The sequence below is a fragment of the Chlorocebus sabaeus genome, chromosome 10 (assembly GCF_047675955.1).
Source record: "Chlorocebus sabaeus isolate Y175 chromosome 10, mChlSab1.0.hap1, whole genome shotgun sequence".
Classification (NCBI taxonomy): domain Eukaryota; kingdom Metazoa; phylum Chordata; class Mammalia; order Primates; family Cercopithecidae; genus Chlorocebus; species Chlorocebus sabaeus.
Window position 1 is genome coordinate 110161330 of NC_132913.1, and position 72089 is coordinate 110233418.

At 42.2% G+C, this 72089-nt stretch overlaps 1 protein-coding gene and 1 non-coding gene across 2 annotated transcripts; one reads left to right on the forward strand and one right to left on the reverse strand.

Annotated features, from left to right (window-relative positions):
• Positions 1–18165: 18165 nt before the first annotated feature.
• Positions 18166–59577, forward strand: MOGAT1 (monoacylglycerol O-acyltransferase 1). Its single transcript, XM_007966442.3, has 6 exons — positions 18166–18365; positions 35679–35857; positions 36596–36800; positions 41651–41825; positions 42388–42587; positions 59344–59577. The coding sequence occupies exons 1-6, from the start codon at positions 18272–18274 to the stop codon at positions 59496–59498; spliced, it is 1008 nt and encodes a 335-aa protein (XP_007964633.3). The 5' UTR covers positions 18166–18271; the 3' UTR covers positions 59499–59577.
• LOC140712701 (small nucleolar RNA U13) lies at positions 45315–45421 on the reverse strand. The gene has a single exon (XR_012094410.1). It is a non-coding gene; the product is annotated as a small nucleolar RNA U13 (small nucleolar RNA).
• Positions 59578–72089: the final 12512 nt, after the last annotated feature.

The window sequence follows — 72089 nt, forward strand, 5'->3', positions numbered from 1 at the left end:
AAGTTCACAAGTGAACTTTGTGATATGAAAGCACAGTTACTAAACAATATACTTTATTTTTATTTATTTTATTTTATTTTATTTTAGAAACAGAGTCTTACTCTTTCACCCAAGCTGAAGTGCAGTGCCATGATCATAGCTCACTGCAACCTTGATCTCCTGGGTTCCAGTGATTCTGCCACCTCAGCCTCCCAAATAGCTGGGACCACAGGCACACACCACCACACCTGGCAAATTTTTTAACTTTTTTATAGAGACAGGGTCTCATTATGTTGCCCGCGCTGAACAGTATACTTTAAATGACCAATTTTTTGTTTTAAAGATGCATGTATGGCTGGGCACAGTGGTTCATGCCTATAATCCTAGCACTTTGGGAGGCTGAGGTGGGCAGATCACTTGAGGTCAGGAGTTCAAAACCAACCTGACCAACATGGTGAAAACCCATCTCTACTAAAAATATTTTTAGGCCGGGCGCGGTGGCTCAAGCCTGTAATCCCAGCACTTTGGGAGGCCGAGACGGGCGGATCACGAGGTCAGGAGATCAAGACCATCCTGGCGAACACGGTGAAACCCCGTCTCTACTAAAAATACAAAAAACTAGCCGGGCGAGGTGGCGGGCGCCTGTAGTCCCAGCTACTCCGGAGGCTGAGGCAGGAGAATGGCGTAAACCCGGGAGGCGGAGCTTGCAGTGAGCTGAGATCCGGCCACTGCACTCCAGCTTGGGCGACAGAGCCAGACTCCGTCTCAAAAAAAAAAAAAAAAATTTTAAAAAATTAGCCAAGCGTGGTGGTGGGCACCTGTAATCCTAGCTACTCGGGAGGCTGAGGCACAAGAATCACGTGAACCTAGGAGGTGGAGGTTGCAGTGAGCTGAGATCATGCCATTACACTCCTGCCTGGGCAATAAGAGTGAGGCTCCGTCTCAAAAAAAAAAAAAAAAATGCATGTATGTATGTGAATGTGAACAAAAATAAAACAGCTACCATGATATACAACAAAATGTTAACAGTCACTATCCTTGGATTGGTGAGATTTTTTAAAATTGTATCTTATATTTTACAGAATTGTAACTAACAAGTATTATTTTATTATGAGAGAAAAAAAAAAACAAGGCTATCATAAAACACAATCATGCTCACTCCTTTTCCCTGGCTAATCACACATTGGCAGATTGTCCAGCTCTCTCATTACCACTGGAATCAGAGCCTGTACCCGTGGATTGCTTTTGCCCATAAAATGTGTAATAAGCTCAGAGAAAATTTCTGAAATGATTGTGTCACTTTCCTGTAATGCTCGTGGGTTGGCCAGTAACTGTGAAAGCTTGGCTACGCTGTCAGGTTTGAAGTTCTTCTCACACAGGTCCTGAATTGCAGTACAGGGTTGGATAACATTTTAAACTAGAGCCACTGATAGCGTAAGGGGGCGTGCTGATAGTGTGTAGTGCTTTCCTCTCCAAAAGCAAACAGTCTCCGCTTGCAACCTCGGTTTCTTCGTTCACAAAATGGAGATTACTGTCTCTATCTGATGGTTGTGAGGATAAAGTATGTGGAGACAATTTGAAACCTGCGAAGTGCTATTTGATTAGTAGATATTATAGTGAAAGTAAATACCTAGTATATTACCTTCAGTATAAATTACCCAAGTGATCTGGGACTATGACCTCTTTCTGGCCTGAACTTTAGTAAAACTTGAGCTGCTGTCTCCCAGAGGGTGAGGCAGGGCTTTCAATACAGGTAATGGATGATACAGTTTACTATAACGCCTTGCTTTTACTTGCTGTGTATCCAAAACTGGTTCTGTTCTATCCATAATCTTATATGCCTTTCCTATAAATTTCCCGGGGGCACTCCAATCTCTCTGTAGATTACCCTGAAACTTTTAGGACATAACCAAAGTCCATCTATCTTTTTGGGTTTCTATTGCCAGATCCATCTAGAATCAAGAAGGTCTGCAAGACCTCACAAGAATCAGTTTGATCAGCACTAAGGAATTTGTCAAAACAATGGTCATTTTAAATTGGATTTTTAAAATAAACTCATTAGACATTTTATAGTATTGACCATTCCCTCATTCCTGATATTCTCCTTCCTGAGTTTTCCTGACTCCAGGCTCCTTGGATTTTTCTACTGTCACTATGTGAGAGGCAAAAGCAATACAACACAGTGTTGAGTTCCATCAGTCACAGATTTGAATCCTGGATCTATTGTTCACTGAAGCCTTGGACCAGTGATAGAATACTGATAAGCCTTGGACCAGTGATAGAATACTGATAAGCCAAGTAATGTGAAGATAATAACAATACCTACCTTTTAGGTATACCATAGGATGGTTGTGAGAATTTTAAGAGAAATAGTTCATGTTAGGGTTTGGCCTATCATGAACACTGAATAAATAATTAACTCTCTCGCAGCTTCCTCTACTTCCTACACTACACTTTCCCTTCCTTCTGTGTGGGGTGCTATCCAGAGTTATGTGCTTAGATATCTTCTCCCGGAATGAGGTGTGCAGCCTCCACTACCACCTGAACACAGATGGCTCCATTCCTATCTTCAGCCTTTATCTCTCTTCCTTACATATTTCTTTTTTTTTTTTTTTTGAGATGGAGTCTCGCTCTGCTGCCCAGGCTGGAGTGCAGTGGCGCAATCTTGGCTCACTGCAACCTCCGCCTCCTGGATTCACGCCATTCTCCTGCCTCAGCCTCCCAAGTTGCTGGGACTACAGGTGACCGCCACCATGCCTGGCTAATTTTTTTTTTTTGTATTTTTAGTAAAGACAGAGTTTCACTGTGTTAGCCAGGATGGTCTTGATCTCCTGACCTTGTGATCCACCTGCCTCGGCCTCCCAAAGTGCTGGGATTACAGGCGTGAGCCACCACACCCAGCCTCTTCTGTACATATTTTTTACCAGCTTCTGAACATCTGCACCTTGCTGTCCACGATGCTGGCATCTCATACTTGACATGTCGAATACTGAAGTTTCCCCTAAGACTCATTTTTTTCCCATGTCTGCCTTTCCTTTTCAATGTCATCACCATCCACTGAGTTATCCAAATCAGAAATACTGAAGTCAGCGTAACTCCTCCTCATTCATTTCTCCCTCCTGATTGGTTTTCATTGCAGAAGCTTGGCATCATCTGCCCAGAATCTTCTTTTTCTGCCACAAGGGCAAATTTGACAGCCACCATGTTACAGCAATGGGACCCTGTATCTCATTTGAATGAATTGATCCAGAAGTTGACACCTGCTGGCTTTTGGACTTGGGACCATAGGGAACTTAAGTCCATTTGATTTAATAGTGGAAGCTGTAAGGTACAAGCGTGGGGCCATTAGTGGCCGTGTTTCCCACCCCCTGAAGAAAATTAATCTCCAGCAAAGTAAAATGACTCTCACAGCAAGAGAGAAGACAGAGGAGAGAGAGGACCTAGACACATCAAAGTGCCTGGTTGTTCTTGAGACCCATGTGTCTCCTTCTTCTTCCTGAAACTTGACTGTTCAACAACAAGTTAAGTTCAGAATTATTAAAGCTTAGAGGGTGAGTGTTGGAAAGTTATAGCTGAGATTCAAGAGGTGAGATGTAGATGACCTATAATGCAGAGTCCAAAACTGTATTGAAGAGTTTGGACTTTATCGTCACAGCAATTGTGAAGAAATTCAAAGATTTTAATTGAAAAGATCACTTTGGGCACGTTGTGGAAAGGGGATAAGGAGTAGCGGTTTGAAGGGTAAAACTCACAGCAAGAAGATCAGTTAGGAGGTTGCAATAATGCAGAGGAAAAATAGCGGTAAGGACTGAGGAGATGGCATGTGCTGAAGCAAAACAAAACATTCACTGGATTGGACTATCTTTGTCCATTCAGGCCACTATAGCAACATATGATATACTGAGTGGCTTATAAACAACCACAATTTATTTCTCACAGTTCTAGAGGCTGGGCAGTTCAAGATCAGGGTGCTGGCATAGTTGGGTTCTGGTGAGGGCCCTCTTTTGAGTTGCAACAGCTAACTTTTTGCTAGGTCCTCATATGGCAGAAGGAGCAAAAGAGCTCCCTTCAACATCCTTTATAAGGGTACTAAGTCCAATCATGAGGGAGGAGCTGTCATGATATAATCACTCCCCAAAGGCCACACCTCTTAATACCATTACCTTGGTGGTTAGGACTTTACCTAATGTAAATATAGGAAAAAATAGGGAAAACAAACAAACATTCAGACCATATCCTGGATCTTCTTGGAAACTGCAACTAAGTAATGGAAAGTGCTTCATCATGTCCCCAAGGGCGCTGCTGTTGGAGTTGCTGACTGCCTCTTTTATAAGATTGCTTTGGGCTCAGTACAGTTGCAGTAAACTTTCCTAATCTATCTATTCTTGTTCCTACCTTGTATGGGTTGCTGGATCTCCAAGTACTGTCCCAGTGCAAATAAGATGAAGATGTGGGTGAGGGTCATGGGAAGAGAAAGGATATTTAATAAATACTAGTCATTATCCTCATAATTTCTAAGAGTGATCAGTCATAGCGTTATAACAGTTTAAAAGAGCAATTAGGGGCTGCACACGGTAGCTCATGCCTGTAATCTTAGCACTTTGGGAGGCCGAGGCAGGTGGATTGCCTGAGCTCAGGAGTTTGAGACCAGCCTGGGCAACAACATGGCGAAGCCCCATCCCTACTAAAAATACAAAAAATTAGCCGGGCAAGGTGGTGCACACCTGTAGTCCCAGCTTCTCCGGGAGGCTGAGGCACGAGAATCGCTTGAACCTGGGAGGCAAAGGTTGCAGTGAGCCAAGATCACCCCACTGCACTCCAGCCTGGGCAGCAGAGCAAGACTCTGTCTCAAAAAACAAACACACAAAAGGAGCAATTAGGGGAGCACATATTTTGTAGAGAAAACATCACATATTAACATAAATTAATGAATGGAGAGACAACACTTGAACTTCTGTGTGCCAAGACCAGCTGGGTCAGGGAGACCCTAATCCAGCAGCGCTAGAGGAATTAAAGACACACACATAGAAATATAGAGGTGTGGAGTGGGAAATCAGGGGTCTCACAGCCTTCAGAGCTGACAGCCTCGAGCAGAGATTTACCCACATATTTATTAACAGCAAGCCAGTGATAAGCATTGTTTCTATAGATTATAGATTAACTAAAAGATTCCTTATGGGAAACAAAGGGATGGGCCAAAATAAAGGGATGGGTCTGGCTAGTTATCTGCAGGAGGAGCATATCCTTAAGGCACAGATGGCCCATGCTATTGTTTGTGGTTTAAGACTGCCTTTAAGCCGTTTTCCACCCTGGGTGGGCCAGGTGTTCCTTGCCCTCATTCTAGTAAACCCACAACCTGCCAGCGTGGGTGTCATGGCCATCATGAACATGTCACAGTGCTGCAGAAATTTTATTTATGGCCAGTTTTGGGGCCAGTTTATGGCCAGATTGGGGGGGGGGTCACTATTCCCAACATGTCCCCCCTTCTTTGATTTGCAAAGCAATAAAAGTAAAGGCAGCTTTGTCACGGTGAGCTACTTCTTGCAGGAGTCAGAATCTGTATCTGCAGACTATACAAAGACAAACAACATAGATTAAAAGCACAATTACCATTGAAATCACAGAGCTTCCAAGTATTTTTATCCATTTTAATGGGTTATTAGCTGCTAATCTGTCTGCAGCTCCTTCAAGCATTCCAGTTCCTGGCATTAAGGTCAGGTGTGCCTGGGATGCTTTAAATATTTGTTCTTTTAATTTTGCAATATCCAAAGATAAGTTTGTAGAGTGTCTTTCCAGATGCTTTTTTATTCTTTCCTAAATTTTGATCTTATTAAGAGCTATTAATAGTTTCCACAAATCCTGATGTTTAGCTCCCACAACAGGCCATATCATTTGAGGTTGAAGTGCCGCTGTACTGCCATGGTTCCAGATAATAGGAACTCTTGCCTTACTTCTTATCATTTCTATCATCTGACCATTTTGTTCAGACCAGCTGAACATAGTGTGGCCGGGGCACACAGACTGAGAGGTGCAATTCAAGCTAAACATCCCCTTAGGGGACCAATCAATAGTGATTCCGTAGGAAACATTGCGCAGCACCTCTGCCTGTTCTGCAGTGCAGCCTTCCTAAATAAGTATGTTCATTTTTTCTGACCAGGTTTAATTTTGTTTACAAATAGGTTTTTGAGGGCGGTATGCCTCAATTATAGGAGCAGATTTATTATGGTAAATACTGAGATTAGAAAGCATGTATAACTGTGTCATAGAATGATTACATCCAGGCATTGTTGCCAGCCAAGATTGAGAAATATGCCCAATAAGTATAATTGTTCTCTGTGTCAGCGCTTGTTGAAGGAATACTCATGGCAGTGGTGATCACTGCTATCAGAGCTGCCATTAAATTACTCATTGTGACTGTTGTCCTGCTTTCCTCAGGTTTTCTTCTGCCATGTGTGACAGCTTCTTGATCTGTCCCCAGGTGGGTGACTGTGTTCAATGGGTGTTGCTTGTGACAACTGGGGTCCTTCTCAGTGTCAGTCTCAGCATGGCTGCAACTGAGGCGTCCCCAGAATCCTTCCGGAATCCTTTCCTCAGCATCTGGATCATGATAAGGTTTCAGGTGTCTTGATGATAGCCAAATCGGCTGTTGATTTTGACCTGGAGAAACACAAGCATAACCTCTTCCCCAAGTTATTATTTTATCTATTTCCCAACTTTTTGTTATCAGATCTCTCCACCAAACCAGTTCTTATGCTTCTGTCTTTGCAGCTGGTTTCTGTAGATTCTGTTCAGCTGCTGATAACATCTGGCCTTTGGGAAGGCTCAAAAAATTTAAAGTTAATAATGCTGGATTCAATTGTGTATCGGCTATCCCATAATCCCTATTTCCCTCCCTTTTTGTTTTTGTCATCAGTTGTTTATCTGTATGAAATAGCAACTGAGCATTTTTAATTAACTGTGTGGAATGAACCACATATGAAGAATCAGAAATCACATTAATAGGCATATTAAAAGCAGTCGATACCTCAATTACAGCTACAAGCTCCACTTTTTGAGCTGAAGTATAGGGTGTCTGGAAAACTTTACTCTTCGAACCAGAATAAGAAGCTTTACCATTACTAGACCCATCTGTAAAACAATGAAAATGCTTAGCAGGCTGCAGGTTGTTTACTGCAGGAATTGTAAATGCAAACTGTTCACAGTCTTGCTCAGCTAAAGGGATAGTAAAGAAACAGTCTTTTAAATCTATGACTATTAAAGGCCAATTTTAAGTCCTCTAAAGCCTCCAGTTTCTCTTTACTCAACGGCCATTGTTCTATCCAAATTGGCTTATCTGTTAACCATTTTAAAGGTATAGGTTCTGGAGGCTTAACAATGGCTGCCATCAAAAATGATATCCTAAACCTTGGCGGGAACGTTGTCTTTCCATTTGAAGCAGTTCCTTTAAACCGTGCAAATTTTTTTCTAGTCCCATACCCGGGACATATCCCATTTCATGCGTCATAGGTTGACTTTGAGGGCTGTATAATTGTTCTGGAATTAGAACTTGTGCTCCTCATTATTGTAATAAATCTCTCCCCCATAAATGTATAGGTACAGAAGTTATAATTGGTTGAATAGTCCCAGGTTGTCCATCGGGCCCTTCACAATGCAAAATGTAACTACTTTGATATACTTCAGGGGCTTTACCAACTCCAAATATGTTAAATTGAGCAAGTTGAATTGGCCACACGGACAGCCAGTGCTGTAGAGAAATGATTGTATCTACCAAACCTTTAAATTTCTTTCCCTGAATAGTTATTTCACAGGTAGGACATTTATCAGTAATTTGATTCACCCAATAAGCTGCTTTGCCTTGTTTATTTGTGCTTCCAAATCCTCCTGTTCATTTAATTTTACTTTTCCCCATTTCCACATACGGCACAATCAGGAGCTGTGCTATGTGCTCTCCTGGCTCTGCTTTCCAGGGAACAGAAGTAGATATAACAATTTGAATTTCCCCATTGTAATCTGAATCAATGACTCCTCTATGTATTTGTACCCCTTTTAAATTTAAAGTAGACCTTCCTAGAAGTAATCTTGTCGTCCCTGCTGGCAAGGGTCCACAGACTCCTCTTGGGACCTTTTGCGGGGGTTCCCCAGGCAGAAGGCTGACAGCTTTTGTGCAGCATAAATCTACGGCAGCACTACTGGCTGTGGCAGGGGACAGACATTGTACAGGGGTGAGGGAATGGCCTTAGCTGGAAATGCCCCGATTTGGAACAGGGCCCAAGATGGGCCCCACATGGCGTTTCCTGAATTTAAAAGGAAAAGGCTCAAATGTAGCTATAGTATTTCCCTGTTGATCAGGCGGGTGTATTCTAATAGGGAACTGCTGAGCCTCTAAATCACCTTCTCATCTAGCTTGCTGATTTCTTGCCTGAATAGAACTGAGAGCGGTCGCTCCAGGCTCTGCTTGAATACTCACTGGGGCAACTACTTTTTGCCCAGTGTCCTCCAGAAAAGAAAGATCTGGAGGATCAGGCTACTCTTTTTCTTTGAAATAATAATGAGGGGGTGCAGAAGGGTAGGGATGAAACATCCCCTTAGGGGACCAAGGGCAAGACTCTGTCTCAAAAAACAAACACGCACACAAAAGGAGCAATTAGGGAAGCACATAAGGAAAACATCACATATTAACATAAATTAACGAATGGAGAGACAACACTTGAACTTCTATGTGCCAAGACCAGCTAGGTCAGGGAGACCCTAACCCAGCAGTGCTAGAGGAATTAAAGACACACACACAGAAATATAGAGGTGTGGAGTGGGAAATCAGGGGTCTCACAGCCTTCAGAGCTGACAGCCTCGAACAGAGATTTATCCATGTATTTAAAGATGTACCCATCATTAAATAAATAATTAAAGATTTACCCATGTTTGCCAGCTAAAGCAAGGTGAAATAAAAAGCCTTGTTGCTCACACAGAACCTGTTTGGTGGTCTCTTCACACGGGTGCATGAGACATTTGGTGCCAAAGACCCGGGTCAGAGGGACTCCTTCTGGGGACCAGTTCCCTGTCTTCGCTCCATGAAGAGATCCACCTATGACGCCAGGTCCTCAAACCAACCAACCCAAGGAACATCTCACTAATTTCAAATCGGGTAAGTGGTCTTTTCACTCTGTTCTCCAGCCTCTCTCGCTACCCTTCAATCTTCCTCTCTCACTACACTTCAATCTGCCTGTCCTTCCAATTCCAGTTCTTTTTCCTCTCTAGTAGAGACAAAGGAGACACATTTTATCCTTGGACCCAAAACTCCGGCGCTGGTCATGGACTCGGGGAAGACAGCCTTCCCTTGGTGTTTAATCATTGCAGGGACGCCTTCCTGATTGTTCACCCATACTGCATTGGTGTCTGACCACCGCGGGCACGCCTGCCTTGGTCATTCACCCACATTCCCTTGGTGGCAAGTCAGTTGCGGGGACGCCTGCTTTGGCTGCTCACCCACATTGCAGCCCAGGGCTGCTCCCCACCTCCCTTCTCCCTGTCTCTACCCTTCTCTTTAAACTTGCCTCCTTCACCATGGGCAACCTTCCACCCTCCATTCCTCTTTCTTCTCCCTTAGCCTGCGTTCTCAAGAACTTAAAACCTCTTCAACTCTCGCCTGACCTAAAACCTAAGCGTCTTATTTTCTTCTACAACACCGCTTGGCCCTAATACAAACTTGTCAATGGCTCTAAATGGCCAGAAAACAGCACTTTTGATTTCTCCATCCTATGAGACCTAGATAATTTTTGTCGAAAAATGGGCAAATGGTCTGAGATGCCTAGTGTCCAGGCCTTCTTTCACATATTGGTCCTTGCCTAGTCTCTGCTCCCAGTGTGATTTGTCCCAAATCTTTCTGCTTTCTCTCCTGTCTGTTCCTTCAGTCTCCACCCCAAGCTCTGAGTCCTTTGAATCCTTCTTTTCTCCAGACTCATCTGACCTCTCCCCTTCTCCCAGGCTGCTTCTCACCAGGCCAAGCCAGATCCCAATTCTTCCTCAACCTCTGCTGCCCCACCCTATAATCCTTCTATCACCTCCCCTCCTCACACCCGGTCTGGCTTACAGTTTCATTCCACGACTAGTCCTCCTCCACCTGCCCAACAATTTCCTCTTAAAGAGGTGGCTGGAGCTGATGGCACATTCAGGGTCCATGTGCCTTTTTCTCTATCAGACCTTTCCCAAATCAGCCGGCCTTTAGGCTCTTTCTCATCAGACCCCACTAAATATATACAGGAATTCTGATATCAAATTGTCCTACAATTTAACCTGGAGTGACTTAAATGTCATCCTGACTTCTACCCTTTCCCCAGATGAACAGGAATGAGTTTTTTCTCTAGCCCAATCTCACACTGATAACCACTGGCTTCATGAGCCAGACCTCCAGGAGGGCATTAGAGCAGTTCTCCGAGAAGATCCCCAAAGGAACTATCAGGCAGATTCCCCAGGTATAGCTAGGCCAGATTACATGGTTTCCTGCCTAGTTGAAGGGGTTAAAAAGGCAGCTTACAAAGCTGTTAATTACGACAAACTTAAAGAAACTACACAAGGTAAAGACGAAAACTCAGCCCAGTTCATGACCCGCTTAGCAGCAACCCTTAGACGTTTTACCGCCCTAGACCCAGCGGGGCCAGGAGGCCGCCTTATTCTTAATATGCATTTTATCACCCAGTCAGCTCCTGACATTAGAAAAAAGCTTCAAAAATTGGAATCCAGCCCTCATACCCCACAACAGAAATTAATCAATTTCGCCTTCAAGGTGTACAATAATAGAGAGGAGGTAGCCAGACAGCAACGCATTTCTGAGTTATAGCTACTTGCTTCCGCTGTAAGACAATCCACAACCACGTCTCTAGCATACAAGAGCTTCAGGACATCTAAGCCACAGCTCCCAGGGGCTCGTTCAAAACATCCCCGTGGACCTTGCTTCAAATGCCAAAAGCCTGGCCACTGGGCCTCAGAATGCCCGCAGCCCGGGATTCCTCCTAAGCCGTGCCCTGTCTGTGCAGGCCCCCACTGGAGGTCGGACTGTCCAACTCACATCGCCGCCGCTCCTAAAGTCCCCGGAGCCCAAACCGAACGTTCCTTGGCTGACTCCTTCCCAGATCTCCTCTGCTTAGCAGCTGAAGACTGCCTGATCGCCTCGGAAGCTCCCTGGACCATCACGGATGCCGAGCTTCGGGTAACTCTTACAGTGGAGGGTAAGTCTGTCCCGTGTTTAATCCATACAGAGGCTACCCACTCCACATTACCTTCTTTTCAAGGGCCTGTTTCCTTTGCCTCCATAACTGTTGTGGGTATTGATGGCCAGGCTGCTAAACCTCTTAAAACTCCCCAACTCTGATGCCAACTTGGACAACATTCTTTTCTGCACTTCTTTTTAGTTATCCCCACCTGCCCAGCTCCCTTATTAGGTCAAGACATTTTAACTAAATTATCTGCTTCCCTGACTATTCCTGGGCTACAGCCACACCTCAGTGCCTCCTTTTCCCCCAGTTCAAAGCCTCCTTCGCATCCTCCCCTTGTATTTCCCTGCCTTAATCCACAAGCATAGGACACCTCTACTCCCTCCTTGGCGATGGGTGGTGCACCCCTTACCATCCCAGTAAAACCTAATCACCCAGGCCCGGCGCGGTGGCTCAAACCTGTAATCCCAGCACTTTGGGAGGCCGAGACGGGTGGACCACGAGGTCAGGAGATCGAGACCATCCTGGCTAACATGGTGAAACCCCGTCTCTACTAAAAAATACAAAAAAAACTAGCCGGGCGAGGTGGTGGGCGACTGTAGTCCCAGCTACTCAGGAGGCTGAGGCAGGAGAATGGCGTAAACCCAGGAAGCAGAGCTTACAGTGAGCCGAGATCCGGCCACTGCACTCCAGCCTGGGCGACAGAGCGAGACTCCGTCTCAAAAAAAAAAACCTAATCACTCTTACCCTGCTCAATGCCAATATCCCATCCCACAGCATGCTTTAAAAGGATTAAAGCCTGTTGTCACTCACATGTTACTGCATGGCCTTTTAAAGCCTATAAACTCTCCCTACAATTCTGCCATTTTACCTGTCCAAAAGCTGGACAAAGCCTTACAGTATCTGTGCCTTATCAACCAAACTGTCTTGCCTATCCACTCTGTGGTGCCAAAGCCATGTACTCTCCTGAAGGGGTGGCCTGCCCCTCCACACCTGTGGGCGTTTCTCATTAGGTGGAATAAGAGACTTGAGAAAAGAAGTGAGACACAGAGACAAAGTATAGAGAAAGAAAAAGTGGGCCCAGGGGACCAGTGCTCAGCATACAGAGGACCCGGGCCAGCACCAGTCTCTGAGTTCCCTCAGTATTTATTGATCATTATCTTTATCATCTTTGAAAAGGGAAGTGGCAGGATAATAGGATCATCGTAGGGAGAAGGTCAGCAGTAAGACATATGAATAAAGATCTCTGTGACATAAGTTCAAGGAAAAGTGCTGTGCCTTGATATGCATTTGCAAACATCTCCATAAACCTTTTTAGAGCATAAAGAGCAGCATTGCTGCTAGCACGTCCCACCTTCAGCCCTAAGTCGGTTTTCTCCCATCTCAGTAAATAGAACGTACAATTGGGTTTTACATCGAGATGTTCCATTGCCCAGGGACAGGCAGGAGACAGATGCTTTTCTCTATCTCAACTGCCAAGAGGCCTTCTTTCCTCTTTTACTAATCCTCCTCAGCACAGACCCTTCACGGGTGTCAGGCTGGGGGACGATCAGATCTTTCCCTTCCCACGAGGCCATATTTCAGAGTATCACATGGGGAGAAACCTTGGACAATACCTAGCTTTCCTAGGCAGAGGTCCCTGTGACCTTCCGCAGTGTATGTGTCCCTGGGTACTTGAGATTAACAGAATGGTGATGACTTTTCACAAGCATACTGCCTTCAGGCACTTGTTTAACAAAGCACACCCTGCACAGCCCCAAATCCTTTAAACCTTGAGTCACCACAGCACATGTCTCTTGCAAGGACAGGGTTGGGGGTAGGGTCACAGATTAACAGCATCTCAAATACAGAACAAAATGGAGTCTCTTATGTCTACTTCTTTCTATATAGACACAGTAACAGTCTGATCTCTCTTTCCTTTCCCCACACTCTTCTATCCTCAATACCTCCCTCCATAACCCATTATTCTGTTCTGGATCTCATGCTTTGTTTGCTCTTCCTTTGCACCCTTCATCCCAGCCTCTCTTTGCTTTCACTTGGACTGACCGTGACACCCATCAGGCTCAGCAAATTACCTGGGCTGTACTGCCGCAAGGCTTCACAGACAGCCCCCATTACTTCAGTCAAGCCCAAATTTCTTCCTCATCTGTTTCCTATCTTGACATAATTCTTAATGAAAACACATGTGCTCTCCCTGCTGGATCATGTCTGACTGATCTCTAAAACCCCAACCCCTTCTACAAAACAACAACTCCTTTCCTTCCTAGGCATGGTTGGGTACTTTCACCTTTGGATACCTGGTTTTGCCATCCTAACGAAACCATTATATAACTCACAAAAGGAAACCTAGCTGACCTCATAGATCCTAAATCCTTTCCCCACTTCTCTTAATTCGGACCTTATGTCTTTCATTTAGTTTCTCAATTCATGTAAAACTGCATCCAGGCCACCAACAATCATTCTATACGACAAATGCCCCTTCTAACAACCCCACAGTATCACCCCTCACCCCAAAACCTTTCTTCAGTGGAACCTCTCCCACTGTAGGTCCCCACACCGCCCCTAATCCCGCTTGAAGCAGCCCTGAGAAACATCGCCCATTGTCTCTCCATACCACCCCCCAAAATTTTTGCTGCCCCAACACTTCAACACTATGTTATGTTATTTTTCTTACTAATATGAGAAGACAGGAATGTCAGGCCTCTGAGCCCAAGCTAAGCCATCATATCCCCTGTGACCTGCACGTATACATCCAGATGGCCTGAAGCAACTGAAGATCCACAAAAGAAGTGAAAATAGTCTTAACTGATGACATTCCACCATTGTAATTTGTTTCTGCCCCACCCCAACCGATCAATGTACTTTGTAATCTCCCCCATCCTTAAGAAGGTTCCTTGTATTTCTCCCCATCCTTGAGAATGTACTTTGTGAGATCCACCCCCTGCCCAGAAAACACTGCTCCTAACTCCACCGCCTATCCCAAAACCTATAAGAACTAATGATAATCCACCACCCTTTGCTGACTCTCTTTTCAGACTCAGCCTGCCTGCACCCTGGTGAAATAAACAGCCTTGTTGCTCACACAAAGCCTGTTTGGTGGTCTCTTCACATGAACACGTGAGATATTAACCAGATCTGGTTGCTCTCAGTGGTGTGTGTTTATGTGTGTGTGTGTGTGTGTGTGTGTGTGTGTGTGACAGAGAGAGACAGAGAGACAGAATACTTACTTTTATGATTAATGCATCTTATGAAAATCAGAACCATGACCTTTGCCCTAAACCATCCCCTCTAAGGACTGTATCTAGACAGAATACTAACAGAATACTATTTCCTTTTTAACCTTACAAAGAGAACATTTTTACTTAAGTTACAGTAAAACATCATGTTATAGAAAGACATTGTCACCTTTCTACAAGTAGAAGTTAGTTATAGTAAAGTGCACAGGAAGAAATAAATAAAACAAAGAAAAGATTTCTTATTTCTCAGTTCCAAGAGTAGCCTTTCATTATTGTTGAGGCAATCTGGCCTGTGACCTTCTTATTTCTTCATCAGAGTTGAGAAGTAGAAAGAGGAACCATACCCATCAGTGGAATCCCACATCTTCAAAGGGACTGTGCTGGTTCTTGCCACAGCTGTGGTGCTTGATACATTTTCGTTGGATTATGGTAAACATATATATGTATTATTCACTCATATTTAGCCAATTCCAAGCCCATAGGAACAAAGCTGATGCTTCTGCCAAATGTATTTTTCTTTAATCATTTGCTAAAATATTTATTGACTGAATGGATAACTATACCTCAACCCAAATGACAGGTTCCGTCATCAGCATTCGTCTACTTACCCTTCAGTGACTTTTTCCTCTGTTGTGACAACACTCCCTTTCTTCCTTATATTATTTGAGAAGCAGCCTATTATAGCAGTTAGGCTCTGGGATCTTAGGCTCATATGGAAGAATTGTTTTGAATAGCTTGATGAATTAAAACGTTCCCACTATGTCAATCCAGTGATCACTTAACTCTCATAACTTGGCACACAATATGTAAACAAATAAATACATGTTGAATGTCAAAAGGATGAGAGTATAATAATGAGTGAAAAAATCAAAAATTGTTGATTAAAATGGTGATGGACTGTTGCATTGACTGAGTGCTGGTGAGTCCATGCTTTGTTTCAGTTGGCTGTGATGGCTGTGACAGGATATGACAGTTCTTATCTATTAGCTTAGTGTTCTGGGAAAGTAACAAACACATTACCAAGCAAACAAACTCCAAGTGATCAGGATCAGGAGTTCTGGGTGTTTTACTCTTCTTTACCGATAGATTCGGAATCCAATTAATCAAACAGTCCTACTATTTATATGTCCCATGCATATCTCAAGTCTATCTCTATTTTCCCAAGCTTCCACATCCTCTGCAATCATCCTACAATAGCCTCCTTAGGGGATATGCCTACTTCCACTCTTGCTATCTCCAATCTGTTCTAAATAGGTGCCCATTATTCTGTGTCAGCCTATGTGTTTCCTTCAGGACACTGTCACGAATTTGGTTGTCTATGTAGGTAGGTATTTTCTGTTTCTCCCACTAGACTGTGAGTTGCAGCAGCACAGGGACCTTTCTTATTCACCATTGTAGCTCATCTCCTTTCCCTACCCAGTGCCTAATACAAAGAAAGCTTTCCACAAATAGTCAATGAGTAAATGTGCATAATGTGTGTTCACAGTGTGTGTTCATAGTGTCCCTACCTAGCACTGGGGGAAAGTTTAAGGAAGAAATCTAAAAGGAAAGAAGAAAGTGACTCCTTAAGTAGGAGGGAAAAAAAAAAACCCAAACAAGTTTTGCATACAAAAAGTCACAAACAACTCCGCCAAGTGGCCCTGGTATTTGTTTTATTTATTTATTTATTTATTTATTTTTTGAGACAGAGTCTTGCTCTGTCACCCAGTCTGGAGTGCTGTGGCCGGATCTCAGCTCACTGCAAGCTCCGCCTCCTGGGTTCACACCATTCTCCTGCCTCAGCCTCCCGAGTAGCTGGGACTACAGGCGCCCGCCACCTCGCCCAGCTAGTTTTTTGTATTTTTTTAGTAGAGATGGGGTTTCACCGTGTTAGCCAGGATGGTCTCGATCTCCTGACCTCGTGATCCGCCCTTCTCGGCCTCCCAAAGTGCTGGGATTACAGGCTTGAGCCACCGCTCCCGGCCCTGGTATTTGTTTTAATCCAACTCCCTTTGTATTAAAATGTTAAAGAAGAAAATGGCATAGGATGTGGGAGAAGGGAGGGCCAACTCTGTTGTTTTGCCCTGTTCCAAGTCCTCTCCAGCAAGACTTGACAGCTACTCATCATTTTCAGTTTTTCAACTATGTGGTAATTAATATTTATAAATAAAGTGCAGTGGTCACTTCCAAGGACTAGGCACTATTTAGAATCTAGCCATCCATTTATCCATTTAGCATATCATAATTGAAACCCTTCAGTGTCTTGTATTGCTCTTGGGGTACAAACTTGAACCCTAAACACAGTCTGCAAGGCTCTGGACCTTACCCACCATTTTTGCCTGATGTCACCCCAATCTCACCCTTGTTCCCCAAGCTCCCACTCTTTGAGCTCTTCCTGGAGTTCGGCCACAGGACCTTTGCACGTGTGCTTCCCTTTGCCTGGATGACTGCTGGGTTAACTAAATTTGGCTACAGCTCAAGTAAGGGCACTTCTTCAGACACTTCCCTGACCATGCAGCAGTCTTGGTTTTGGAATCTTCTGGTTATTCACAGTAGGGTCTTACTTGTAATTATACACCAAATTGTGTAGTTGTTTTGCTGATGGCTGTTTCTCCCTGTACTCTGAAAACAAGACAATGAATAGCTTGTGTCAGGCCTCTGAGCCCAAGTTCAGCCATTATAACCTTGATGTGACCTGCACATACACATCCAGGTGGCCTGCAGGAGCCAAGAAGCCTGGAGCAGCCAAAAAAACACAAAGAAGTAAAACAACCAGTTCCTGCCTTAACTGATTAACCAACATTACAACGTTTTATCATTGTGACTGCTCCCTGCCATACCTTAGCTGATCAGTTGGCTTTGTGACATTCTTCTTCTGGACAATGAGTCTTATGATCTCCTCACGTGTACCTGGTGACCCCTTCCTCTGCTAACAATAGAAAACCACCTTTTACTGTAATTTTCCATTACCTGCTCAACTCCTATAAAGCAACCCCTTCCCCATCTCCCTTCGCTGACTCTTTTCGGACTCAGCCCACTTGCACCCAGGCGAATAAACAGCCTTGTTCACACAAAGCCTGTTGGTGGTCTCTTCACAGAGACGCGCTTGATAGCTTGGTTATCGGAGCGCCCGGATGGTGCCCAGCACGTGGCCAGTGCTTAATAAATACGGGTTGGATGAATGAATGGGTGAAAGGTTCCCAGAGCTCCTATAGGGATCTGAGGACCCAAGAGTGAGGAAGCTAGGTCCTCTTCCCCTCCCAGGGGAAACTGGAGGTGGCGGGGGGGACACAGACCAATAAGCTAAGAAACAAGTCTGGCTCCTCTCTCCAGCTGGCCTGCGATTCCTCAAACTAACCCTTCCCCAGTCGCAGAGGGTTCGAAGGAAGGCGTGAGTTTAAGGGCGGACGCTGAAGGCAAGCGCTGGGTGATCAATCAGCCAAACAAGAGTCAGATCCTCGTGGAGATCCCAGGTCCTCAGCCAGGCGGCAGGAGCCCGCGTTACCCGGCATGGGCTGGCTGCCAGCTGACCCCTCTCCCCGTCCCTCGTGTCCCATGCGGCGCGCTCTCGCCAGCGCCCTGGCGAGCCAGCCAATGCGCCCCGGGCCGCGGCAGCTGCTGCGGGGCCAGGGCGCTGGGCCCGCTCTGGCACGGGGCGCTTGTGATTGGCTGCCCCCAGCCTCAGCCGAGGCCGCCCTCCTACCCAGGGCCAAGTTGGGTCCCCGCCCGTTGCCTAGCCTCTGCCTCCTCCTCTCCGCCCAGCCAGTGCCCAGCGCCGGGCCCGGATCCGGCCGGGCACTGCCCACAGGCGCCACAGAGGAGCGAGGGTGCAGGCGGCAGTGGCTGGCGCAGTCCTCGCCCGGCTGGGCCATGAAGGTCGAGTTTGCACCGCTCAACATCCCCCTGGCGCGGCGGCTGCAAACGGTGGCCGTGCTGCAGTGGGTCCTGTACTTCGTGCTGCTGGGTAAGGACCCCGCCCCCGGGCAGCGGCGCGTGGGCTCCGTGTCCTCCCTCGGGATGGTCCGGATTCCAGAACCTGCATAGAACCTTCCAACCCTCGTTCCCCTGTCGGCCACAGCAGGCGGGTGAAAGAGGGCGTTTGGCGCTAACGTGGACGCCGGTTTGTTTTCTCAGGAGACCCTCATCGCTAATGGCTGTTTAACTTTATTTTCCCCTGCGTTATCTTTTTTTTTTTTTTAAATTGAGGTGCACCTTGCCTACAATAAAACGCGCAGTTATACGGATACAGCTCGATGACTTTTGGCAACTGTATCCACCAAAATGTAACCATGACTCCATCCAACGCTTGAGCACTTTAATCCCTCAAAAGTTGGCAAACTCGTTTCTCGAACTGTTGATTCATAGATGGAAAAGTAATGTCTAAGTAGTTAGAACCTGATTCCTTCGTCTCCCCACCCTCCTGACAAAGAGCTGTGTTCCCTTTACCGTTTTGGAGATTTCCTGGATGCATAGCAGTACCTTTCTGTAAAGAGGCCTGCTCATTGCGTTTGGTTGAACGGTTTCTCTCTGGAAATAATGTGACCCGGGAGCGTGTGTGTTCCAGTTGGTTCCCAGGTTGAGCCCATGAAACATACACTAGCCGAATCATTAGATGGGGCAAAGGTGTTTACTTGGTTTCTTCTTCTCCTTCTTCTTCTTCTTCTTCTTCTTCTTCTTCTTCTTCTTCTTCTTCTTCTTCTTCTTCTTCTTCCTCTTCCTCTTCCTCTTCCTCTTCCTCTTCTTCTTCTTCTTCATATTTGTTCTGCTCTTGAAGTACATAGGGGTGATGTGGGAGGAGAGAGGAATTTGGGGGAAACCCTTCTATTGAAACATAAACTCTTCTAAAGATGAAGATCATGTGTATGCTGTAAGATCATGGATTGTACAGCGTTGGGGTGCCAATAGTAAAAAAAAACCCATTGCATTGGAGAGTTTTACACTTTTAAAACTGCTTTTACATTTCGAAAGCCTAGATCAGTGGTTCTCAACCCTGGCTCTAGATGAGAATCACTGGAGAAGCTTCTATAAATACAGCTGCCCAGGCTCTGTCCCTGGGATTTATTTATTTGTTTGTTTGTTTATTTATTTATTTATTATTTTGAGACTGAGTTTCACTCTTGTTGCCCAGGCTGGAGTGCAATGGCGCGATCTTCGGCTCACCGCAACCTCCGCCTCCCGGGTTCAAGTGATTCTTCTGCCTCAGACTGCCGAGTAACTGGGGTTACAGGCATGTGCCACCACACCTGGCTAATTTTGTCTTTTTAATAGAGACGGGGTTTCTCCATGTTGGTCAGAGTGGTCTCAAACTCCCAATCACAGGTGATCTGCCCGCCTCAGCCTCCCAAAGTGCTGGGATTACAGGCATGAGCCACCGCGCCCTGCTCATCCCTGGAATTTCTAAGTCGTTTGTTTCAGAATGAAACCTGTACACCTTTTTTTTTTTTTTTTTTTTTTTTTTTTTTTTTCCTTTTTCCTCTTTTAAGAACTCTCCAAGTGACTCTCCTGTGCTGCTAGGTAGAATTTACGGGGGAAAAAAAAAAAGGTAATTCAAAATGTTAACTCATTAAGTCCTCACAGGCCACACACCGTGAGGCAGGGTTGATAACATTACACCCCGTTTTGCTTTGGATCAAAGCACCACGGAGGTAACAACACACAACCTTATCCAGCGCTTGGTATGTGCCAGGTGCTGTTCTAAGCAACATCCGTGATTAACTAGCAATCTTCACAACACCCGTGTGAGGTAAGGACTATTCCTGCACTCATGGTACGGATGAGGGAACTAAGAGGTGAAGTAAATTGCTCAAGGTGATGCAGCTAGCAGGACGTGGTAGAGCTGGTTTCAAACCCAAGTATTCTGCCCAAAGTCTCTGCTTTAACCATTGAACTGCTCTCTTTAATGGCCTGAACTTGGAGTCTGACTTCCTAACTGATCATTCATCACATCTCTGATAGCCACTGTTGTTTTCTTTCATGGCACTTATCATTGCTTGTATCTGTGTATGGCTGTGGTGACTTGAGAAAGTTCTCTATGGCTGTCCTAGTCTACAAGCTCAGTGAGGGAACACACAGTATGTGTCTGACCTTTGGAAGATATATGCAAATACTCGAGATATACACAAATACTTGAGATATACACAAATACTTGTTGAATGGCTGTTTCTGGTCTATCACCCAGAATAGAACTATCCACACACCAGATCCCTAGAGTATGAACTCATGTAATCCTCACAGCAACCCGGTGAGAGTGACTACCCCTTACCCTCACTTTACCAATGAAGGAACTAGGAGGCAAAGTAAATTACTCAAGATCACATGGCTCAGTAGTGGAAAGTTGAGACACATGTGACCACATGTGAGGGGATTAGTGATGAAGACATGACAGGTGCTCAATGACCTGTGCCTAATTTGAATCAAACTACAGTGGTTCTAGATCCAATTCACCTCCATGTTTTCAACGTTTCACACATTTGACATTTGTGTTAGCAGGAGCATATTTTGTGTTATCACATATCTTGGAAATTATATTGTGGGAAATTTCAAACATACAGAAAGTAGACAGAAGAGTATGAATTCCCATATACCCATGACCTAGGTTTATAGTTATTTAATAATTTGCCGTATACATTTTATCCATTATTTTGCAAAAAATATTTTAAAACAAATCTTTTTTTTTGTATAATTTTTTTACCTTTTAGGTTCAGGAGTACATGTGCAGGTTTGATATATGGGTAAATTTTGCGTCGTGGGGATTGTACAGATTATTTCATCACCCAAATAATTGGCATAGTACTCAGTCGGTAGCTTTTCCTCCTCATCCTCCACCCTCCACCCTTATGTAGGCCGCAGTGTCTGTTGTTTCCTTTGTGTCTAGTGAACTCACACATTAAGATATTTTAATACTAAATACTTTAGTTTGCATATTTTAAAAATTAGTATTTTGTATGTAACCATAGTACTCTTGTCACACCTAGCGTAGTTAACAAAAATTGCTTAAAATCATGTAAACCAAGTTCGGGTGTCCTAAATTGTACCAAAACTACACTTTTTTTCTTGTTGTTTTTTCTTTTTGGTAGAGGTGGGGTCTCCTTATGTTGCCCTGGCTGGTCTCAAACTCCCAGGTGCAAGTGATCCTCCTGCCTCAGCCTCCCAAAGTAATGGGATTACAAGTGTGAACCACTGTGCCCAAACAAAAATACACTTTTACTGGCAATTTGTTTAAACCCAAATCCAAATAAGACCCACGTGTTATATTTGGTTTTTATGTCTTTCATGTAGAACAGTGTCTCCCCTTTGTTTTCTTGTCAATGAAGCCTTGAAGAAACCATTTGACATGGGTCCTGCAGGATGTCTCACTTTGTGAGTTTGTCTGCTTCTTTGTAGGGTTAATTTGTCCTCTATCCCTTGTATTTCTTTTAAAAGATGGAAGTTAGAGCTAAATGCTTGATTAGATTTAGATGAAACCTTTTGGGCAAGACTTCTTCCCAAGTGCTGCTGTGCACTTCATGTTACATCACATCAGGACGCACACACAGTGCGTGCTTGTCCCATTATTTGTGTCTACAATTGGTCAGTGGGTCTAGGAAGGAAGTAATCCGAGGTGATGACTGGCATGCTGCAAACTTTCATCTAGTGATTTAAGTCATGATCCTTGCCTGGATTACTTTTTTTATTTGAAGCTGCAAAATGGTGATTTTCTTATTCTATCATTTATTCTTCATTTATTAGCTGGAATTTCTGCAGTTAAAAATATTGTCTCATCATGTAGCACCATTTGACTACCCTACAATTCAATTCTTACAGGAAAGAAAGGATAAATGCTATCTTCTTTCCATTTAATTATCAAGTTTTAAGTAAGGAGTTGATACAATAGTTACTTCCGGTGGTGAAGAAATTTAGAGATTTAAGATCTCTAAATCAAAATTCCAGAATGCATTTTTCTTGCCACCACCAGGAAAGTGAGTTTAAGCTATTAGTACTTGGAATATATTTTAAAGTAGCAAAATGTTTCATTTAGTAATAAAATCAAACAGTAAGCCCTCCTTCTCTGCCCACCCCCTACACCCCTTCCCAAGCAACCACTGATGTCTTTTCTTTTCTTCCTTCCTTCCTTCCATCCTTCCTTCCTTCCTTCCTTCCTTCCTTCCTTCCTTCCTTCCTTCCTTCCTTCCTTCCTTCCTTCCTTCCTTTCTCTTTCTTTCTTTCTCTCTCTCTTTCTTTCTTTCTCTTTCTTTCTTTCTTTTTATACAAATGGGGTCTCTCTATGTTGTCTAGGCTGGTCTGGAACTCCTGGGCTCAAGAGATCCTCCCACCTTGACTTCTCAAAGTGCTAGGATTACAGGTGTGAGCCATAACTGCACCTGATATTTTCTGATCTGTCACCACAGATTAGTTTGCATTTTCTAGAGTTTTGTATAAATGGAATCACATCACATATACTCTCCTTTTGTCTGGCTTCTTTCACTCAGCATAATTATTTTGAGGCTCTTTCTCATATATATCAGTAGTTCATTGCTTTTTGTTTCTAAGCAGCATTCTCTTGCATGGACGTATTGCAATTTGTTCAACCACCTATTGATGAATATTTGGCTCATAGCTATTATGAATAATACTACCATGAACTTTCACCTACAGATCTTTGTATGAACAGATACTTTCTTTATTCATAGGTAAACCTAAGAATGTAACGGCTTGATTATATGATAGTTGCAGGTTTAAATTTTCCAGAAATCACCGAAGTTTCTTCCAGACTATTACATCATTTAACATTCTCACTGGCAGGGCATGAGAGTTCTAATTGCTCCATGTCCTTACCATCACTCGTTGCAGTCTATTTAGTTTTTGCAATTTCTTTTCTTGTGATACAGATCAATTTTAATTCTGGCACCTGAAGCTATATAAAGGTATGCTCTATAAACTTCATGGGACTGGCCGGGCACGGTGGCTCATGCCTGTAATCCCAGCACTTTGGGAGGCCGAGGTGGGCGGATCACGAGGTCAGGAGATCGAGACCATCCTGGCTAATAGGGTGAAACCCCGTCTCTACTAAAAATACGAAAAAAACAAAAAACAACAACAAAAAAACTAGCCGGGCGTAGTGGCAGGCGCCTGTAATCCCAGCTACTTGGGAGGCTGAGGCAGGAAAATGGCGTGAACCCAGGAGGTGGAGCTTGCAGTGAGCTGAGATCACACCACTGCACTCCAGCCTGGGCGACACAGTGAGACTCTGTCTCAAAAAAAGAAAAAAAAAAAAACTTTGTGGGACTTTTGTACATGTTCAATAAAGTGACAACTGTGTATTTTAGTATCTAAAAATCAGGAACATACTTTTGAATTGTTTAAACACAATCCACAGAATTAAAAAACAAAGTCAGAAGCCATCCACAATTATACTAATTGTCAACTAAAATTTTACGCTTCATACCTGAGATATAACAGTCAATTTCTAGTAGGGGGATACTGAAAATGATCTCAGAGTCTCATCCTGTTGTACTTTATTGGGAAGGTTTCTTGAGTAGATATGTGACTGGCCAAAGGTGGATACAACGAAAACCAGACCAGCAAGTACACGTTCTACCACAGCTTCTGTAGTTTCCACTTTTTATGCTTTGTCAGTTAAAAGTGAACAATGAGAATTAAATACTTACCTTTACATATTTACAAGGTATGTTGTAAAGTATAATGCTTATAAACATATAAAAGTACTTATTGGCCGGGCGCAATGGCTCACGCCTGTAATCCCAGCACTTTGGGAGGCCGAGGCAGGCAGATCACAAGGTCAGGAGATCAAGACCATCCTGGCTAATGTGGTGAAACCCTGTCTCTACTAAAAAGCCACCATGCCTGGCATATATATTTTAATGAAATCAGAAAATTTTGAAGCAGCCTTGGCATTTCCTTTAAATTTGTCTGGAAATGATCATTGTGTTAGCTTCATGGAAAGGACTCACCAGCTTCTTGGTCTAAAGCTAATGTTTGTCTAAGGCTGGAAAGATAATAATGAGATGTAAACTATAAGGAGAGAAAAAGAAGATGAGGGCTTTTCCTGGAGGCTGATAGCTAAAACTCAAAGGATTCTAGAAAATGACACAGTAGCAGCCTTTCTTGTCTTTTTCTTTCCGTGTGGGTTCTGGTGAAGAAGGAAGTTACTGCTCTTGAAATTTCCTTATAACTTGGACAAGTTAATGGAAAGTTTAAGCTACATTCATTCTATCCTTTGCTAATGTCTTCTGGGTATGCTGCCTTAAGTTGCCGTACTAACTCTGTCCTACCTGTGTTACTTGTCTTTAAAGATCCAGATCTGCTTTATGGCCAAATAAAATCATTGGAAACTCATCATAATCATTTACTCTGAGAATCTGTCTTTGAAATGTATAGATTTTTTTCCAAAACTGCCTCGCCCATGACTCAAAAGACCAACAGGAAGCCCTCGCCAGTCCTCATATTCTGTTATCTCATGGCTCCAAACTCTTCTTGTTCTGCTTTATCTAAAATATCGGCCGGGCGCGGTGGCTCAAGCCTGTAATCCCAGCACTTTGGGAGGCCGAGACGGGCGGATCACGAGGTCAGGAGATCGAAACCATCCTGGCTAACACGGTGAAACCCCGTCTCTACTAAAAAATACAAAAAACTGGCCGGGCGAGGTGGCGGGCGCCTGTAGTCCCAGCTACTCGGGAGGCTGAGGCAGGAGAATGGCGAGAACCCGGGAGGCGGAGCTTGCAGTGAGCTGAGATCCGGCCACTGCACTCCAGCCTGGGCGACAGAGCAAGACTCCGTCTCAAAAAAAAAAAAAAAAAAAAAAAAAAATATCTAGCCAGTCTGCTGTGTTATCTATCACACAATGCTTTGCATAGGAATCTTAAGTGATTGGATCATAATCCATTAGCAAATAGGACTGGATTAACTGGATGGTGAGTGCTGACTTGCCCACACGCTTCCCCCACTGACCACCAGGAGCCAAGAGAATGTTGCTGAGCCCCAATTTTTGCAATTTTAATAAGTGTAGTGGTGTCTCATTGTGGCTTTAATTTGCATGTCCTCAATGACTAATGACCGTGAGCATCTTTTCATTTGCATAGTTGCCATCTGTATTCCTTGTTGAAGTATCTGTTTAAATCTTTTGTCTGGTTTTTATAGGATTGCTTGTTTTCCTATTGCTGAGTTTTGAGAGTTCTTGTATATTCTAGATATAAAGTCATTTATCAGCCTTGAGCTTTGTATAGATTTTTCTTTCAGTCTATGGATTATCCTTTCAATCTCTTAACAGTGTCTTTTGAAGAGCGGAAGTTTTAATTTTGATGAAGTCCTATGTATCCATGTTTTTAATAGATTGTGTTGGATGTCATATCTTTAAAATCTTTGCTTAATCCGGCCAGGTGCGGTGGCTCACGTCCGTAATCCCAGCACTTTGAGAGGCCGAGGCGGGTGAATAACCTGAGGTCAGGAGTTCGACACCAGCCTGGCCAACGTGGGGAAACCCTGCCTCTACTAAAAATATAAAACTTCGTTGGGCGCGATGGCAGGTACCTGTAGTCCCAGCTACTCGGGAGGCTGAGGCAGGATAATTGCTTGAACCCAGGAGGTGGAGGTTGCAGTGAGCTGAGATCACGCCATTGCACTCCAGCCTGGGTGAAAAGAGCAAAAAACTCTGTCTCAATAATAATACAAAAAAATTCTTCGCTTAATCCGAGGTCACAAAAATTTTCTTCTATATTTTCTCCTACCAGTGTTAATAGTTTTAGGTTTTCCATATAGATCTATGATCTATTTAGGGTTAATTTTTGTGTATGGTACAGTGTCTAAGTCCATTTTTTTGTGTATGTATAATCCAATTGTTCCAGCTCTTTTTTGAAAGATCACTGTCAGCTCTCTACTGCATTGCCCTTGTGCCTTTATCAAATACCAATTGTCCATATATGCATGGGTTTATTTCTAGACTCTTTATTCTGTGCCATTGATGTGTTTATCTCTCTTGATGCCAGTACCATGTTGTTTTGATTATTGTAGCTTTATAATAATTCTTGAAATCAGATATTCAAACTGATTCCAACTTCAAACTTTGTTGGTATTGTTGTTTTTCAGAGGTGTTTTGATTATTCCAAGTCCTTATAATTTCCATATGCATTTTAGGATCAGGTTGACAATTTCCACACCAAAAAAAAAGCCTCCTGGGATTTTGACTGGGATTGCTGTTTGAATGGAATTAGCTTATAATTTAATTTGTAGAAAACTAACTGAACTGATTACAGTATATATGTCCTAAAACCAAGAACATTTCTCTTCCATAGCCACAGTACAATTACCCAAATCAGAAAAATATTTCAGCAGTTCTCTTACTAAAGTCCTGTATAGCAAAGGAATCCACATGTTGTATTTAGTTGTGTTAAACAGAAATTATGGGCAGTCATTGTTTTGGACTGAGCTCCTGCGCTAGGCTCCAGCAGACGCGAGCAAACCAAAGTGGAGTCACTCATCCTATGTGCCACATAATCAAATTTGAAACTTCAAGGAAGCAGGAAGATCTCCAAATAGACCAGTTTTCCTGAGATCCAGTCTGCCCGAGTCAGTGTAATAAGGAAGTCGCCTTTGCGTTAACTTTTATAAAAAAGAAACCTGAAGTGACATGACAATAGCCAATTCACTTTTTCTTCCCTCTTGGTCTGTTTTCCTTGTTTCTACGTTACCCACTGTTCTACCATTACTCGGTAAAAGCTCTCCTATTTTGCAGAATGGAGGCTGCCCTGATTCATGAATAGTGAATAAAAGTCAATTAGCTCCATAACTAAATTTGCTGTAATTTTGTCTTTTCACATTATGTTGTCCTTTTAGTTCCTTTAATCTGGAAAATTTTGAGAAAGTGCATTTTAACATTACACAAGGGATTCTTGGGCTTTTGTAAACACTAGTGTGTCTCTTTTGTTATGGATTATCTCCACGGATTTCAGTTTGAGCTATACAAAGTATTTGTGTTTATGGAAACCTTCCTGAAATATTCAGAACATGGGGCTGGTTTCAACCAGATGTTTGTTATAATTTATTTGCCTTCTTCAGGCAAGGAAGTAGGTTCAAGATTGCCTGTGCTATAAAACAAGAAAAATGTATTTCCCTGTATGCAACACTTTTTAAAAGCAGTGTAGCATAAACCCACATATGAAGAAAACTAGGCTGCAAAATTCTGCAAAGGGGTCTGATGAGATTTGTCTTTTAGCACAACCCTTAAAAACTCTGGGAGGCAAGTTCTCTTAAAATAGCAATTTTTAAAATCAGAAAAATTTACACTTATATTCTTATGTTCCACAGATGGCACAGATAGGTATTTTAAAAATATAGTGTCTCTGGGAATAAGAAGGGAAAGAAGTGCTAATGGATTTTTGCTTGCCTCTGAATTTTACTTACTTTCTCCATACTACGTTAAATGGTTAAAATAAGTATGGAAACAGCTTTCATGCTGAAAAATATGAAAAATTTTTGGATGAGAATAGGAAGAAAGAATACATATACAAGTTAAAGTCTTAAATTATTTCTTAATTACGGTCATTATTTAATGCAAGTAGATAAACGTTCAATGGTTTTCGCAATGTTTTGGCTGATGCAGGTTGTTCATGGAGATTTTCTAGAACAATTTCACTTACTGTAAATAGCTAGGTGAGTGGAATGGAGTCAGAAAGGGTAGAGACAACAGAGGGAAAATCATTAATGTATGGGAATTGTCTGTGTAAGCGTTTAAGCGCTTTCCAGAAGCCACAGACCTGGCCACCACTCCTTGCCAAAAGTCTTCAATTCTTGGAAACTGAAAATTTACGTCCCTGATTTTGCTGGACCAACCCTTCTCCAACTCTCCAGACACCAAGTAGGTATTCTATAGTTCAGTTCTGATGCTGTCTACCTGGAGCTAGGTCTCACAGGTGAAGAGCTCAATCTATAAGACTGCCCCAACTTTAGATGCCAACCACAAGTCCAGGTTGGCACTTGTGCTTCTCTCTGACTAGTTACAAATTGAGGATTTACACGACCTCCTCCTTGGACTCTGTCATTTGCTATGATGGCTCACAGTGCTCAGGAAAACACTTATGTTTGGCAGTTTATTATGATGGATATGATAAAGGATATAGATGATGAGGTACCTAGGTAGAGGTCTGGAAGGTTCCAAAGCACAGGAGCTTCTGTCCTCTTGGCATTGGGGTACACCAATCTCTCAGCTTGTGATTGTGTTCACCAACCCAGAAGCTGTCTGAACTCTGGACTTTATGGAACCTTCCTCATTTAGGCATGATCAGTTACTAACATGATCAGTCACTAACTCCATTTCCAGCCCTCTCCTCTCCCTGAGGATGGGAATGGGGCTGCAAGTTCCAAGCATCTAGTGACTGCTTAGTCTTTTGGTGACCAGCCACCATCCTGGAGCCCACCAAGAGTTGCCTCATTAGAAGAAAAGACATTGCTGTCACTCAGGAAGTTCCAAGGGATTGGAAGCTCAGCATCAGGACTGGGGTTCAAATATTAGAGCAAAAGATGGAAAGATGTACCTAGCACCCCTGTTGATCAGGAAATTACAATAGTTTTAGGAGCCCTAAGCCAGGAACTGGGGGCAGAAACCAAATATTATTATGTCACAGACACGGTACTTGGTACTTACAACTAACAATACTGCGTTATACACTTGTTTACACAAATGTTTGTTACGAGGGTAGACTGCATGTTAAGTGCTCTTACCATAATAAAATCAAAATTTTTGAAAACATATTCTTTTTTATCTAGATTTAGCAACTTTTTAGCATTTTGCCACATTTGCTCTCTCTCTCTCTCACCACACGCACACACACATACACACACACACACACACACACACTTTGTTGTTGCTGCTGAACAATTTAGAAGAAACTAAGTTGTAAACATCATAACACTTGAATACTATAGCATGTATCACCTGAAAACAAGAATTCTCTGTATAATCAAAATCCTACTATCATACCCAAGAAATGTATCAGGGATACATAATAATCTTATTTATCCCTGATAAATAAGATTATCAGGGATACGATAATCTTATTTAATACATGATTTATATTCAAATTTCCTTAATTATCTTCAACTTTTCCTTTAGAGGTAGACCAGTTCCTATAGCTTTTATTTGTTTTTAAAGCTTTTATAAGGTTGATTATTTTTAAACAGCCCAAGCCAGTTATCTCGTAGAGTGCCCCCGCCAACCTGGGCTTGACTAAGGTGACAGAGTGCATTTCCCAGTAGATCCTATGAGGAGGCATCATGTCATTTTGTCCCTTTATTGGTGGTGCTAAATTCGATGATCACACATACACTTTGCTGGAGCCCTACTTGTTTCAAACATGTAGTAAGTTTCCAGTGATGGAGGCATTATGGCACTCTTCACAGTAGCCAAAGGTGGGAGCAACCCAAATGTCCATCAACAGATGCATGAATAAGCAGATTACGGTGTATGTGTATGTGGGAATATTGCTCAGCTGTAAAAAGGAATGAAGTACTGATACACGCTACAACATGGATGAACCTCAAAACCTTGATGTTAAACAAAGGTCTACAAAAAACTTGATGTTAAACAAAAGTCTACAAAAGGTCACATATTATACTATTCCATTCATATGAATATTGAGAGTGGGTACATCCATAGAAACAGACTACAGCCAAGTACAGTGGCTCATACCTGTCATCCCAGCAGTTTGGAAGGCTGAGGCAGGAGGATCGGTTGAGCTCAGGAGTTCAAGAGTAGCCTGGGTAACATGGCAAGATCCTATCTTTACGAAAAATACAAAAAGTAGCCAGGTATCATGGTGCGCACCTCTAGTCCCAGCTATTTGGGAGGCTAAGGTGGTAGGATGACCTGAGCCCGAGAGGTCGAGGCTGCAGTGACCCATGTTCACGCCACTGCATTGCAGCCTGAGTGACAAAGTGAGACCCTGTCTCAAAAAAAAAAAAAAAAAAAAAGAAAGAAAAAGAGACAGACTACAGATTGGTAATTGCCAGCGGTGGAGGGGAGGGAGGAATGGGGAGTATAAAGGGTTTTATTTTGAAATAAGGGGGATGTTTGGGAACTAGATGGTGGTAGTAGTTGTACAACATTGTGAATTAAATGCCACCGGAGGGTTCTCTTTAAAATCACTAGTTTTTTATGTTATGTGAATTTCACTTAAATTAAAAAAAGAAAAAGAAAAAAAAAAAGGGCCGGGAACAGTGGCTCACGCTTGTAATCCCAGTGCTTTGGGAGGCTGAGGTGGGTGCATCACCTGAGGTCAGGAGTTCTAGCCCCCAGCCTGGCAAACATGGTGAAACCCCACCTTTATTAAAAATACAAAAATTAGCCAGGCATAGTGGCGCATGCCTGTAATCTCAGCTACTTGGGAAGCCAAGGCAGGAGAATCACTTGAACCGGGGAGGTGGAGGTTCAGTGAGCTGAGATCACACCATTGCACTCTAGCCTGGGCAACAGAGTGAGACTCTGTTTCAAAAAAAAAAAAAAAAGTGAGTGAGGGACAGCTTCCTCAACAATATGGAGAAAGTAGAATTTATGTGAGCTGAGTAAAAATAGAGTGTCGTTGATAGGAAGCCGAGTTGTGGTTTTTAATCCAGAATATAGATAAATCAACTCAGCTAAAATTCAGGCCTTAAACTCAACTTGGTTTGTGAATCTAGACAACTTTTGAAGTTATCAACATGAGTTTTGAGAGCTTCACAATGTAATGGCGTAGACGTTTGTATCTTCCTCTTCTCTTTGAACTCCAATTTAGAAGAATCAAGTTACCCTGAATTGCTTAATGAGATAAAAATAGAAAATAGAGATTACCTAGTCACCTAGTTTTTATAGTGTTTTCTTCTTTCAATCCCATTTAGAATCAAAGGATTACAGGATCAGGTGCAGTGGCTCACGCCTGTAATCCCAACACTTTGGGAGGCCGAGGTGGGCAGATCACCCGAGGTCAGGAGTTTGAGACCAACTTGGCCATCATGGTGAAACCCCGTCTCTACTAAAACTACAAAAATTAGCCGGGCAGGGTAGCACGTGCCTGCAATCCCAACTACTTGGGAGGCTGAGGCAGGAGAATCCCTTGAACCCAAGAGGCGGAGGTTGCAGTGAGCTGAGATCATGTCATTGCATTCCAGCCTGGGCAATGGAGTGAGACTCTGTCTCAAAAAAAAAAACCACCAAGAATCAAAGGATTACAAAACTATTGTGATGCTGTTTATGATTTGAAACAAAAAAATGTATGCAGTGTCTAGAGTGGGAATTTAAATTAGAACAACTTCTTTGGGTAGCAAAATATCGAAGTGTATCAGATGACAAAGATGTTTCTGCTTAGCCATCCAGTATTTTACTTTTTTTTTTTTTTTGAGACAGAGTCTTGCTCTGTCGCCCAGGCCAGAGTGCAATGGTGCAGTCTCGGCTCACTGCAACCTCTGACTCCTAGATTCAAATGATTCTCCTGCCTCAGCCTCCCAAACAGCTGGGATTATAGGCGCCTGCCACCATGCCCAGCTAATTTTTGTATTTTTAGTAGAGACGGGGTTTCACCATGTTGGCCAGGCTTGTCTCAAACGCCTGACCTCATGATCCACCTCCTTCGGCCTCCCAAAGTGCTGGGATTGCAAGCGTGAGCCACCATGCCTAGCCGTATTTTACTTCTTATTATCTTACGGAAGTAAATCAAAATGTGGGGAAACTTTATGCAAGATTACATTTATAGAGAAAAATTGTTAGAATCACAGATGTTTAAAATGAAGAGAAGGGTTGAATTAGCACTGACAATCAATGGAATATTGATCAGTCATTAAAAATAACACTGTAATACCAAACAGCTAATGTGAAATAACTGTAAGTGATAAAATACAAAATTTAAAAAAAAAGTGTGATCAGCCATATTAAAGAAACATAACCTGTTCATAGGGGAAAAAAAGTCCAAAAGGAAAATTTTAAAAGTAGTTTTTGTTGAGTGACAGGAAATTGCCTGATGTCCTGTCTGCATCTACATTTTGCAGTCTCCAAATTCGTAATAGTAAAGAAAGTTATTATAACAGTGGCTCGCATTTGATGACCGGTAGTTCTGTGCCAGGCACTGTACACCCTTATGTTATTTATTCCTTTTGTGGCATTTGGAAACGTGAGCTGTCACAAGCCCATTTTACTGGCAGCGCAATTGAGGATCAAGAGCTCATAGAATTTGTCCCAGGTCAGGAAGCTTGTCAGTGGCAAATTCCGATTAGCAGTTCAATTCCGGACCTACATCTTAACTATTATACATGCAAAACATGTAAAGAGCATTAAAGAGATATATAGCATGTATAGAAAATAGAGGTTATCTAGTCACCTAGTTTTTATAGTGTTTTCTTCTTCTTCTTCTTCTTCTTCTTTTTTTTTTTTTTTTTGAGACGGAGTCTCTCTCTTGTTGCCCAGCCTGGAATGCAATGGCATGATCTTGGCTCACTACAAACTCCATCTCTTGGGTTCAAGAGATTCTCTTGCCTTAACCTCCCAAATAGCTGGGACTACAGGCACCCACCACCACACCCCACCAATTTTTGTATTTTTAGTAGAGACTGGATTTCTCTATGTTGGCCAGGCTGGTCTCGAACTCCTGACCTCAGGTATCCACCCACCTCAGCCTCCCAAAGTGCTGGGATTACAGGTGTGAGCCATTGCTCCTGACTGTGTTTTCTTCTTTTGATGCAAAACATGTAATGAGCATTAAAGAGATATGCAGCATGTATTCAGGTATTCAGGGTTCGGTTAGTGGAATATTGAATTAGTAGCTTGGGGACATTATTTTTGGATCTGTTCCTGGCTCACTCTGTGATTAAAATTAGGTCAGTTTGCTTTTGGTGTCAGTTTTTCCATCTTTGTAGAAAGGAAAACAGAACCTCCCACTTGCCTGCTTCTTTATGCTTATGAACCTACTTATGCACCTGTAATAAGTTACTCTACAGTGTTATTACCATTAGCTGGAGGACAGTGTGCCTTTGTGAAAAAGTGCGTAGGTTTAAGGATTAGGCAGATCCAGCTGCAAATCATTTGGACACTCAAATTCCCTGAGCCTCATCCCACGCTGGAGTGCAGTGGCACCATCTTGGCTCACTGCAAGCTCTGCCTCCTCCTGGGTTCACGTCATTCTCCTGCCTCAGCCTTCTGAGTAACTGGGATTACAGGTGCCTGCCACCATGCCCAGCTAATTTTTGTATTTTTAGTAGAGATGGGGTTTCATCATGTTGTCCTGAGCCTCAGTTTCTACAACTGTAAAATGGGGCAGTAACGTATATCTTGGGGGTTGCAAGGAGGAATAAATGAGATGCTCCATATGCAGGGAAGGAGAATGGCTCTCCACTCAGTAACTGCTCTTTCCCTGCCCTGTTTCACTGTAGCTTACCTGATCAAACTTTGAGTACAAAAAAATGAGGCCCACGTAAGTTTCCTGTCATTTTTTTGCACATCTTACCAAAATAAACAGATAACTAACCAATAGTGGCAAATCATCAGTACTCAGATCTGGAAAGAAGAAAGCAAAGGAAGCAAAATGGAATGATCCTGGTAGGAACGAGGGCAGAGGGCACTCTTTACAGCGTGCTTTGGACTCATGGAAACTTTTCTGGCGGGTCCAGAAGGAAACAGGTACCCCACAGAGGTGTGGAGGACACATGCTCCCTTAACCTTTCATCCAGTCTTTCAACCTTTAACCAATTCTGGAGACAGCAGCAAGTCCGTTTCCTGACTGGGTTCAGTGATACATCTGAGAAATGTATTGATTTATATGTATCAAGAAATATAAATAGGCTAGGCACGGTGGCTCACGCCTGTAATCCCAACACTTTGGGAGGCTGAGGTGGGTAGGTCACTTGAAGTCAGGAGTTTGAGACCAGACTAGCCAACATGGTGAAACCCCGTCTCTACTAAAAAATACAAAAATTAGCTGGGCGTGGTGGTGCACGCCTGTAATCCCAGCTACCTGGAAGGCTTGAACCCAGGAGGTGGAGGCTGCAGTGAGCCGAGATTGCACCCATGCACTCTAGTGTGGGCAACAGAGTGAGATTCCGTCTCAAAAAAAAAAAAAAGAAAAAAAAGAAAAAATATAAATAAATGTTCTGTTTTTGGTAAAACATATATGTCAGTAGATATGTGTATATTTCAATAATAGATTAAGGCACTATTTATCTGCTATCCACTTTGGTGGATAACTTGGGGACAGGGTTGTCTTTAACAAAGTTGATTGGCAGTAGGTAAGAGTTTGGGAGTGGAAACGAACCCCAGATTGGAGACTGCGTTGTGTTATAGAAGAGAAAGCAGCAACAGCACTCCTTAAAGTCATAGTAGCTGGCATTAGTGAAGATTTACTATGTGCCAGGCTTTATGTCTTCATGTACATCCTCTTTCTCTTGTTAGCATGTTTCTCTTTTCATAATTTTTAAATTGTAGTATATAACATAGACATTTAAAAAACATATAGCTGAGCTTCATGTGTTACTTGAAGGTAACCATTCTTGTCAATACCACCCAAGTCAAGTTTTGACAGTTTTTGCCCCGTGTATTTTGAAGCTATGTTATTAGGCACATAAATAATTAGGATTGCTTTCTCATTATCAAATATTGCAAGAAGTGATGCATGCTAAGATCTGAAGAGTCCCACCTTTGCTATTTCAGTCTCTGACAGTAGAGTTCCTGAAAATGAAGTTTGTTGCTAGAATGGGCCCTCTTTGTGGACACATGAATAATGGTTGCTCGGTCAAGACAGGAAGATAGGATTTCCTGTGGTAGGAAATTCTCCACATCCCTCCTGTCAGTGATGATCCTTCCATATATTCACAGACGGGAGGTGATGTAAAGCTATGACTAAGTAGTTAGACTTTAAATTCAGACAGATCAACCACTTATATGCTGTGTGGCTTGGGCAACTCAACCCCTCTATAAGCTTCCATTTTCTCTTCTTTAGAAAGAACATTATGGCTCAGTGTTTCCTCTACCCATTCCTTCCACCTCGCCCTTCAATAATAAAAAGAGTACTATGGCTACTTTATTGGTATGTGGCTATATGAGGATTAAATAAAAACACCTTGGCAGGGTCCATAACACAATGCTTGGCATACGGTAAGCATCTAATAAATGTTAAATAATACTATGTCATCACTGTCTTGTTGTATTACCTTACCTGAACTGAGGCTCGGTTTAACATATCTTGTATGTATTAATCCCCCTGCCGTGGACCACTGCAGTGAGCAGATACTAACAGACTCTGATTCCATGAGACTTTTTCTTTTCTTACAGGGCAGATGTCCATTGCAGTCACTGTGATGCTGATCATACACAACTATTGGTTCCTTTACATCCCTTATTTGACGTGGCTTTACTTTGACTGGCATACCCCAGAGCAAGGGGGCAGGAGATCCAGCTGGATCAAAAATTGGACTCTTTGGAAACACTTTAAGGACTATTTTCCAATTCATGTGAGTACAACTGTTTTAAAGAGTATTATGTTGAGTTAGGAGAAGAGTGGAAATTTGTTTTCATCACATACATCTCAAGCTTCTTTTTCAGGGGGGGTGTCTTAGTCTGTTTTGTGTTGCTAAAACAGAATACCAAAGACTAGGTAATTTATAAAGAAAACGAATTTCTTTCTCACAGTTGTGGAGGCTGGGAAGGCCAATACCAAAGATGCTGGCATCTGGCAAGAGCCTTCCTGCTGCAACAGCCCACAGTGCAAGGTGGAAGGGCAGGAGAGGCCAAGAAAGAGCAAGAGGGGGTTGAATTCATGCTTTTATAAGGAACTTACTCCCAAGATAGCAAACCCCCTTCTATGATAACAGCATTAATCCATTAACTCTGCTTTCATTCCTAATCACCTCTCATTAGGCCCCACCTCCAACACTGTTGCATTGGGGATTAAGTTTTTAAACACTTACTTTTGAGGGACACATTCAAATCATAGCAGGGAGAAAGGCTGCAATTTGATTCCTATTACTAAATGAACTGTAAACTGACTTGACAAAATCGAGAAGGCTGTATATAAAGGAATGTGGGCTCAGAAGATGGTTCAGAAATTTGGAAACAGCTCCAACCCAGGGAACAAAAATGAGTCATGTTCTCCATTGTCTGTTGACACAAAAACTAGTCCTTTTGTTTCTCATTGGAAAATAATCAGGGAATTTTCTTTTTTAAAAAATGTCAATATGAATGTGCCGTAGCTCATCAAAACTCAAGATTTGGATCCAAGTCACAACTATATATTTGGGTTTCACCCCCATGGAATATTGGCGGCTGGAGCCTTTGGGAATTTTTCTACAAATTATTCCGACTTCAAGGAGCTGTTTCCTGGCTTTACTTCATATCTTCACGTGCTGCCACTTTGGTTCTGGTGTCCTGTCTTCCGAGAATATATGATGAGTATTGGTAAGTGATGGCGGATCACTGCTTCCACAGTGCTTTGGGGTAGCAGGAGCACACACAACATTTCTTCTAAGGCCCACATGTGTTTCTGGTCTCTTAGAGTAAAACCTGTTTTATCCTCATCTGGCACTTCCTATGTGGTCTGGGTGTTTCCTGCCCTCCCCCACTGGACTGTAAGTGTCAGAAAGACACAAACTGCGTCTTCTTTTCTGTTCCATCCTAAGTATCCAGCATGGTGCCTGGAACATAGAAATGTTCAATGAGTATTAACACAATGATCAAATAAAGTAATGAATGCATTTTGTGTATTCAGATGTAGAAGAAGAAATCATGGATCAAGTAAGTGACAAATCACACCCTTGGAGAGGCACCGTGCACGCTGTTACGAATACTAGAAATGGAAAATGTCTGTCGTTGTGTCTTGAAGTACCAGCAGTGATGAAACTAAACATATTCAACTTGCTGTCTTCCTAGATTAAAAATAACTTGGCTCAGAAATAAGAGTCCAGGCCAGGCGCAGTGGCTCACGCCTGTAATCCCAGCACTTTAGGAGGCTGAGGTGGGCAGATCTCTTGAGCCCAGGAGGTTGAGACCAGCCTGGGCCACATGGCAAAACCCTGTCTCTACAAAAAATGCAAAAATTAGCTGGGCATGGTGGCACATATCTGTAGTCCCAGCTACTCAGGAGGCTGAGGTGGAAGGATCACCTGAGCCTGGGAAGTCAAGGCTGCAGTTACTGGAGATGGTGCCCCTGCACTCCAGCCTGGGTGACAGAGTGAGACCCATTACAATTAAAAAAATAAATACAAAGAGACAAGAGCAGTGGCTCATGCCTGTAATCCCAGCACTTTGGGAGGCGGAGGTGGGCTGGAACACTTGAGGTCAGGAGTTCGAGACCAGCCTTGCCAACATAGTGAAACCCGTCTCTACTAAAAGCACAAAAATTAGGGCATGGTAGTAGGCGCCTGTAATCCCAGCTACTCAGGAGGCTGAGGTGGGGGAACTGCTTGAACCCAGTAGGTGGAGGTTGCAGTGAGCCAACGTCGTGCCACTGCACTCTAGCCTGGGTGACAGAGCGAGACTACGTCTCAAAAAAGAAAGAAAGAAAAAAAGAATTGTTCATGGTTTTCTAGATTTTTATTACATCCTATTAATTTCTCAAGTGATTATTGTCATTATATACCTGGTAGGATATCACTAAGCACCCAAGGACCAGGATTCACGGCTGGATTTTCAGGTTCTGTTTGTTTTCAAAGTCCAGCCTGGTCCACAGGGCACACTAGAGGGCGCACTAAACCCTCCAAGGTATCCCGCATCTGGCCTGCAGAGGGTGCACTATCCCCCTCTTAACCACTAAAGGTTTGGAGGGGGTGGAATTACTTATCTTCCTTGTTTTGTATACATTGTTTTAGAGTTTTATAAAACGAAGAACATTACAGGGAAAAATGTTTAAGTTTCACAAAAGCACAGAAACATATTTAAAGTGTTTGCTTATTCAAAGCATTGCCGCAGGTGAGTTTGAGTCGTATAGTTAAGAGCAGGTTGGGCAAACTCATGGCCCAAGAGATGTGGGTATCCCCTTCTCCATGGCCGTATCAGACGCATATACTCCATCTTAGAGTCTTTCTCCTTATAGTGCCCTTACAGCCACTGCAGTTTACTAGAGCTGGCTTTGGAGAGGAAACCTGTTTGCAATCACCGGTTTCTTTGTTTTTTGTTTGCTTGTTTTGTTTTTGTTTTTGAGACGGAGTTTCGCTCTTGTTGCCCAGGCTGGAGAACAATGGCGTGATCTTGGCTCACGGCAAACTCCACCTCCCAGGTTAGAGTGATTCTCCTGCCTCAGCCTCTCGAGCAGCTGGGATTACAGGCATGCTCCCCCACCCCCAGCTAATTTTGTATTTTTAGCGGAGACGGGGTTTCTCCATGTTGGTCAGGCTGGTCTGGAACTGCCGACCTCAGGTGATCCGCCCGCCTTGGCCTCCCAAAGTGCTGGGATTACAGGCATGAGCCACTGCGCCCCGCAATCACTGGTTTCTGACATCATGAATTATTTTCTGTGGTACAACCTTCATTTCCCTAAAAGGTAAATAGAAATATTCAAACTTTCAGCCAGTGGAGGTTTGGACTATCCTTGTCTCTAAGTCTAGAGAGTTATCTAGACTTCCCAGAACCAGATTCCTAGGACAGCCCTTGGTCCAAGGCTGACCCTCTTGACTGTGCCTGCCCAGGTGGCTGCCTCTCTGGGTGTGAAAGACTGACAGACATAGGCACCAGACCTCATGTAGTAAGGAACTGTAGTGCTTCACAGGGCCTTTGCTGACAGCACTCTGTTTTGCTCTTATGCAAGAGGATTCTGCATCTGTGAGTTCTTTTAAATGCCACCTCCAACCCATTCCTCTTGTCCCATTTTGTGTGTATCTATACCTATCAGGTGTCAGCCAGAGCCAGCTGTGTTTCAGGTTCATGTTCCTTTCTGTTTACCCCTTAAGCCTAGACAGGTAACAGGATCAGATCACAACAGCCATGTATACCATACAGAGAACTTTAGGTTTTATCTTGTAGATAAGCCATGGGGAACTTGGAGGGATTTTGAGCAAAGGAGGGATCTGATGGATTTGGTGTAATAGAAAGATAATTCAGGTAGCAGCTTGGAAAGTAGTTACAGGCAGGTAGACCTGGAGACTGATGATGGAAGGGACCTGTTGGATGATGAAGGGAGAGGTGATAAGGGCTAAGCTAACAGTGGCAATGGCACTGGAGATACAGAAGAGGAGATTAATATCAAAAATATCTGATAGAGTCACTAAGACTTAGTGATTGATTCATCCTCATGAAGGCAGCAACTGTATTTTGTCATTATTATCAACATCTAGCCCTGTACCTGGCCTATAGCAAATGTTCAATAAATGCTTTCAAATGAATGTGGTGGCTAAGAAGGAGAAGGTGGCTACATATGGAAGAAGCTGTGTTTTGACCAGGTAGATGATGGTCCCATTCACCTTGATAAGTAATGTTGGAAGAGGGACCACTTTGAGGGAGAATTTAATGCATTTGGTTTGGAGATGTATAGTTCGAGGTGTCTTAGAGCTGTCAATGTAGATATGTCAATTGGGCAATTGGAGATATGAGCCTGGAACCTCAGGAGGAAGATCTCCTGACAGATGGGTTTGGGAGAACTCAGCACACATAAATGGTATTTGAATCCATGGGTGTAGATGAAGTTAGAGGACAAGAGAGATAAGGAAGGACCCCTAAGAAATAACAGCACTGAAAGATGGTCTGAAGACAAGGAACCTGAGGGAAAACTGAGAAGTGGCCAGAGGCAAGCTAGGAGAGCCAGGGGTGTGGAAACCCAAGAGGCCCTCTTCTTGGTGGAAGAGATGCACCCAACTCTCACTCAGGTTCACACAGAGCAGAATGGCATGCCTTGACCTCAGTGAAAGTTCAAACCCATCTAGGCAGGCTCAGGCTCTCTACCTCTAACCCAGCATCCTCTGCCTCTTAAGAGGGCAGTGGGTCATTCAGAATCCTGTCATAATTCCTCCCATAATAGAAACCCAGAGTAAAATTAGCATACCATTTTCTTCAAGAGATGAGATATGCTATGTCTTTATAAAGCTTGTCTAACACATTCTGTTATGACTAAATAAAGATAGATAAAACCCAGAATGGAAAGAAACATAAGACATTAAAAAGTGATTATTTCTGAAATGTAGTTCAAGAATGGTTTGTATTTTTGTCTTTATTCTTTCCTATATTTTCCTCAGTATGCAGAACATGTGAAATCTGAAAAGGAATCTTTTAAGTTATTTTTACATGGGAAAGCCTGAAATACAGACTGAACAACTATCGAACTGTTTTAAATGAACAATTTACCAAAGGCAGACTATCCATACTGGAAACATGTAGAGATCTGGCAAGTGATCTAGGTTGTCAAATGTCTTGATTTTTTTTTTTTTTAACCACTTTGTATTAGTTCATTTTCACACTGCTGATAAAGACATACCAAGACTGGGAAGAAAAAGAGGTTTGAAAGACTTATAGTTCTACATGGCTGGGGAGGCCTCATAATCATGGCGGAAGGCAAGGAGGAGCAAGTCACATCTTACATGGATGGCAGCAGACAAAGAGAGAGCTTGTGCAGGGAAACTCCTCTTTATAAAACAATCAGATCTCGTGGGACTTATTCACTATCATGAGAACAGCATGCGAAAGACCTGCCCCCACAAGTCAGTTACCTCCCACTTGGTCCCTTCCACGACATGAAGGAATTGTGGGAGTTACAATTCAAGATGAGATTTAGGCAGGGACACAGCAAAATGCTATCACATTTATATTATAAATCCAGGTTTGGAAAATAATGATCCATATAGAATATCTGAAAACAGGCCATTGTATATTCAGAAAATCCGCTGCAGCCTCTTGGAGAATATACTTTTTGGTTCTGTGTAAAACTTCGCCAGGATAAATATCAAGGCCACCACATACAGCTGTGCAGGTTGTGCACTGAACAACTCCAGGGGCAGGGGATCTTTTTACTTAGAATGCAATATAAATGGTGTCCTGTAGAGTTCAGCAGTGCACAACCTACCTAAACAAAAAAGGGGTAAACCTACTAATGACTGAATGGCATTTTAAAGACCTAGCCCACTACCTGCCAAAATGTTAACTTATTAATAGAATACATTACTGAAGATTTGACTATGAAAAATTACAAACTTACAAAGTGCTCCAAAGGTAAGCAGTGTAGGAAATTTTGTTAAATGTTTACTATTGTCATGGAATATTATGATAAAACATTGTAATTTTTTTAAAAAGGATAACTAGTTACACTTTTTGTTTTATTCACTAAGGGCTAGTTTCAGTTTCCAAGAAAAGTGTGTCCTATGTGGTAAGCAAGGAGGGAGGTGGAAACATCTCTGTCATTGTCCTTGGGGGTGCAAAAGAATCATTGGATGCCCATCCTGGAAAGTCCACTCTGTTCATCCGCCAGCGGAAAGGATTTGTTAAAATTGCTTTGACCCATGGGTAAGTGGCTTTTTATTTTTTTTTTAATAAAGTAGTGGGTCAGCAAAGTAAAGGCATTATTAAACAAACCACGAAGAAGTAAGGTGATTTTCTAGCCCTTAAAGACCTCCTCAAAATCCATCTGACAGTAAAAGCAGGTGTGGATGTTCTTGGGGAATGGAATATGACCTTTTTACTACAGTAGCTCAATGCCATGACATTCAGCAATTTAACTTAACTCTAAAAGCAAAACAACGAGAACAACAACAAACACCAACATTCTATACACACAGTGTAATTTTCCAGCCAACTCAACAGTGGCCAAAGCTATAGATAAAAGAGAAGCTTCCTGGAACCCTAATTTTCTATAGAATAAAATCCCATTAATGGCTACCCTGCTGAAATTCCTCCCTAAAGAATGTCAAGTTTAAGACAGTTTCAATGAATGTGAAGTTAGCAATACAGGAAGACTTGGGCACATTTAAAAAATTTTTCAGAATTTGTTGCAAGAGTCAGCTAAACAGAATAAATTATTTGAATCCTTTTCATTGAATATTCTCACCCGTCCCCTTTGTTGTTGCAGTACCTCTCTGGTCCCAGTGTTTTCTTTTGGTGAAAATGAACTGTTTAAACAAGTTGACAACCCCGAAGGCTCATGGATTAGAACTGTTCAAGATAAACTACAGAAGATCATGGGGTTTGCTTTGCCCCTGTTTCATGCCAGGGGAGTTTTTCAGTACAATTTTGGCCTAATGCCCTATAGGAAAGCCATCCACACTGTTGGTATGTACATAAAATGACTACAATTATTAGCTTACTTTAAGCAATGTTTCTTGTTATTGATCGAGATGCTAATGCAAGGGAAGTGGCTTTGAGTAAGAACTTCCTGAAATAATAATCCTGTAGATGTCATTTGAGTTTTGTTGCTGGTATTCCTTTGATTTATGAAATGACTACATTTTCCACTAGAATAGGAATTGATTACTTTCAAGAATACTGCTATTGAATTACAAGTGAAATCCAATTTTCAAAATACAGTTTCTAATACTCTATAATGAATCTATTTCTCTGTGCCAGCCGATTATAATATAGCAATTCTTTGATGACAAGTTATACCATAGTTTATGGATAGATGAAAATTTCTGTGTGATAAGTGTCCATATTATGTTCAGTTCACATAGGCATCAGTTTCTATAGCAAAAGCTTTTTTTTTTTTTTTTGCAGGTAGCTATTGTATATATATTCTGCTATTCTGCTATAGATTCATTTTATTTTTTTTTTTATTTCCATAGGTTTTTGGGAAAGAGGTGGTATTTGGTTACATGAATAAGTTCTTTAGTGGTGATTTCTGAGATTTTGGTGTACCCATCACCACAGCAGTGTATACTCTACCCAATATGTAGTCTTTTATTCCTCACCCCTCTCCTGCTCTTTCCCCCGAGTCCCCAAAGTCCATTGTATCATTCTTAATGCCTTTGTGTCCTCATAACTTAGCTCCCACTTATGAGTGAGAACATACGACGTTTGGTTTTCCATTCCTGAATTACTGCACTTAGAATAGTGGTTTCCAATTCCATCCAGGTTGCTGCAAATATCATTATTTCATTACTTCTTATGGCTAAGTAGTAGTCCATGGTGTTTATATATATATAAATATATGGTGTTTATATATATAAATACCATGGGGTGTGTGTGTGTGTATGTATATTGTGTGTGTGTGTGTATATATATATTATATATATATATAAAACAATTTCCTTATCCACTCAATGGCTGATGGGCATTTGGGCTGGTTCCATATTTTTGCAATTGCAAATTGTGCTGCTATAAACATGTGTGTGCAAGTATATTTTTTGTATAATGACTTCTTTCCCTCTGGGTAAATACCCAGTAGTGGGATTGCTAGATCAAATGATAGTTCTACTTTTAATTCTTTAAGGAATCTCTACAGTTTTCCCTAGTGGTTGTACTAGTTTATATTCCTACCATTAGTTTGAAAGTGTTCCCTTTTCACTACATCCACACCAACATCTATGATTTTTTGAATTTTTGATTATGGCCATTCTTGCAGGAGTAAGGTGGTATTGCATTATGATTTTGATTTGCATTTCCCTGATCATTAGTGATGTTGAGCATTTTTTCATATGTTTGTTGGCCATTTGCATCTCTTCTTTTCAGAATTATCTATTCATTTCCTTAGCCCACTTTTTGATGGGATTGTTTGTTGTATTCTTGCTGATTGTTTGCATTCCTTGTCAATTCTGCTGTTAGACTCATTTTAGTTTAAAAAGCTGCATGTTTGGGAGAATCCAGTTGAGGGAGGAGGGTGAAGACCATGTTGATAAAAATACTGAGGAGTTGGCGAAGTGACCATGTTGATAAAAATACTGAGGAGTTGGCCAAGTGTGGTGGCACACACCTGTAATCCCAGCACTTTGGGAGGCTGAGACAGGAGGAATGCCTGAGCCCAGAAGTTCGAGACCAGACTGACAACAAAGCTGGACCTCATCTCTACTAAAAATTTTAAAAATTAGCAGGACACCATGGCATGTGCTTGTAATCCCAGTGCTTTGGGAGGCTGTGGCAGGAGGAGCACTTGAGCCCAGGAGTTGGAGGTTGGAGTGAGCTATGATTGCACCACGACACTATAGCTTGGATGACAGAGCAAGACCGTATCTCTCAAAAACAAAAACAAAAACCCAGGAGCAAAGTATTTAGCTCCTCAGATGGGAAGAGGATTGGAGAGCTAAAATGAGAAAGTGCTGAGCCAGGCACTAATGGCAGAATTACTAAAACTATAAACTTATTATGAAACTGGAAGTAATATGTTCACCATTAAGTAAAATTGAAATATAGTCAAATATTGTTTTAGGTCTGTTTCGCTAGGCTAGGATTTTACTACCGTCAGTTTATAAGTGCTTGCCATTTAATGTATCACATGACTTTTTTTCACAGTATTTACATTATTATTATTAAATCTTAAGTATCTGAAAGGCATAAATATGGGTCAAATGGAAGAAAATAGGAACTGAAATCAAACTATTATAGACGCATGTGAAGAGTGACTGTTTTTCTGTTTTCCAATCTCTCTGAAGGGAATATGGAGGAGAGTAATTCTGATATGGAACTGAATTGGGGATATATTTCTTTCCTGGGAAAAATTCCTATGGAAGGGAGACAATCAGAATTTTTTTTTTCTTTTTTTTTTTTTGAGATGGAGTTTCGCTCTTGTTACCCAGACTGGAGTGCACTGGCATGATCTGCAACCTCTACCTCCTGGGTTCAAGCGATTCTCCTGCCTCAGCCTCCCTAGTAACTGGGATTACAGGCACCCGCCACTACACTCAGCTAATTTTTTGTATTTTTAGTAGAGACAGGATTTCACTATGTTGGCCAGGCTGGTCTCGAACTCTTGACCTCAGGCAATCCATCCACCTCAGCCTCCCAAAATGCTGGGATTACAGGCGTGAGCCACCGCACCTGGCTTCAGAATCCTTTTTTTGTCCTTCAGGTCAGATGGGTAAAGTGCTGATGTTGTAACAAGGTTCAGAGGGTGGCACATCTCACAAGTGCCCGTGAGCACCCATTCGTCATGCTCATGAATTATAAAACCGAATTATCAGACTCTTTTTTTTTTTTTTTTTTTTTTTGCTCAGGCTGGAGTGCAGTGGCAGGATCTCAGTTCACTGCAAGCTCCGCCTCCCAGGTTCATGCCATTCTCCTGCCTCCGCCTCCTGAGTGGCTGGGACTACAGGCGCCACCACCACTCCCAGCTACTTTTTGTATTTTTAGTAGAGATGGGGTTTCACTATGTTAGCCAGGATGGTCTCGATCTCCTGACCTCGTGATCCGCCCGCCTTGGCCTCCCAAAGTGCTGGGATTACAGGCCTGAGCCACCGCGCCCGGCCCGAATTATCAGACTCTTAATGGACACAGGAACTTATGTTTATAAGACACTGAGATTCTTATAACAAGAGACATCCCCGTAGGGAAGCAGGCCATAGACATAGCAGATGAGGTCTTTAGTGAGAGATTGGAAAATGAATAGTATGACCTGAAACAAAATAAAGATTCCTTGTGCCTTTGGTGGCACAATCTGGGGAGCGATTGCTAACTTCTCATGAACTACTTGACTGTCAGGACAAAAGATGTTACTTCCATGTACTTCCTCTACTTCAAAAAGTTTCTCAATCCCCCAAGTGTAAGGATGACATGGAAACAGGGAGGTAACACTAGATGTTGAGAAGAAAGAAAGCTAAATGTTATCTCTAAGCCAAGAAGGTAGATGACATTATGGATTTCTGAGGCTGGTTGGCGGCATATGAATAGGACTTCTTGTGACTGATAGATATGTGTATGGACCCTATCTCGGAAATGCTGATGATCCTGAACAGGAGACATGAGAATCCATCTTGTACTAGTCAGAGAGATGGTCTTTCATGATTATGTCCCATTTCCCAATGTCTCAAGTAGCTCTTGCATTGACCTCACTTACCTGCTCTGTTGTTGGTAGTTGCAGCTGGAGAATCAATCACCTTCACCTAATGATTCAGGGAGGTTAATGGAGGGTCTCTGGCTTCACCATTTGCCACCCTCCTCTCACCATACCACCTCAACTCTCAGCAGTTCTTTGAGAAAGCCTTTCTATTGAGGATGGTCACACAGCCTCTGCTTCTTAGGGTGGTACAACCTATTATAATATCAAAGAGTTCAGAAGAGTAAGGAGTTCCATCCTTCCAGAGTCAGGCCTTGCCATTGCCCAGGTAGAAGAGCCCTGTCCGATAAGAGTAGAAAAACTCAGAGGAGCTTTGAGGCACGGCAAACTCCAGCATTTCTTGTGTGTTTATCTCTGGATGGTAGAGTTCTTAGCAATGCAGATATATTTACATTTTTGCCAATTTTTGCTGTCTTTTTTTTTTTTAAGACTGAGTCTCACTCTGTCACCAGGCTGGAGTGCAGTGGCACGATCTCTGCTCACTGCAACCTCCACCTCCCAAGTTCAAGCAATTCTCCTGCCTCAGGCTCCCAAGTAGCTGGGACTACAGGCTTGCGCCACCACGCCCAGCTAATTTTTGTATTTTTAGTACAGACGGGGTTTCATCATGTTGGCCAGAACAGTCTCGATCACTTGACCTCGTGATCCACCCACCTCAGTCTCCCAAAGTGCTGGGATTACAGGCATAATCCCACCTCTCCCGGACAACTTTTGCTATTTTTATAGAACTGGTAGCCATTGTCCCTATACACCTTCTATTTTTCTGGACATGGGTTGCACCTGTGTACTCCAGCTTTACTGCAGAGTTCATGACAGTTTTTCAGCCACATGATCCAGACTTTCTTCAAGCTTCATGTTCTGGGCTTGAGGAGATTTTACCTGTTGGGAGATATTTCTCAATATTCCTTCCTTTTGCGAGATGGTGTCTTGCTGAGTATTCGAGAGCTGGTGTTAACTGAAAAACTGGAGCAGAAATGGATTTCACATGACCTTATTCTTAAATGCTGTATTTAATGCAATGGAATGTTAACAGGCTTGATCAGTTAGGGTAATGGGAATATTGAGATAAATTTAAGTTTGCAATGGTATTGTTCAAGATAAGCTGGTTACTTTTTTGGTAAAATATTCATTAATCATTTTTGATCTTTTATGTGCTAAGTACTATTGTTAGCTTTGGGGATGATATAAAGGAAATTGTAAGGCATGATATTAGGAACTAAAAGTTTAATGAAATGTAATCATATGCTCAGATGAAATAAGCTGTTGATGCTGAAAGCAAGTGCAGTCTGTTGACTTAAATGATTGCACTTGTCAGGTGGTCAAGCTTTTTTTTCTTTTTTTTTTAATTGTTTGCCATTTGATATCGCCCAGTTACACCTCTACTGACAAATAATCATCAGTCAGGGGTCTAATGGAATGACTGAATCAGAATTAGTTGTCAAGACTGGAAAACTGCAACTCTGTTAACTTGTTTTCACTTATACTTGTCCAATGTGCTTCTCTTAAACATTCAGAAAGGGGAAAATTGCTTCAGTCCCTCCCTCTACTTACCCTACAAACAGTTACGATGATTATTAGTCTGTATCATCCTCAGTATCCCGTTGTTGTTTAAAACATTTAAAAACCCAAGCTAAGAAGATGTTTCATATGTGCTTCATACTCAGCTGCTATGATCTTAAGGTATAAGAACGGGAGCCAGTAATGTAGAGCATCTCGATTTGTGTGAACCAGACCCTCAAGACTGTATTTAAAGACTTTTACTTACTTGAAGAAACACAAGTGGAGGATAGAACATTTACAATTCCATAAAAAAGTAAAGCCATGTGTCAATCAAATGCCACAGAGAATAAAACACAATATGAGGCTGAAACAGTGATGTCAATGACTGTGTTCATTTCTGTTTTAAATCATGCACTTGAAATGCAGTGTGGCTTCACTGCTGTCTCCCCAACGTGAGTTCTTCGTGTCCTACCCCAGGAAGAATTCAGGCAGCATCTCAGAGTGGCAAGTTATTTTGTGGTCCCTGTGCTCCCTCTCCTACTTTATTAACTTAAGTAAGCTCTACCTTACATCATAAGATAAACATCAACTCACTCAGTATTAGTTGGATTCATCCTAAATTATCACCTTAGCTACAATCCTCTCACAGGTGTCCAGAGAAGCCTGGATTCTCCATCCTTTAATAGTTTCCCACAGCCGGCTGCGATGGCTCACGCCTGTAATCCCGGCACTTTGGGAGGCCGAGGTGGGCGGATCATGGGGTCAGGAGATGGAGACCATCCTGGCTAACACAGTGAAACCCCGTCTCTACTAAAAAATATTAAAAAATTAGCCGGGCATGGTGGCGGACACCTGTAGTCCCAGCTACTCAGGAGGCTGAGGCAGGAGAATGGCGTGAACCCAGGAGGAGGAGCTTGCAGTGAGCTGAGATCCGGCCGCTGCACTCCAGCCTGGGCGACAGAGCGAGACTCTGTCTCAAAAAATTAAATAAATAAATAAATAAATAAATAAATAAATAAATAAATAAAATGGTTTCCCACGCACTTTTTACAACAGTATCCTCAGTGAGCATAACCGGAGTGTGTGTTCATTTCAGCTTTAGAGATTCTCACTATCACTGTGATTGTTTTGTCTGTTAATGTCCTAGTCATTAAATCCTCTGAAAAATGTGTTCTTACTAAATGCAAAGTGACATATTCAGGTCACAGTTACCCTCTCTACATATTTTTTTATGCCATATCTTGTTTCTATGCATCCTCCATCAAAATCCTCTCTTCCCTGCTAAGGAACATTCTCAATGGGCATAATTTGTAAAGAAGCTCTTACTGTATACATTTTCCTTACACACTTCAGAAATAGTATGCAATTTATGTGTTTTTTGAATGCTATTATCACTATATCATACTATAATAAAATAGTCACTGATACTATATTCATTATATAATTGAGAAAAACTGATTTAAATGTCACATCCATCAGGATTACCAGGAAAGACAATTTAAATAAATTTAGACTTTCAGAAAAATATGTAAAGCATTGCAGTTCCTTGGAGGACCATTGCATTTTCTGTTTCCGTATCACAGAGCCCCACGAGGACAGGGATTTCGGCTTATCTGTTTTCTGTGTGTTCCTAGTACCCACAGAGTAGAAGCTCAAGAAACACTTGTGCGTAAACAAATTAGGCTTTCATTAGGCCTGTTTCACTGTAATTTTTTTTTTTTTTTTTTTTTGACAGGAGTCTCGCTCTGTCACCCAGGCTGGAGTGCAGTGGCGCAATCTTGGCTCACTGCAACCTCTGCCTCCTGGGTTCAAGCGATTCTCCTGCCTCAGTCTCCCAAGTAGCTGGGACTACAGGCACCCACCACCAGGCCTGGCTAATTTTTGTATTTTTAGTAGAGACGAGGGTTCACTGTGTTGGCCAGGATGGTCTCGAACTCCTGACCTCAGGTGATCCACCCACCTCGGCCTCCCGAAGTGCTGGGATTACAGGTGTGAGCCACCCACCCCGGCCCCATTTTCTCTTCATTATTAACAAATAACCTGGGGATAGTGGTACTTAGAGAAGTGTAAAATTATCCCATCTCTCATCACATTTTACTTGATGACTTTAATACCCATTGATAACTCGTGCCTAAATCAGTGCTTGCCGTCATGGTTGCAAACTGGCGAATTTCTAATTCCAGCATTCCTTCTATATTAATTAGTTGACATTTTGCCATAAAGAAGGGCTTTCCCTCCTCCCAATGTTAGATTCATCAAATTATAGACGCGCAGACAGGCTCATCAACTATTTCTGCTTGTGGCACAGAAAGGGCCCCCATCCCATCTCTTCCAGCCACAAGGCTCTCATTGAGTCATATTAACCCCTGAGCCCATCTTCTAATTATGGATGTGATATTTTATTTTTATTCTTTTGACAGCATTGGAAAAATACAAAAATACAAGTAAGAAGTGGGTTCCCTTGCCTCTGTAAGTGTCATAAAATTTTAAAAAGAAAGAGGCCGGGCACAGTGGCTCACACCTGTAACCCCAGCACTTTGGGAGGCCAACACAGGCAGATTACCTGAGGTTAGGAGTTCGAGACCAGGCTGGCCAACATGGTGAAACCCCATCTCTGCTACAAATTACAGAAATTATCAGGGTGCGGTGGTGGGCACCTGTAATCCCAGCTAGTCGGGAGGAAGAGGCATGAGAATCACTTGAACCTGGGAGGTGGAGGTTTCAGTGAGCAGAGATCGTGCCACTGCACTCCAGCCTGGGTGACAGAGTGAGACTCTGTCTCGAAAGAAAGAGAGAAAAAGAGAGAGAGAGAGAGAGAAGAAGAAGGAGAAGAAGAGGAAGAAGAAGAAGGAGGAGGAGGAGGGAGAAAGAAGGAATTAAAGAGAGAAGGAAAGGAGGAAGGAAGGAAGGAAAGAGAAAAAGAAAGAAAGAAAGAAGGAAAGAAAGAAAGGAAAGAAAAAGAAAGAAAGAAAGAAAGAAAGAAAGAAAGAAAGAAAGAAAGAAAGAAAGAAAGAAAGAAAGAAAGAAAGAAAAGAAAGAAAGAAAGGAAGGAAGGAAGGGAGGGAAGGAGGAAGGGAGGGAGAGAGGGAAGGAAGGAAGGAAGGAGAAAGAAAGAAAGAGAAAAAGAGAAAGAAAGAGGGAGAGGGAGGGAGGGAAGAAAGGAAGGAAGGAAGGAAAGAGAAAGAAGAGAGAGAGAGAGAGACAAAGAGAGAGAAGGGGTGGGCATGGGAGGGGAGGGGAAAGGAGGGGGTTCTTTCCATCGGTAGTCCTGCCCTGATGGCTTGTGGCTGACGCTCCAGCGCTAGCCATGTAGAGATTGCAAGAAGGCATTTATTATGCAGCAGCTGGATGTACAGAAGGAAGTGGTGTGGGTTTGAGGTCTGACTCTGAGTGACTTTGAATGTTTCATTTATCTTCTCTGAACCTCAGAGTTTACAACTGTGAAAGAAGAGACCGTTATAATTATTCTGTCTTCTCACAGGGATATTATGGGGATTAAATGTCATGATACATGGGAAGGCAGTCTAGACTCCAGGTGCTAGGCAAATGCAGGTTGGTAAATGGAGTAAAGGCCTCCTGACCAGCTTGTTGAGAGCTTTCAAATGTGTTTCTATTTCCCTGTGTAAGTAACTTGCCAAAATGTTAATCTGAATCAAATCACGAGGAAATAATCAGACAAATCCAGATTGTGGAACGTTGTACAGAACAACTAGCCTGGACTCTTTAAAAATATCAGTGTCATAAGAGACAAGGGGGGGGGTCCTCAGAGACATACAACACAACAGCTGTTGTAGATTGATGGGAAAATAATTATGAATGATATTGAGATGATTGATAAAGTTTGAATATGGATTAAGTACAAAATAATATTGTGAAGAGGTTACATTTCTTGAGTATAATAATGGTGTTGTTATATAGGACATAGTTCTTGTTTTTAAGTAATACTGCAAAAGTATTTAGGGATGATGCACATGATTGAATCATTGATGTCCACAACTTATTTTCAAATGGCCCTACAAACATAGAAATAATAATGCGTATGTATATACACACATATGTGTGCACATGTGCACAAAATGTTAGAAATTGCTGCGTCTAATGGGGGTAGGCAAATGCTTATTGTATTCCTTCTGAAGGTTTGACTCTTTTTTAAAAAAAAATATAGGAAAGGGAATGCATTTTATTTAAATAAAACTAGTTTGAAACCACATGGAGACAAAAGTAATCTATTGTGTTTCAAGTCATTTTTAGATTCTGATGGGAAAAAAGCAGACTGAACCCAGGAGGTAGAGGTTGCAGTCACTCCAGCCACTGCACTCCAGCCTGGCAACACAGCAAGACTTTGTCTCAAACAAAACAAAACAAAACAAAACTAAACTAAACTAAACTAAACTAAACTAAACTAAACTAAACTAAGTAAGGGATTTTGTAAAATATTTAAAAAAAAAAAAAAAAGGTCTGGGCGCGGTGGCTCACACCTGTAATCCCAGCACTTTGGGAGGCTGAGATGGGTGGATCATGATGTCAGGAGATTGAGACCATCCAGGCTAACACAGTGAAATCCCATCTCTACTGAAAATACAAAATATTAGCCAGACATGGTGGCAGGCACCTGTAGTGCCAGCTATTCAGGAGGCTGAGGCAGGAGAATGGCGTGAACCTGGGAGGCGGAGCTTGCAGTGAGCCGAGATTACGCCACTGCACTCCAGCCTGGGTGACAGAACAAGACTCTGTCTCAAAAAAAAAAAAAAAAAGAAAGAAAGAAAGAAAGAAAGAAAGAAAGAAAGAAAGAAAGAAAGAAAGAAAGAAAGAAAGGGGAACTTAATTTAAGTTTTCATTGTAAAATAAAAGGGATTAAAGGAAATAATAAGGTTAAGGGCACTAACATGGTGTTGTAGGGGAAGCAAAATTTTACCTCTAGCCTCTTAGGGTCACTGGCTGGGCCTGAGAATGAAGTTGACACGAGCCAACAGGGGAAAAGCATACAGATTTTTGCAAGTATGTGGGAACCCCCAAAAGAAAATGAAGGCCCAGAGAAGTGGCAAGGGCTGAGTTTATATATGAGGTTGAACAAAGAAAGGCAATTGTGGAAAAATGGCTAAAGTAAATGGAGAGACTAACGGAAGATAAGAGTTATTTTAATAGGGTCTGAACGGATTTCTCTTGGCCTGTCTCCACATCTCTGGTGATAACGTTCCTTCATTCCTACTATAGGGAGGGCATCTTTTACAGAGGAATTTTGTTTCCTGCTTTCAGGAAGGAAAGGGGAGGTTAGAGCACCCTTCTTGTACCTGAGGGTTGTTTTTTTGTTTGTTTGCTTTTTTGTTTTTTGCTTGTTTGTTTTTAGTGCCGTTAGCTCAAAATAATCTCTGTGCCAAAGTGGCACATTTTAGGGTAGCATATTCTTCCACCTTTCAGTACCCAGGACAGCATACAAGTGCTCAATCAACTTTCATGAGTGAGTGCGTCTGTGTGTGGACCTTTATACACATACTCACATGTACACATGCTGACATCGGGCATCTTTTGAACCTCCACAAGCCACGGGTGAACGCTGATTTGCGTTCTGGCTTCATGTGACACCCAGGTTCCTGCTCCTTTAACCCTTGTTGGCCGCACAGCCGCTGCCTGTTTTTTCTCTAGTGTACAGCTATGTAGCATCTTGGAGAGCAATTCCTGCATGAAACTATTAGAACAATTAACTCTACAGAATCTTTACAGTTACAGAAAAATAAAACAAAGGTTTTTTTTTGCTATGAAAAATCTATTGCTTGCCTCCGTGAGAAAAAATAATGCCCATTTTTAAACACTTCTCCAGCTGTGTATACCATAAGCCCACAAAACTCCCTCATGTTAGGTAAATACAGCATAGCACCGTAGAAATTGGAGCAAGATTGCTGTGTAAGGCAATACGTGCATAACTAATCTTGAATTGTTGGATGGAATTGGAAAATGGAGCAGTTGAGCACACCAGCTATAAAAAGCAGTGAAACATCAACAAAAGTTATGATTCCTGACTCTGTCACAAGTAGGCGTTTGCAACTTTTTTTCCAGGGCAAGGAATTCTATTTCTAAGAGCAGCCTGATGCAGCCGGGTTTCTTCCCCCTTTGTTTTGTAAAAAGGGAGTTTTGCAGAAGTTTGCAACTAACTTAGTCTTATGTTGAAAATGTTTTTTTCTTCTCCTTAGTACTAAAAAGATCTTTCTGTGGAGAGAGAAAGTTCTGATCTTCTAGGGCTCCAGGGACCCTTTTAAGACTATCCTAATTTGTAATAACACAGTATGGAACAATTCCAAGTAGATCTTTTTATTTGACCCTCACAACACTGGAGTTGGGTATGGCAGGGATGTTTTTAATACTGGTTTCACAGATGAGGACCTTGAGTTCTCATGATAAGTAAGAGTAAAATGTGATGAAAGCTTATAATTCACCAGGTCTTTGATGTAGGTTGAGATCCCAAGTAATGGAGTGTTGGGCCTAAGGGATTAGGGGTAGGTTATGATATTGTTACAGGAGAGGAGTCCAGATTCATACCCCAAGAGAAGGCTCTTGGATCTCATACAAGAAAGAATTCGGGGCAAGTCCATAAAGTGAAAGAAAGTTTATTAGGAAAGTAAAGGAATAAAAGAATGGCCACTCCGTAGACAGAGCAGGGTTTTTGTTTTTTGTTTTTTGTTTTTTTGTTTTTTTATTTCTTGATTATATGTGAAACAGAGGGTGGATTACTTATGCTTACCCTTTTTAGACCATAGAGGCATTTGTAAACTGTCATGGCTCTAATGGGAGTGTAACAGTGAGGATGACCAGAGGTCACTCGTCACCATCTTGGTTTTGGTGGGTTTTGGCCGGCTTCTTTACTGCAACCTGTTTTATCAGCAAGGTCTTTGTGACCTGTATCTTGTGCCAACCTCCTATCTCATCCTATGACTTAGGATGCCTTAACCATCTGGGAATGTAGCCTGGTAGGTCTCAGCCTTATTTTACCCAGCCCCTATTCAAGACGGAGTTTCATTGGTTCCAGTGCCTCTGAAAATAGGGCTAGGATTTGAAGCAAGCTAGGGGCCCTCAGAACCAAGGCCCTGACCAGCTGTTCTCTCCATCTGTCCCCCTTTTTGCAGAAGGTGAAGTGACTGTCTTAGAGCCAAGAGGGTGCATGAATACCTCAATGTCCTCATCCCTCTCTCTTTTGACTGGAGCCCATTCCCTGAAGTTTTATATTTCTGACACTGCCATTCAGGTTTATGATGCTTTTCCATGGGCTAGCTAATTAATTAGCCTTCTTGTGCCCATTGTTCTCATTTGTAAAACAGGAACAATAATGGCTGTCTTGCTAGGTTTTCCTGGGGATTTGACTTAACAACATCTAGTAGACCCTCGATAAATAATAGCTTTATTTCCAATATGGGCACAAGTTAGTTTCCGGGCAGCTATATTGGAACTGAACTCTCAATAGCAGGTTGTTTTCCACTGCTAATGGACTGGTAGCTTTCAACCTCATTTCCCTGAGATGGGCTTTTTTTGAGTTATTTAGTAAAGGTATGATTATGATCTGTGTTCTGTTACTTCTGGCTTCATCCCTAAATTGCAATTGAGAAAGATTTCTTACCCTTTAATCCGGTTTGGTGTTAGTTTAAGAAGCAGGGGCAGGAATGCTGGGTTTAAATTGTATTAATCTCCTGGGCTTTTTTGAGTGTAGTTTAGGAACTTTCAGCTCCTCACTTTTCCTACCACTAAATAAGGCAAAGACAAGAGACTGTGTCTATCTCACAGTTTAAAGGGATAAGTCTTATGATCATAAATTCACTCCAGGGTAAATTCACTCTGGGTGTGGTGGCTCACGCCTGTAATCCCAGCACTTTGGGAGGCCGAGGCAGATGGATAACCCAAAGTCAGGAGCTTGAGACCAGCCTGACTAACATGGCAAAACGCTGTCTCTACTAAAAACACAAAAATGAGCCTGCCGTGGTGGTGCGTGCCTGTCATTCCAACTACTCGAGAGGCTGAGGCAGGAGAATCGCTTGAACCCGGGGGCTGGAGGTTGCAGTGAGTTGAGATCATGCCACTTCACTCCAGCCTGGGAGAAGGAGCAAAACTCTGTCTCAAAAAAAAAAATACATTCTATATGAGCATGCTTGAGCTCTCCGGAAGAACCATCTGAAATGTAGTAAAACAATGAGAAAATAACAGGATTGAAATTAGCTGTAGGATAGCTCAGAGGAAAGAAGACTCACTAATTCAGAATGCATGAGTCTTCACTAAAGTAAGTGGAGAACAACACACTTCATCTTCGTAGACCACTGTGTCTTTTTATTGGTCTCTTACCCCACCCTGACCTCTCTCGCTGGAATAATTTCACTAAGAAAACAGAAGCTATTTTGATAAAGCCACAGATTTGCTAGTAGATTTGCATGTAGATTTCTCAATATCTTCCTCAAACAACAGTAAAGCTCAGTGCTGGAAGAAAGCTTCAAGATCTTGGAGTTCTACTCTTTTATCCTATGCATGTGAAAATTAAGGCCAGAGGCTGGCTGTGGTGGCTCACGCCGACCTAGCACTTTGAGAAGCTGAGGCTGGTAGATCTCTTGAAGCCAGAAGTTTGAAGCCAGCAAGGCCAACATAGTGAACCCTGTCTCTACTAAAAATAAAAAAAAGTTGTCTGGGCATGGTGGCACATACCTGTAATCTCAGCTACTTGGGACACTGAGGCATGAGAATTGCTTGAATCCAGGAGGCGGAGACTGCAGTGAGCCTAGACTGCACCATTACAGTCCAGCATGGTTGACAGGGTGAGACTCCATGGAAGAAAGAAAAAGAAGAAAGAAAGGAGGAAAGAAAGAAAGAAAGAAAGAAAGAAAGAAAGAAAGAAAGAAAGAAAGAAAGAAAGAGAGAGAAAGACAGACAGAAAGAAATAAAGAAAGAGAGAAAGAAAGAGAGAGAGAGAAAGAAAAGAAAGAAAGAAAGGAAGGAAGGAAGGAAGGAAGGAGAGAGAAGGAAGGAAAGAAAGAAAGAAGAAATAGAGAAAGAAAGAAAGAAGAAAGAAAGGAAAGAAAGACAGAAAGAAAGAAAAGAAAGAAGAAAGAGAAAGAAAGAAAGAAAAAAAGAAAGAGAAAGAAAGGGGAGGGAGGGGAGGGAAGGGAGGGAAGGGAAGGAAGGGAGGGAAGGGAAAGGAGGGAAGGAAGGGAAGGAAGGGAAAGGGAAAGGGAAAGGGAAAGGGAAAGGAAATTAAGGCCAGATAGAAAGTCACTTGCTCAGGGCACTTGCTGGTGAGCTGGGACTAGACCCAGCCCAGCCTGGTGCTTTTTGTGCAACCAGTTCCACGTCATCACTACATTAGCCTCTGCTAGTCCATATTTCCAACTACAATTGACAGTGAGATGGTTGTTTCCAGTTCTTTGTGTTGAGTTAAACGGGACTTACGTCTAGTATGTATAAATGTGACATCCAAGCTATCAAAGAAAACCACATGAGCTTTTCAAGGCTACATCTGGTAAAATTCTTAACAATTTGAGAATATTAATGTTGCAGTAATGATGTGTGTGTGTGTGTGTGTGTGTGTGTGTCTCCTTCTCTGTGCCCCCTCAGCTCCCATACTGATGTCATTTATCACATTCTTCCTTCTCTGTGACTTAACATTTGTTCATATTTTGTTTAGCTAACCACCTACTCTTACTGACATGAATCAGAACCTCGTATGCGACATGGGGTGACTCAGGATAGGACAAAGGTCGCTCTACTGTGGGTCCCGCTCATTACCTAGAGCCCACCTGACCTCATGCCTAAGCTAATGAAGTCAGAGGCAGCAGTCTGCTGCCTCATTGAACTTCCTGTACATTTTCTGTTTTTGTTTGTTTGTTTGTTTGTTTTTTGAGACGGAGTCTTGCTCTGTCCCCCAGGCTGAAGTGCAATGGCGCAATCTGGTCTCACTGCAACCCCTGCCTCCCGGCTTCTAGAGATTCTCCTGCCTCAGTCTCCTGAATAGCTGGGATTACAGGTGCCCGCCCCCACGTCCGGCTAATTTTTGTATTTTTAGTAGAGACGGGGTTTCGCCATGTTGGTCAGGCTCGGGTCGAACTCCTGACCTCAGGTGATCCACCCGCCTCAGCCTCCCAAGTGTTGGGATTATAGGCGTGAGTCACTGCGCCCGGCCATCCTGTACATTTTCTACCCTTGGCATCAATAGCAGCATCTGACCAGCAGGTGGCGCAGTGAATGCAAGAGCCAAAGCCTTGGGAATTTGTATTTTCTAAAAATCAGAGACAAGTGAGATGTTACATAAACACCTTTTAAAATATGTACAGAGGTTGCCAGATTTGTTTTTAATTAGTGTATTTGGAAAAAATGCATTCTTATTTGTAGAAAATTTATATAATACAGTTAGAGTGAAATTTCCCCATCCCTACTTCCTTACCAAAAAGGAACTTTTATGTTTCTCTCTCTTTCCAGACTTTTTTCCATGCACTAAAAACGTATAATACTTCTAGGAATATAAACTTTTTTTCAAAAATGGATAATACTGTATTATTTTACAAATTATTTTTCCACTTAATACATCTTAGACATCTGTGTGTATTTGCATGTGTATGCGTACACATATTTATATTATTTAATTGTTTAAAAATTTCTGCCTAGGATTCTATTGAATGACTATTACACGGTTTATTTAACAGTTTTTCTATTGAGACATTAGTTGTTTTTCAGTTATCCACTATTAGAAACAATGAAATCCACATCATTTATGTGTATTTCTCTAATATAGATACTTAACTTGAAGATATGTATTTTTTAGTTGTTTAGAAAGACACTCAAAAGAGGCAGACTAGGCCGGGCCAGTGGCTTACGCTTGTAATTCCAGCTTGAGGTCAGAAGTTCAAGACCAGCCTGACCAACATGGTAAAACCTCGTCTCTACTGAAAATACAAAAAAAAAAAAAAAAAATTAGCTGGGCATGGTAGTGGGAGCCTGTAATCCCAGCTACTCGGTGGGAGGTTAAGGCAAGAGAATGGCTTGAACTCGGGAGGCAGAGGTTGCAGTGAGTGGAGACTATGCCACTACACTCCAGCCTGGGTGACAGAGTAAGACTCTGTCTCAAAAAAAAAAAAAAAAAGAAAGAAAGAAAAAAGAAAAAAAAGAAGAAAAGAGTCAGACTAGAGGACTGCCACGTGACGTGAGGATTCACAGTCAGTAATAATCAGGGCACTGTGGTCTGGCTGTCAACTGTCCCAGAGGGAGGAAGCTGGTGACGTGGACACACAGCTATGTCCACTCACCTCCCAGCTGCAGTCAGCACAGTAGCTCATTTGACTCAAAGTCAAAACCACCAGGGTCCTGACAATCCAGTGTCTGCTGAGGAGGAAAGTTCTTTATTTGTTATCAGATGGAGTGGTGTGACCACTGCAGGCAGCCAGTGAAATGAAACAAGGATTGGAGTGAGCAGGCTGGAGGGATTCTGATTGGCAGTTGTGTTCACAGCTGTGCATTAGGGGAGGTGGTCTGTGGTGGAGTGGTTTTAGTTCCTCACGTATGATGTATTCCCTGTTTTTGCAGTTGGCCGCCCGATCCCTGTTCGTCAGATTCTGCACCCGACCGAGGAGCAGATTGAGGAGTTACATCAGACCTATATGGAGGAACTTACGAAATTATTTGAGGAGCACAAAGGAAAGTATGGCATTCCAGAGCATGAGACGCTCGTTTTAAAATGACTTGACTGTAAATAAATAAATAAATAAATAAAAATGTCTTGACTGTAATAAGGCATAAAGGACAAGAGACCATCCTATTGTGAGAATAAATATTTTAAAGAAGTTTATTATTTTTCTTTCGCCTGTGATATCAAATTTGCAACAGAAAAGTATTATTTATGGTGATGAATGTTGGTGTATCTGTGGTAAATAAAAACACAGTAGATGTCTGTAGGGTAAGGTTGGAGATGACTATAAGACATCTAATAATTTTGCTTGCTTATGAAGGCGAAATCATTTTACAGGTTATGAACAGATTTAGAATTATTCATGTGCTCTGAAAAACAAAAGAAACTTCAAAAAATAATTACACCCGGCCCGGCACAGTGGCTCACGCCTGTAATCCCAGCATTTTGGGAGGCTGAGGCAGGTAGATCACTTGAGATCAGGAGTTTGAGACCAACCTGGCCAACGTGGTAAAACCCTGTCTCTACTAAAAATACAAAAATTAGCTGGGCGTTGTGGTGGGCACCTGTAATTCCAGCTAACAGGGAGGCTGAGGCAGGAGAATCGCTTGAATCTGGGAGGCAGAGGTTGCAGTGAGCCGAGATCGTGCCACTGCACTCCAGCCTGGGAGACAGAGTGAGACTCTGTCTCAAAAAAATAAAATAAAATAAATAAAATAATAATAATAACAATAATAATTAGACCCTTTTACTAAACATCACAATAACTTAAGGTGGTGTTTTCACAAAGTGTGACAACTGTCATTCAGCACAGCCAGCCCATTTGGGAGACAGTATGTAAAGTAGTTTACCATATACAGCTAGAGGAAATATTTTTTTCTGCTTGAACAGGACATTTGTTAGTGAATAAAGATACTTTTAATGCTTAGACAGTTTGAGCCTTTGGTCATGTCAACAACGTATTTTTATACAATAGTGCAGGATTTTTATGCCATTTTCAAAATGGGATGAATCTGTCTTACGAAAACTCATGTGGGCAGGAGCATGGCTCCTCATTTCTATTCATGCTTAGAATCATGCTCCTTTGCTGTAGAGAAGGAAATCTATTTGGAAAATATGCTTTTGCACATGGTTCAGGACTAGAAATTCTGGAAATTCCAAAAAGTTTTCATGCTAATAGAAATGGTTTTAATTTTATTCCTGAATGGCCTTTTCATTATAAAATAATCTCTAAAAGAAAGTGCTGGCCAGGTGCGGTGGCTCACGCCTGTAATCCCAGCACTTTGGGAGGCCGAGGTGGGTGGATCACCTGAGGTCAGGAGTTCGAAACCAGCCTGACCAACATGATGAAACCCCCTCTCTACTTAAAATACAAAAATTAACCGGGTGTGTTGGCAGGTGCCTGTAGTCGCAGCTACTCAGGAGGCTGAGACAGGAGAATTGCTTAAACCTGGGAGGTGGAGGTTGCAGTGAGTGGAGATTGCAGCACTGTACTCCAGCCTGGGCGACAGGGTGAGAATCCATCTCAAAAAAAGAGAGAGAGAGAGAGAGGAAGGAAGGAAGGAAGGAAGGAAAGAGCGAGCCCTCCCTGGTGAGATATGACCAGTTCCCAGTTCACCGGGCTTAGGACTCTTCTGTAACCCAGCATGAGCAGGGACCTTGTCCTTCCTGCTTCCTGACATCCCCTCAGTGCCCAGGTCAGCTTATGGTCTTAGTAGACACAAAATAAGTACTTGTTTGATGAATGTATTTATAGCTGAACATGCAAACAAACTTTGCCATTAGGCAGAGAATTTTTAAAACTGTACCATAGGATGAGACCTGTTTTAAGATAAGACCCACTTGCAGAAGGAGAATATTTGCTGTGTCTGATTGTTCTGAACCGGTCATCAACAATACCATAAGCTGATTCACAGGGAGCAAGTCAGAAAGAGGTTTCCGATAATTACTCAGTAAGTGTTAAGTAACTAGTCAGTCAACAAGAAGAATGTCTAGTTTCCAACCTATGTCCACTGCTAGATGTTTGTTTCTGTGCTTCCTCTTCTCTAGGTGTTCGAAGGCAACTTCAGGGAGCTGCCTCCCAGCTTATTGGTAATATGTCTTCAGTCTTCCAGTTTTTAAATATTCAGCTCTGGGCTAGAGCCTGGATTGAGATTTAGTCACAGCAAAACACAATCATGCTGGGTAATGCCTTGGGAAGGAGAGCATGTCACCCACAAAAAAAAAAAAAAAACCCTGAAACTTCTCAATTGTTCTACATGAAGTTTTTTTGGGCCAGAATCCCTTTGACTTCACCCTAGTTGAGCAATCCAGGGGTCCACTGACCTGTGGGCTTGAAATTAGTTCAATTTTGGTCAAAGCAGGACCTTTAACTAATTTTGTTTAAGCTCATGAGTTGTATCCCCTGGGAGAAGTTTATTAAAAGTCCATGTCACATCATCTTTGGCGATTTCACGGAGGTATGAGTTTTAATCTCACACCTAGTAGTGAGGAGGCCAAGCTGACCACCCGATATCCACTGGATTATCTAGCAGGCAGTTAAAGCCCATGCTGGTAAATCAGAGGCATTAAAAAGTGAAAAAAGTTTGCTCGCATGAAATTGTCTAGAATTTTGCCATTAAAAAGTCTAGACAAAGCAACTTTAATTTTGGCATACTTAAAATGTATTTTTCAGTACACACGGCAGGGTGTGTGTAGGATGGGTTTTATCTCTTCACATATTACAATCTCTAGAGGTCTTAATTTGGCCATGCGAGAAGTCTTTTTATGTATTCAAAGCATACCTGTAAGTTTCATATAGCCCTGTAGATTGCTAATGAATTTTTTCACATGAATTTTTGCTATCAGACAAATGTTGGCCATATTCACTAGTATGGTTTGATGGAGATATCTTCTGTTGTAAAGGTCCCCATCAACTAGGTAATGGCACATAAATTTTAAACAGTGGCCGGGTGCGATGGCTCATGCCTATAATCCTGGCACTTTGGAAGGCTGAGGTAGGTGGATCACCTGAGGTCAGGAGCTCGAGACCAGTCTGGCCAACATGGTGAAACCCCTTCTCTACTAAAAATACAAAAATTAGCCAGACGTGGTGGTGCGTGCCTGTAATCCCAGCTATTTGGGAAGCTGAGGCTGGAGAATCGCTTGAACCCGGGAGGCAGAGGTTGCAGTGAGGTGAGATTGCGCCATTGCACTCCAGCCTGGGCGACAAGAGCAAAATTTCATCTCAAAAAAAAAAAAAAATTTTTTTTTTTTAAACAGCAAAGCAAAACAATGATAACAGAAATAACCCTAGGACACTATAAGAGAAGCATTTTCTTGGGAAAATGCGCATGTATGCTGTTTGATTTGGACATTTTTCCCTGTGTGTCCATTGCACTCTGGGTGCAGCCTGAGTCATTGCTTTTGTCTTGCAGCTAGAAGCATATGAAATTGTTGATGATCAGCTAAGTCTGTTATGCTCCTGATGAAGGTTGCAGCTTCAGTGCTTATGAAGGCCAGCCAAGTTTGACCTTTTCAAAGGGGAACAGTAAGGGATGCTAGATGTTTTGCTGCAAATCCCTTGCAACTACTATGAAAACATCAACATGTGTATACTTTAGGGATGATGGGTGAAACTTTATTGTATGCATAGGATTAAAAGTGAAATCCCTGCTTTCGGCAGAATGTATGTTTCTATCATGGGAAACATGGAGGTGGAATCTGGTTATAATGTCCACACATCTGTAACTTTACATCTCTTTCAAACTACCTCACTGATGCAGGCTACTAAAGTTTGTGATAAATATGAAAACAGTTTTGGGGTGCATTACCTCATATTCTTTTCCTCTGACAAGAGATGCCATTGACAAAATTTGTTGATTGATTGCTTTTTCCAGTAGCCCAGGATGGCTAGTTCTCATATTTGTGTTTTTTAACCTAAGTGGCCAAATGTCTATTTGTAGGACTGGAGGAGTTACTTCAAGTAGAATTTGTATATCTTTGTAAGGGAGAAAAACAGGGCAACTTCTAAAATAACCACCCAGTTGCTCTAGTTTCTCTAGGATAGCAAACAGAGAAGCAGTTATTTATATTTAAAACAAAGGGATTTCTCTAATACCTTATATTTTTATTGTTATAGTCAATCCTTCCCAAACACCTCCAGCTTAGTGCCTTACTATCTTATATCAAAAGGAGAAAGTTGATCTCAGTCCACGTTAACGTATAGGATGATGAGTTCTTCAGTAGCAGATCCATGTCTTGTTTGCATTTCAATCCCGACCCGGACAGAGGAGGTCGCTAGTAGTCTCTTGGGGAATGTTTGTAGTACTAACCTAGAAATCTGGTGGACTGTGTCAAAGAAGCCAAGTTTTAGCACTAGAAGGGACTTCATCATCTGTCTAATTATTCCTTCTGCTGATGAAGAAGTTGAACCCCAGTGAAGTTTCATGCAGATTAAATGTGACTCCATGTTCCTATTACTCTGCCCTAGATTGAGCAGGAGGTACTGCTAGTCCATGATTGCCGATTAATAAACCTAAAAATCCTCATGTAAAACAGAAGTGTCAAAAAAAAGTAGAGTGTGATTAAAAATCCACTTGAAGCAAGGGATTAAACAATGCAGAAGCAAGCTGTCTTATTGGCATTGAGAATATTTTTCTTTCTGGGGGCCAGTACACCACATTGTTGATTTTTCCCTTTTGTAAGAGCTATTTTGGTGCTGTGTCTTGGGCAAAGTCCAAGTTTTCAACATCAAGTTTAGCCTCCAGAGTCTTATGTGAATAAGGCAGTGAATAAGGCAAGGTGTCATATGCCCATGACAACTGATGGACCCAGAAAAAAATCTTCACCATCAGTCGTGTTGTGATCATGAGTGCAGGCCAGAGCCTGCAAATCCTATTACTCAGACAGAGGTGGTGGCCGGGCTTCTGTCACCTCACTGATGGTGCTAAGCCCAGACTCAATTCTGGCTCCAGCCTCATTCAGCAGAGTTATCTCAGCTGCTTTTTTTTTTTTTTTTTTTTTTTTTAAATAGCTCTTAGATTCTGGTTAAGAATCATTTTAGGCCCTCTTGAGAACAGACCTGATGTTCCTGGCATTCCCCATGGCTGCTTAATTCTCTCCTACTCCATTTCCAGACCAGCTTGGAGCCTTAGATCTGTCTGGTTGGATTCCAGACCCTGCAGTAGTGGGTATGCAGTGATGTGGGGACAATCAGAGAACGAGAACCTGGTTGCCCCACTCTTTTCTACTCTCCAGTCTTCTGTTTTAGATAGTCCTTCAGCCTCTGGTCTTCTGCTAGCTGACTAGGTGACCTGGGCTCTGTTCTTTCCTAGGTAAATAGAGTTAGGAGTGAATGATCCTCCAGGTCATTTCTGCCTGTATCTTATGGTTTCTGCCTGACCTTTTATCTGTCAAGGCAATAACATCTCATTGGAGGTGTAGGTTTATCTGATAACTCTGCCTTTTCCTCTGCCTTTCTTACTCATTTCTGTTCCTCTAAGAAATGCAGTGAGCTGAAATGATTCTCACTTTCTTGCTGTATGTATGTGTGTATCAATATGTGCATATACACACACGCACACACATGTACACGTTATATATATATACACACACACACATATATATATACACAAATTATACAAATAAATAAATATATAAAACAAATTGCTACTGGAATTTCTCCAGGATCACAATAATATTTAGTCATGTGTTTCTGAGAAATAATTTAATTCCCTAAATAAAAATAGGTGGAATTTATCTAGGAAGTTTCCTCCTTTCTATCATTCAAAACTATGGAATAACACAGTTTACTAGTTAAAATCTTTATAGGAGACTGCGAAACTTGTATATTTTCTAGATGAGATTCTTTGTGGTGTGTTTTTTTAAAGCTTTCCATTTGCAAAAGTTTTGACCAATACATGTGTTTTTATGCCTGAATGATAATGTATGAGTGTGGCTTTTAACCTGGATAGAATGTTTTTTATCTCCCACACTTTGTCAAGGCTGAATTAATTTAGACTTAAGGATGAATATCGGCGAGGAAACTGGTGTGAAATTGTGAGCATTGCAAATTGTCAGAGTGAGGAGTCAGTACTTTAAATTCTCTTGATGGAATATAAAATACAGCAGAAAGCAGGGGCGGGGTTGACTGACAACTGCAGGTGGACAGGAATGAAAGAACTGGGGATGGCAGGAGGAAACGAGTCGGCCAACTGCCGTGGTCTCATGTGGCTGGAGAAACAGAGAGGCTCCTCGGATTCAGAAATATTCAAAAACGAGTAGAAAGGATTGCAGATTACAAATCAAGTCAATCACTGCTAATGGGCATGGGGTTTCTTCTGGGGTGATGAAAAATGTTCTAAAATTAATCATGGTCATGGTTGCACAATGCTGTGAATATACTACCCCTGCTGAATTCTCCTTTTTAAGTGGGTAAATTTGATGGTATGTGAATTATATCCCAATAAAGCTGTGGTATAAAATCCAGTCAGTCAGACACTAGCCAAAACAATGGAAGAAGGTAAAAGTGAAATTCCTTTCTGTGTCAAGAATGAGGTCGTCGCCCTTTGGATGTCAGGGCTTTGTAGGATGAAGCTTCTACCTTGATTTTTGAGGCCTGTTCGTGTTCCTGGTGTTCATCATCAAAATTAGTGTTTTCAATACTCTTTTTAAAGTATTTTAGCCAGGCACGGCGGCTCACTCCTGTAATCCCAGCACCTTGGGAGGCTGAGGCAGGTGGATCACCTGAGGTCAGGAGTTCAAAACCAACCCGACCAACAAGGTAAAACCCATCTCTACTAAAAATACAAAAATTAGCCAGGCGTGGTGGCATGCACCTGTAATCCCAGCTACTTGGGAGGCTAAGACAGGAGAATTGGAACTCAGGAGGCAAAGGTTGCAGTGAGCTGAGATTGTGCCACTGCACTCCAGCCTGGGCAAAGGAGCGTGACTCCGTCTCAAAAAAAAGAGAATTTTATTGGATAAAGACCATGCTGTTGTATTATGGTGTAAACTACTGCTTGACTTTAATTTTTCCCAGTATTTTATTAACACTGTAGCATAAAACTAAGTATGTATTATGTTAACATATAAAACAATAGTCCACATTTGCCAATGAATTACCTACAAGATACCAGATACAGGGTTAAATATTTTATGTATTTTGTGACATTTAGCTCTTAAAATAGCCCTATGAGGTTGGTACTGTTTTTATCCTATAGACTGGGGCTCTCCAAGGGGTTAAAAGCTGTGCTTGAAGCAACCCTGATGGCGAGCGGTGGGGCTTAGACACAGTAATGCCGGGTCCTCTGACCAGACCTCGTGCTCTGGATGTAGGACCCGAGAGCCTTGAGGGTATGTGATGCTTGCTGTGAGATTCTGGGTAAGTAACTGCATACCCTTTACCTATCAAAGAAGAGGATGAGGCCGGGCGTGGTGGCTCACGCTTGTAATACCAGCACTTTGGGAGGCCGAGGCAAGTGGATCATGAGGTCAAGAGATTGAGATCATCCTGGCCAACATGATGAAACCCCCTCTCTACTAAAAATACAAAAAAAAAAAAAAAAAAAAATTAGTGGGGCGTGGTGGCGCATGCCTGTAGTCCCAGCTTCTTGGGAGGCTGAAGCAGAAGAATTGCTTGAACCCAGGAGGCGGAAGTTGCAGTGAGCTAAGATCCCACCACTGCACTCCAGACTGGGTGACAGAGCAAGACTCTGTCTCAAAAAAAAAAAAAAAAAAAAAAAAATGGGGAGAGGATGAGACAGGAAGGCTAAAGTTCTTTTTGGGTCTATCTAAGTTGCGATTCTATTCGAAAGCCATTTCTGAACAGCCCTGTTTTACAAAATCCAATGGACACAGCAGCCATCCTCAGCACTGAAGACAACACCTGGGGACTCCTTATGCAACGGCAAAATGGTGTGTCCATCATTAAAGGGACAAAGCCAAAACGTTTCACAAGTTAAGCATTTAGAAAGAACACCTGGCTGGGCGCAGTGGCTCACGCCTGTAATCCCAACACTGAGAGGCCGAGGCAGACCAGCCTGGCCAATATGATGAAACCCCTTCTCTACTAAAAATACAAAAATTAGCCAGGCATGGTAGCAGGCATCTGTAATCCCAGCTACTCGGGAGGCTGAGGCAGGAGAACCGTTTGAACCTGGGAGGTGGAGCTTGCAGTGAGCTGAGATCACACCATTGCACTCCAGCCTGGGTGACAGAGGGAGACCCCGTCTCAACAAAATAAAAATTGAAATAAAAAAGATAATAAAAAGCACACCCGTTTGGTCAAAAGTCTTGATTTTTAGTAGCTATTGCTATGGTGCATAGAGCATTTGCTGGGGAAAGATTGCTTTTCAAAACTGTGTCTTTAAATTCATTTTCTTACATGAGCACACTAAGGGTGTGTTTTTCTAAGCACCTCGGCACATGTTTCTTGTAAGATGATCGCTACATGTTCCAAATTTAAGAAGAATCTTCGCTGCCTTCTCTAGTTCTCCAACAACATCTTAAAAAATTCTAGATGTAAAGGAAATTTGATCTTTAATTTGACCTGGCATTGACATTTTATGTGCTGTGGAAATAAAGGAATGGTGTAATTTATCTTAGGTTCGTTGATGATATAAGAGCAGAATCATACAATTTATAATTTCAAATGGACTTAATTTAAAAATAACATTGGATCTATGAATATAGAATTTTCATTCATCTCAAAGAATTGTAACAAGATTTACAGAAGGGTTTATATATTATATATAGGGTTTAGACATGACATCTTTATATATTATATATGTTATATATAATATAGATATAGATGGAGATAGATGTGAATATAGGTATAGATTCATTACTATTATTGAAATAATACCCAAACAAAGGACATTTTAAATCATTAATAAAAGCAAATGCGTTTCATTTAGCAACAAACTCTACCTTCAAAGATGAATTTGGACTGGGTGCAGTGGCTCACGCTTGTAATCCTAGCACTTTGGAAGGCTGAGGCAGGAGGATTGCTTGAGCTCAGAGGTTTAAGACCAGCCTGGGCAACATGGAGAAACCCTGTTTCTACAGAAAAATACAAAAATTAGCTGGGTGTGGTGGTGCACACCTGTAGTCCCAGTTACTTGGGAAGCTGAGGTGGGAAGATGGCTTGAGCTTGGGAGGTGGAGGTTGCAGTGAGCAGAGATTACACCACTGCACTGCAGCCTGGGTGACAAAGCACGACCCTGTCTCAAAAAAAAAAAAGAAGAATTTGATTTCTGTTTTGAATAAGATAGGGTCGGTTGAACTTAGTACATTATTACATGGAAGCACTGGGGATGTGACCTAGGGATGTTCTACCACATTTCTATGCAGAGCAACACATTTTGCTGTTTCAAACCAGGACACAAGCACACCTGTGCCTTAAAGGCACTGAGAGCTCTGGAGGCAATGGGTAAACTTTCCAGTCAGGGAAGCCTTTGATGAGACGTCAACGCACATACCTTCCCTTTTCTACCTCCTGTTATTAATTTTTTTCCTCTTCACAGTGTCCATCATTCAGGATAAAGAAAAATAAAACGAAGAGAAGGGGGGAAAGGGGAAAGTTAAATTGCAAGAAGCACTGAGAACTTGTTTTTTCTCAGAGGTAAGGTCAAGGACCAGGAAAGTAGGGAAGAGTTGAAAAGGAAGAGATGAAATGGTATTGAGGAGGAAGGACAGGAGATAAGGAGAGGAAGGTACCTAATCATTACACATTTCGTATTAAACATTTTACATTTTCTATTAAAGGTCGTTTCACATCCCATTGCATGGTGTGTCCTTGTCGTGGAGGATGTCCATTTCAGTCACAGGTGGTAGGAACACATTCGGCGCTGCCTGAACGAAATGTTATCTTGGAAATGGTATCCCTCTGAAGAACGGTATAGTCTCTTCTTAGCTCTTTCCTGGCAGTCTGAAGGAGTGGTTTCTGCTTTATAAGTTGTATTAGTCCATTCTCATGCTGCTAATAAAGACATATCAAAAGCTGGATAATTTATAAAGGAAGAGGTTTAATTGACTCACAGCTGCACATAGCTGGGAAAGCCTCATAATCATGGCAGAAGGTGAAGGGGAAGCAAGACATATCTTACATAGCAGCAGGCAAGAGAGCATGTGCAGGGGAACTCCCCTTTATAAGACCATTAGCTCTTGTGAGACTTATTCACTGTCATGAGAACAGCACAGGAAAGACCTGTCCCGTGATTCAGTTACCTCCCATTGGGTCCCTCCCAAGATGAGATTTGGGTGGGGACACAGCCAAGCCATATCATTCTGCCCCGGCCCCTCCCAAATCTCACATCCTCACATTTCCCAACTAATCCTGCCTTCCCAACAGTCCCTCAAAGTCTTAACTCATTCCAGCATTAACTCAAAAATCCACAATCCAAAGTCTCATCCGAGACAAGGCAAGTCCCTTTTGCCTATGAGCCTGTAAAATCAAAGGCAAGTTGGTTACTTCCCATACACAATGGGATACAGGCATTGGGTAAATATACCCATTCCAAATGGAAGAAATTGGCCAAAACAAAGGGACTACAGGCCCCATGAAAGTCCAAAATCCAGCAGGGCAGTTGGCTGGATCTTACAACTCCGAAATGATCTCCTTTGACTCCATGTCTCACATTCAGGTCACACTGATGCAAGAAGTGGGTTCCCATGGTCTTGGGAAGCTCTGGCTCTGTGACTTTGCAGGGTATAGCCCCTGCTCCTGGCTGCTTTTAAGGGCTGGCATTGAGTGTCTGTGGCTTTTCCAGGTGCATGGTACAAGGTGTTGGTGGATCTACCATTCTGGGGTCTGGAGGATGGTGGCCCTCTTCTCACAGTTCCACTAGGCAATGCCCTAGTGAAGACTCTGAGTAGGGGCTCCCACCCCACATTTGCCTTCTGTACTGCTCTAATAGAGGTTCTCTATGACGGCTCTATGCCTGCACCAAATTTCTGCCTAGACATTCAAGCATTTCCATACATCCTCTGAAATCTAGGTGGAGGTTCCTAAACCTGAATTCCTGACTTCTGTGTGTTCACAGGCCCAGCACCACGTGGAAACCACCAAGGCCTGGGGCTTGCACCCTCTGAAGCAATGGCCTGAGCTATACATTGGCCCCTTTTAGCCGTGGCTGGGACACAGGGCACCAAGTCCTAAGACTGCACATAGCAGCAAGGCCCTGGGCCCAGCCCACGAAACCATTTTTTTCCTCTTAGGCCTCCAGGCCTGTGATGGGAGGGGCTGCCATGAAGACCTCTGACATGCCCTGGAGACATTTTCCTCATTGTCTTGGTAATTCACATTTGACTCCTAATTATTTATGCAAATATCTGCAGCCAGCTTGAATTTCTCCTCAGAAAATCGGTTTTTCTTTTCTATTGCATTGTTAGGCAGCAAATTTTCTGAGCTTTTATGGCCTGCTTCCTCTTGAACATTTTACTGCTTAGATTTCTTCCACCACATGCCCTAAATCATCTCTCTCAAGTTCAAAGTTCCACACACCTCTAGGGCAGGGGCAAAATGCTACCCTTCTCTTTGCATAGCAAGAGTGATCTTTATTCCAGTTCCCAAGTTCCTCATCTTTATTTGAGACCATTTCAGCCTGAACTTTATTGTCTGTATCACTATCAGCATTTTGGTTAAAGCCATTCAACAAGTCTCTAGGAAGATCCAAATTTTCCCACATTTTCCTATCTTCTGAGCCCTCCAAATTGTTCCAACTCCTGCCTGTTACCCAGTTCCAAATTCACTTTCACATTTTCAGGTATCTTTATAGCAGTGAACCATTATTTACTGTATTAGTCCATTTTCATACTTCTATGAAGAAATATCCAAGACTGGGTAATTTATAAAGAAAAATAGGTTTAATGGACTCACAGTTTCACATGGCTAGAGAGGCCTCACAATCATGGCAGAAGACAAAGGAGAAGCAAAGGCACAGCTTACATGGTGGCAGGCAAGAGAGCATGTGCAGGGGAACTGCCCTTTATAAAACCATCATATCTCATGAGACTTATTCACTGTCATGAACAGCATGGGAAAAACCCACCCCATGATTCAATTACCTCCCACTGGGTCCCTCCCACAACACATGGGAATTATAGGAGCTACAGTTCAAGACAGGATTTGGGTGGGGACACAGCCAAACCATTATCAGAAGTTCAAACTCTCCTAGCCCCATCAGGCTACTATCATAAAGATTTTTAATATTTACCTGATTACTGTTATGAGTCCACTACCTCTTACCTAGACAGCTAGATAGCTGAAAATGTTAGCTGAAATTATGAGAGACTTTTAAAGTCCATTTCCTCTCCCTCAAATACTATGGCAAGTTGACAGGTGATATTACAGCAACTAGTACAAAAAGATCAAATAGTCAAGTGAAATCAGAATAGTAAAATTGTTTTGTTCAGATATGCATAGGCAAGGTGATCTTTAGAGCTATATATTTCCACTGTTATTGTTGAGAGTTCCATAAAACAAACCATCAGGATGACCTGACCGCAGTCACTGAGTTTAGATGTTTAGATGACAAAGTTTATGCAAAGCCGTGTGCCCAAATGGTTATTTGTGGCCAGAGAAAACACTCTTCATAAGGAACCATTGATAGTGAACTTTTCGGTCTCGCTGAAGCCTTTATCACGTCCTTTTGACCTGCCTTTA

What these genes read in the sequence shown, in the direction of transcription:
- MOGAT1 (XM_007966442.3), top strand. Translation starts at nt 18,272, where the DNA reads ATGAAGGTCGAGTTTGCACCGCTCAACATCCCCCTGGCGCGGCGGCTG. An exon ending in CCTGTACTTCGTGCTGCTGG is followed by an intron (nt 18,366 to 35,678) that starts GTAAGGACCCCG and finishes CTTTTCTTACAG; the next exon opens with GGCAGATGTCCATTGCAGTC. An exon ending in AGAATATATGATGAGTATTG is followed by an intron (nt 36,801 to 41,650) that starts GTAAGTGATGGC and finishes TTATTCACTAAG; the next exon opens with GGCTAGTTTCAGTTTCCAAG.